We start from the raw sequence: 71,158 nt of genomic DNA on the forward strand, positions 1-71,158 counted from the left end.
CCCTCTTCCTCATTTCCTTTTTCTATTTTCTTTTTCTTCTTCCTTGATTTGAATTCAAAATGGGTGCACCAAATTCATTGGTGTTTTAGATATGAGGCCCACCACATTCTTTTATATATATCAGGTATTTATTTAGCTATTTTGTATATCGGCATAGGTGTAGTCTGTTATATATATATATAAAGATAGAATTAGTTTTCTCTTTTTCCACATTTATCCTTTGGTTTGAATAGTAATTACTTTATGGTGTGTTTCCTTAAAAGAGTTGTTAAGCATAACATAAAACAAATGGAAATCCAAATCACAATTTGAGTTAACAAATGTATGCATCACTTTATTTGTTAGAAATTAAATAATCATAATCAACAAATGACATGCCATGCTTATGTGTTGACTTGGGTTGGGGTTAGACCTAATGCATCTCTTAGGTTGGGTTTCTATACATGGCACTCATCATCACATGGGAGTTTTGAGAAAAATTTTGTAGTTGGTATTTTTTGTGTATGGATTTGTGGGTTGTTACAGTCCTACCCCCTTAACAGAATCTCGTCTCCGAGATTAAAGCATAACGTACTCTTCGAAGAGGTAAGGATATCATAGCCGGAGGTCAGACTCTTTCTCCCATGTTGCTTCTCTCTCAGTGTGATTGCTCCATTAGATCTTGCATATAGGAATAGTCTTGCTTCGGGTCTCTTTGGTATCTCTGCCTAGAATTCTGATAGGATGTTCTTTATACTCAAGTGTATCTTGAATGTCAAGTGTATCAGTTGAAACTACTTCATTGGGCACTCCCAAACACTTGCGTAGCTATGAGACATGGAATACGGGATGTACACCCATCAATTCCTCGGGTAGCTCAAGTTTGTAGGCGAGCTTTCCAATCCTCTTGCAAATCTTGTATGGGCCAACAAATCTAGGGCCAAGCTTTCCTTTCACATGGAATCTGACAGTTCCACGTAGCGGGGATACCTTGAGATAGACGAAGTCTCCCACATTGAACTCAAGTTCTCTTCTTCTTTTGTTAGCATAGCTCTTGTATCAACTTTGAGCAATTCTCAAGTTCTCCTTCACTTGAGCAACTCCTTCTGCATCTTGTATTTTAGCAGAATCAAAGAATGATCTTTCTCCTGGTTGGGACCACATCAAAGGTGTCTTACAAGGTCTGCCATACAGAGCTTCAAATGGTGACATCTTGATACTGGCTTGGTAGCTATTGTTGTTAGAGAACTCTACATAGGGTAGGCATTTCTCCCAATCAGAGCCATAATTCAGTACACTAGCGTGAAGCATGTCTTCTAAGATCTGATTTACTCATTCTGTCTGTCCATCTGTCTATGGGTGATAAGCGGTACTAAAATCAAGTTTGGTTCCAATGGACTTGTGTAGGGCTTCCCAGAATCAGGACACAAACTGAGGACCACGATCGGATATAATACTAGAGGGAGCTCCATGCAACCTGAGAATATGCTCAATATATAGATCTACTAATTTTTCTGCATTGGTCTTGGTCTTCGCTGGTACAAAGTGAGCAATTTTGGTCAAACGATCAACAATCACCCAGATGGAATCGTTGCCTTTCTGTGAACGGGGCAATCCAACTATGAAATCCATGGATATGCTCTCCCACTTTCACTCGGGAACGTCAAGAGGCTTTAGCAAACCTACAGGCCTTTGATGTTCAGCCTTGACTTTATTACAGGTGTCACAATGTGCCACATGTCCTGCAATGTCTGTCTTCATGCCTTTCCACCAAAAGTGTTTTTTTAAGTCTTGATACATCTTTGAACCTCTAGGGTTAATACAGTACTTGGAATCATGAGCTTCTGATAGAATTTCCTCTCGTAGTACTGGGTCAGATGGAACATAGATTCTGTTCTTGAACCAGATGGTTCCTTGTTCATCTTCTTGGTGGTTGGTCTTGTAGCCTAGTTTCATCAGACCATAGAGATATTCGATCCCTTCGCAACTTTTCTGAGCTTGACGGATACGATCTGTGAGATCATATTGTATGCGGAGCTCATTCAACAAGCCATACGGTAGTATCTCTAGTTGGAAATCATCAATCTCTTCCTTGAGCTCAGATGGTACGGATTCAGTGATCAAGGTGTGACAGTAACTTTTGCGACTAAGAGCATCTGCGACTACATTAGCTTTTCCCGGATGATAGTGAATTTCTAGGTCGTAGTCCTTGATCAACTCTAGCCATCAGCGTTGCCTCATATTTAGATCTTCTTAAGTGAAAAAGTACTTCAAGCTCTTGTGATCCGTATAGATATCACACTTGTTGCCTATCAAGTAGTGTCTCTAGATCTTCAAGGCATGCACAACTGCTGCTAACTCTAGATCATGGGTTGGGTAACGGTTCTCGTGTTCTTTCAACTATCGAGATGCATATGCTATCACTCTTCCATCTTGCATCAGTACACAACCAAGTCCTTGACGGGATGCATCACAATAGACCACAAAATCTTTACTGATATCAGGCAATGCTAACATAGGAGTTGTGGTAAGCTTCTATTTCAATTCCTGGAAGCTTTGTTCGCACTCGAGCGTCCATTCATACTCTTTAATCTTCTTTAGAAGGTTGATCATAGGACAGGCTATCTTGGAGAAGTTCTTAATGAATCGGCGATAATATCCGGCCAATCCTAAGAAACTTCTAATTTATGTCGCATTACGGGGTTGATCCCACTCTTTCACGGCTTCAATCTTGGCTGGGTCAACTGCGACACGTTTGGCTGATAGTACATGGCCTAAGAAGGCAACTTCCTGTAGCCAAAACTCACATTTGCTGAACTTTGCGTATAGCTGATGTAGGGCTAGTTTCTCAAGCACTGTTCTTAGATGATGTTCGTGTTCTTCAGTGGTGTGTGAATAGACAAGGATGTCATCAATGAACACTACCACGAACTTATCCAGTTCATTCATGAAAACCTTATTCATCATGTTCATGAAGTAGGCGGGAGCATTCATGAGTCCAAAGGACACCACAGTGAACTCAAACTGTCCATACCTAGTCACGAAAGCTATTTTCGGGATGTCACTCTCTCGAATCTTCATCTGATGATAGCCGGATCTGAGATCAATCTTAGAGAAATACTTGGCACCTCGAAGCTGATCAAGCAGATCATCAATCCTTGGCAGGGGGTACTTGTTCTTGATGGTGACTGCGTTCAAGTTCCGGTAGTCAATGCACATTCTCATTGAGCCATCCTTCTTAACAAATAGAATAGGGGATCCCTAGGGTGAAGCACTGGGTCTGATATATCCCTTTGAGATGAGCTCATCAAGTTGTTTCTTGAGCTCAGCCAGTTCATCAACTAACATGCGATAGGGTCTCTTGGCAATAGGTCCTGTTCTCGATAAAAGATCAATGATGAACTCTACATCATAGTCTGGTGGCATACCCGGTAATTTTTTAGGGAATACATCGGGGTAGTCTCTGACCACAGGCACATCATGAACTGTCTTCTCCTCTTTCTACAATTCTGAACTCGCTTTAAGGGCACATAGGATAGAGGTGGACTTTCTAGACTGGGGTTCACATCTAATGACTTGGCTTGATGGGTGAGTCACTTGGACATATCTAGGTGAACATGATATGATACCTCGGTGAATGGTTAACCAATCCATACCTAAGATGACATCTAGGTTAGTGGAAGGTAACAGGGTTAGGTCGGCTTTAAAGATAAGACCCTCAATGGTAAGACTCACTCCCTTATAGATGTGGGTGCACTTTAGGTCTCCTAAAGGTGAGCTGATGATGATAGGCTTTTCACATGGGGTTACAGGCAGGTCATGTTCTCGTGCAAACTTGGATGATATGTAAGAACAAGTTGCTCCAGAGTCAAATAGAACTGATGCCGTATTGCCATTAACTAAAAACATACCGTACACCACGTTAGGGGCATCCTGTGCTTCCTCGGTGTCCAGATGGTTGAGACGTCCACGGGTAGCAGATCTCTTGAACTGAGACTTCTAAGTAGCTGAGTTCTGTGGGCACTCAGCGGCTTTATGACCTGGTTGGCCACAAGCAAAGCAGGTGAAAGGCATACTGCCTGTAGGGGTTGGCACGGGTGCCTTCCAGTTTCCAGTGCCTGGTGCAGAGCGGTTCTGTGTTGGGTGTTCATTCGCTGAGCGGGGACGGTTAAAACGGTCCTGAGTGTTGCGGTCCTGAGCATAATGGTCCCGGGTGTAACGATCCTGAGCAGGGCGGGAGTATTTGGTGGTGTAGCCTCCACTACCCCTACTCGATCTAGGGTTGTCATCCCTGTTGTGGCAAGAGCGTTCCCTGGATGGTGCATCTCTACAGAACCTCTTGCGATCACGACCACAGAGAGACTCCTTAGGCTTATGCTTCCTCTCCCTGTACTCTTCTCCAGCTTTTAGCATGGTCCTTCTCAATCTGGATGCAGTGGTCCACCAGAGCACGCAACGTGTTACTCTCAATACCGCCAAACTTCAGCTTGATGTGCGGGTTAAGTCCCTTGCGGTAATAGTATAGCTTCTCCTTCTCAGAGTTTACAACATAGGAAGGTGCATAGCATAGAAGGTTGGTGAAATGAGTAGTGTACTCAGTCACCCTGTCCTTTCCCATCTTGATGTTGTGGAACTCCTCAGCTTTGGCCTCCATGACACCCTTGGGAATGTGATACTCAGTGAAGGCTTCGGCGAACTCATCCCATGAGATGCTAGCAGGGTCTTCATGGGAATCACTGAAACTATCCCATCAGGCATGTGCTGCACCTATGAGCTAGTGTGCGGCTGCTCCAACACACTCATCGTCGGTGAAAGTAGTGAGGTCAAGCTTCTTCTCCATCTCCTAGAGCCAGTCATCGGCTACAAGCGGGTCAGGGTCGGTGCCATCATAGGTAGGTGGCCTTAGCTTTAGGAATCCCTCTAGCTTCCTTTAGAAGTCATTCTACTAACCTCCCTAGCGATGGTTTGCTCCTTTAACAAGAGCTGCAAGAAGCTGGGTCTGTTGTGCCATCACTTCTGCCAGGTTCGGTGGTGGTGGTGGAGGAATGTTCTCCTCAGGCGGCGGGGTATTCTCCAGGTGGAAGGGTATCCCTCCACATCCATGGCCACGACCACGGCCACGGTTGTTGCCACCATGCCCCCCATTTGGTTCAACTGGTTCAGGGGTAGGCGCACGTCCATGGTTCATTAGGCGATTAGATCGACGGTTCGGCATCTGCAACACGGATCATAGAGAATTTAGTGCTTGTGCCACAAGTGCTTATAATTCAATATAATTACATGATTTTGACGATTTAAAGAAAAACATTTATACTATCCAACACTCATTACAAAGAAGCAATAAGATTCATAAAGATGCAATAAGATCTGAAACATTCATTACATGGGTTTTATTACATAGCATCATCTCTAGTAGCTACACTTGATGACGTGCGAGAATCGTACTACGCATAATGTCTCATAATACATCTCATAAGGGGTACATCATGGGGTACAACTTATAGAAGCTACTGACATGACTCATGACCACGCAGGGTCATTCTACTCTAACTCGTACACCGCAGCTGGGATACGACTGTTCTCGATCTCGATCTCCTCGTCAGACTTGTGAAGTCGGGACATGTACTTCAAGGCCTCGGCGAGCTCCTTAGTAGGCTTGGTTCTAGGTAGGGTAGGGCAGGCATCTAGGTTGAGGCGAGTCAGGGCTAACTCAAACTCCTCTATCCTAGGCTTCGTCTTGCTGCGAATCTCCTTGGGTAGCTGATCCCACATATCCTTCATCTCCCTGAGGCGCTTCCTATCAGACTTCTGCTAAGCCTGCCATGTCCTCTCACACTTGTCCTATAGGTACTTGGTCTACCTGAGTGCCTTGATCAGGTGACCCTGGTTGCGAACGACCTTCTTCCTGAACTCCTCTAGCTTTTGAGTCATGGTCTTATTCTGGGATTGGATTTTCAGCATATCAATCCCCTTGGATCTCTCTCTGTCTCCTCTGCGGTTGAACTCGACCTTCTTGTCGTCCAACTCTCTCTGCAACTCCAATGTCTTGCTGTCAAGGTAGCAGTTCCTGTTGCCTAGGTCGGTGGCTTTGTCCTATAAGTCAGTGACCTCGGCTCTGTGGACTTCTTCACGACGGTTGAGCTCATCCTGTAGCTTGGCAACTATCTCGAGCAGACTAGCTCGCTCCTATGCTCCCTGCAAGTCTCACTCCTGGTACTCCCATAGAAGGGCCTGGTCCTAACATCTCCTCTGCTCCAGCTGGGGTCACGTACCTGTCCTGCTCTAGTAGGTGAATAGCTGAGACACGAAGGCATCTATCCTCCTCGGCAAGGATAACTCTGCCTACTGCAAAACTCTACTCACTGGGGGTAAGGTTGAGGTCAAGGGCCTGGGGAAGTAGACGGAACTCTGTCGTCTTTAGGTGCTCATAGTGGTCCCTCATCACTCTATGAAGTGCCTTATGTGAGATAGCCTGCAGTCCCTCCTCGACTGTGTCCTCTATAGTCAACTCGGTGAAAGCTAGGACAGAAGGCAAGGTAGCGCTAGCTAGGAACTCGACTGAGGTGACAATCGGTCCTTCGATTCCTCTTTCCTGAGCTGGCTTCTCGGTGCAGGTGACCTTGACAAGCTCGTTGGGGACACCTAACGTGACGAGAACTCGACAGAGGGTCTGTGCAAAACCCTTGAGCTCACGTAGGTTGAAGGTAAGCTTGGCGTGGTCTAGAGGTAGCGGTCCTAGAGGCGGCCAGTCGACGTTCGTTGCCATCTGCATGTTTTAAGGAATCAGGTGTTAGCAGGTCCATATTAGATAAACCTTGCATAAAAGTAAATGCAGGGTCGGTATATAACGGAAAGAAGGGCTATCCACATCCTATTCTATCGTCCGTTTCTAAGGGTTTTGTCCTATGGTCAAGTATGGCTCTGATACCAACTGAAATGACCCCGATTTCCACGAAACGAAATCCATAGCATCGAAGTGTAATAAGACCGTTGTAGATCATATTACTCAAATTCTAGTCGAATATCACATCTATGCAACGATAATATCAGAGTACAAATAGTGTGGAATTATATAAATTATTACATCGCCGCATTGGCGGAATCAAAAGTAGCATTCATTTAAAACAGCTTGAAGATAAGATTGCCAAACTCGAGCGTAGGCATGAACCCCTTATCCGTCAAACTCCTTGAAGCTATACTCCTCAGCAGAACCTGTGTGCCAAAATTTATCAGTATGGTTTGTACTGGCCACTCCCAACCCTATGAGCATTGCTTTATGGAAATTGGATGCAAGTTGGATATAATCAAAGGAACCTATGAGGCTGGGGTTTCCTATGCATTCAGCATATCAGGTATGAATAAAAGTATAATCAAGTTTTAACACCATTCCCACACACCATCCACCCAATTCCTTTTCTCGAGCCAGGTTTCGATCCTGGGATCGATATACCACCATCTCCACACCATCACCATACCATACCATCGCTCAGTCGACAGGCCAACTCCCTCTCGGCACTGTCTCAAGGCCCGTAGCCCCTGGCTACGATCGACACTCTCTCACTAGGGAAGAAGAGAAGAACCTATCTTACTATCTAGTTTAAGCGAAACCCAGGAAAGGTTCATAGCCGACAAGTCGACTGAAAGGTTCTTGTTTAGTTTTGGTAATTGAGTGACAACTTAGGTAGACTAATTGTGTTTATGTGAGATACACAGGTGATTAGTCCACATGTACATGTGTGTGAGCAACATATGCCATGAAGGCGAAAATGGCTTGGAGATGTTGCAAAGCTCACACATGTGATGCTGAAGGAGCTTAAATGCACATGAGACATGACATTGAGTCATGTGATCAAGGTGGAGAAGATTAAGATAAGACTTGGCTTGATGGACCGGTTGCAAGCGTGAAGGGCAAGTCGAAGGCTTTGGAGTGATGGACCATGTGGCGGTGAAGCTTGAGCAAGACTTGGCGCCGATGGACGATGGCAACGGTGAAGAGCAAGTAAAGTCAAGATTGATGAACCAATATGATCATGTGATGATATGAAGTGGATCATATCATTGTTGATCGTGTTGGTGCATGTGTTGCATCGACGTTGAAGGAGATGGAATGGAATGCGCAAGGCAAAGGTATAACCTAGGGCATTTCATTTCACCGGTCATAGGTGTGTAGAGAAGTTTATGACTGGGTTTAGGATAGATGGTCGTACTATCAAGAGGGGTAAACTTGTTTGCATATCGGTCATCTAGTGCCACTCGAGTGATCTAACTTTGCATTGTCGCTAGGATCGAGTGGCATGGCAAGTTGAGTGGCTAACATTCTTTGGGAAATGATTGTGAAAATGCTAACACACATACACATGGTGGTGTACACTTGGTGGTGTTGGCATATTTACAAAGGAGGTGGTGTTTACAGGGTTGAGATGGGTTTAGGTCCCTCTCTCCATTTACAAAGGATTCGGCGCTTTCGGTAAAATAGAATGCCTATTTTCTATTGCGCCAGATGCAAGTTCTTGTGGTTAGCACATTGGAGCAAGGGTGAAGAAGTTAGAAGTGAGAACGAGTTAGTCATGAAGACGCTGGCATCGGTCAACTGACCGGACGCTGGGTCTGAAAGCACCGAACGCTGGCAGGCTGCGTCCGGTCAGGCTGACGTACGATGACACAGAAGCTGGAGTGTGATCGGACGCAGGCTGCGTCCGATCAAGTGTGACCGAACGCGTCCGGTCGAGGTCGATACCTTACTGGAAATGACCGGACGCTGGGGGTTCAGTGTCCGGTCAGTTGAAAGCTGCTGCGTCCGGTCAAGTCAAGTGACCGTTGGAACCGGGACACGTGGCCGTCTGCGGGCGACCAGACGCTGAGGTCCAGCGTCCGGTCAACACGACCGGAGCGTCCGGTCGGCCCGATCGTTGCCCAGTGAAGGGGTAACGGCTAGTTTAGCCCTTGGGGCTATAAATAGAAGTGGCCTTCGGCCATGGCTGGTGTGGAGCACCTTGGGGGATTTTGTGTCCATGCTTGAGAGTGCTTAGGAGCCCTCCATCTCACACATACTTGATAGTGATCATTCGATTGTGTGAGTGAGTGATTCTAGTGCGATTGCATCGAGTGGCACTAGGTGATTGAGTTGCAAGCCGGTGGTGCTTGTTACTCTTGGAGGTTGCCACCTCCTAGACGGCTTGGTGGTGGTCTCCGTCGAAGCGCGCAAGAAGCTTGTGCGGCGCTCCGGAGAAGTGCTTGTGAGGGGCATTGTGCTCGCCCCGCGGGAGCCGCGAAGAGCAACTCTAGTAAAGCGTGTCATTGAGCTACCCTCACTCAAGGGGTAGGTTCTTGCGGCGCCCGACGTGCGGGCTTAGCGGGTGATGCTAATTAGCCGCCAAACCACCAAGTGAGCGGTCGACACAACGGGGACTAGCGTGTTGGCAAACACGTGAACCTCGGGAGAAAAATCATCGTGTCAACCTTATTCTTCCCGTTGGTTTGCATCCCCGTTACACAAGCTTGCAATTACTTTTATACATATTAAGCTTGTGTAGTTGCTCTTGTAATTAGATAGCTTGTGTAGCTTGCTAATTACCTTCTTGCTTGTGTAGCATAGAAGTAGATCCCTTGCGTGGCTAATTTGGTTTTAGAAACCTTATTAGTCACATTGCTTAGTTTGTGTAGCTAAGTATTTGCACTCTCTAATTAGACATTGATTGCCTTGTTATTGAGCATTGCTAGTGAGCTTAGTTAGCTTTGTGCTTTTGCTTACTAGCATGTGTAGAAGCTCCCTTGTTGCTTAAAGTACTAGTGGCATAGGTTTGTGTGACCTTCATCCTAGCATTGGTTAGGTGAGCTCTAACTAGCCCAGCACCTTTGTTGCATAATTGTTATCTTTGCAAGGTGCTAGTGAACATATATGGTGGGGTATAGTCTTGGCTAGACCGATAGTTTTAATTCCGCATTTGTATCGGTTAGCCGACACGATTAAGTTTTAGAAAAGACTATTCACCCCCCCCCTCTAGTCGCCATCTCGACCCTTCATCGGCACATGTATCTATCGATCAACCATACACTCTGCAGAGGTTTTACATGACCACAAGATCTGCCTTCTTCGCTGACCGTCGTCAACTGGGCTGATTCTGGCCGCTTGCTAGTCTAGGATAATGCCACTCTACTATTCAGCCCTAGTACACCCCAAGTCTAGTCTAGGGTGGCTGAAACTGTGAGTCATGAGTCGGGTCCACAAGGTCTCCATGAAGTCTCGGAAGGGTGTGGGGGAAATCATCCGTGCCCCATACCTCCTTACACTGTCCGCTATCAATATAGCAGTAGTGGCAATATCCTACCAAGTAGTACGGTCGTCCCGCACTATATAGGGCGAGTGGTACATAAGGCTTCCCGGTGAATCTGAGTACTAGTAAGTCCTTAGGGATGACCAAGCCAGAATGTCTCCATCAGGGTTCCATTTACCGTGCCACCACAGCACCTCCATCCCGGGCTCCTCCCATCATAGGTTCACACCCAGGACCACCTCATATACCATTTACCCACCACAGGTATCCATTTCCAGGGGTGCCCAGGTAGCACCCTATGGCAAGACTTGCCCCAGGCTCGTCGTATACTCCAACTTGGTCGACTCAACCCTCACCTTCCACACACCCAAGTCACACACGCAGCACTCTCCCTATAGTCCAGTTAACACCAGATTCCACCACGCATCAACGTAGTACAAGCATAGTAGAAGTAATAAGTAATATAGCAGTAAGCGTGTGTTTAGCCTAATAGCAGGGTGAGCAGGGGTAAGGTTGCGTCAAGGTAAAGGCCATCAAGAAAGCATACTACCATGCCAGTCCTATCACAATATGATTACAACTATAAAGTAAAGCAATAGCAGTTCTATATTAGTCATGCGTAATAGGTGCTACGAGATTGGGTGGGATGTGGCACCTTCAGTGTAGTCATCTCCATTCTCCTCACGGTACTCACGGTCCTCGTCCGTCAGGTTCTCCTCCGAGTCTGCAACATTCGCATTATAGTCGCGTTAGCGACGTCTATAGAATAGCACAAAGAAGCAATGAAAATTCAAAAGAGCCAAATGCACTCAAACATGAGTTCATTGCGTAGAGCTTGATTTTAGATGAATTTTGGTCCTAGTTTCGTATTTTCTGAGGTCCTATGAATTAGTTATGAATTTCCGAAGTTTAAATTATTTCTGAAAATGGAAAAAGACTGAATTAATCCTGGGCTGACACGTGTCATGCTGTGACTGGTCCACGTGGCATGCTAGCGTTAGCATAACGTCAGCAACGTCATCAGTTCTGACAGGTGGGTCCAGGGGCTCTTGGGTCACTGACATGTGGGTCCGGTCAAAGTCAATGGCGAGTCAACGGTCAACGGTCAGGGTCACTGACGTGTGGGTCCCGTGTGACGTCAACATCTGACGTGTGGGTCCAGAGTGCCTGTGTCACTGACATGTGGGGCCAGGTCAACAGTCAACGTTGACCGATCAACAGTCAACGTTGACCAGTCAACGGTTAATACGGGTCGGGTTCAAACTAGGCCGGTTGGACCTAGATATGGGCTAGGTTTGGGCCGAGCTTGGCCCGCCACGTGGCATGCTGCGGTGCTGCCATGTCGCAGCCGTGGGCCTCTATTGGGCTTCGTCCACAACGCTGGCTCACGGTGCGTGGTTCATGGTGGACGCAGGTTCATGGTCCATGGACCTAAGACAGGGTCCATGGTGGACTGAGGCCACCGTCTTTTCCCTCGGCTCGGCTCACATGCACCGAGTGCAGGGCTGTGCTGCTCGACTCGCCCCTCCTCCTCTGTTTCTTCCATGGCCGTGCTCCCGCCAGCGACGTGCCTCATCGACGAGCCTTGCCGTAGGCGCTGGTGCCCAATTGAGGAGGGGAAAAGCTCCGCCGAGCCTCGGCGTACACGGTGGTGGGATCTAGGTGGTGGACAAGGCTTTCCAAAGTGTTAGCCACGGTGGTCGGCGGCTTGGCGTGGCGGCGCTCGTCGGTGTGGCGTGGTCAGGCTATGGTGGTGGCCAAGAGCGTGTTTGGCGAGGCTCGTGAGTTTCCCATGGCTCCAGCGAACAGGGCGGGCGAGTTAGGGAGGCGCTAGGCGCTCCCAGCGGTACTGGCCATGGTGGTCGGCGGCTTGGGCCGGTGGTCTGGTGCTCGGACTGGTGGTCTGGTGCTCGGACCAGTGGTCTGCGACTGACTATCGTCGACTTGGTCTACGCGGCTACCTTCTGGTCATCACGGTGATGCTCTACGGCTACGTTCTAGTCTAGCGAGGTGGTCGGGTGTGCCGGTGGTGGCTGCGCCATGGCGGCGGCGGCGTGAGCGTGGCGTGCGTGCTCGGCTACGGCGTCCGTGGGGCTTGGAGAGGTCTACATCGTCCAAGGGCTCGGCGGTGGTCACGACGTGCGCGTGAGTGTGCTGTGCTTGTGTGCCTAGAGACCAGAGATGGCCTTGGCCTACGCTCTCATGGTATGGAGCGCCATGGCCAGAGTAGCAAGGTCCGGCGGCGAGCAGGGGAAGAACCGGGGGCTCACCGTAGGTGTTGTGGAAGAGGGGATGGTGGTGCAGTGACGAGTTGCGGCCGTGTAGCTCCAGAAGCCATGCAGTGCTGACCCACGACCATGATGATGACGACGACGGCGTCACGCTTGGCTCCGGCGACTTCGACAGCACGCGGGGGCTCCGATCCTCCTCCCACGATCTCCTTCTCGGCCCTCTACTCTCGGTGCGGTGCGGCTGCTGGGCCACCAAGCGGCGGCGGTGGCTGAGGGAGAGGCTAAGGCATCGGGCGTGAGTGGCGTGCGGGTTGGCTTTATAGCCGAGCACCATGCCCCCAATGGCGTCCGGTATCGTGCGGTGGAGCGACTTGGGGCGCATCTGACGGTGGTGCGGGGTTGCGTGACCGCGGCGCATGGGGGAGCAAGCCCATGCCCCGGGCGTGACCCCCTGGCCCGCCCCTGCCAACGTTGTCGGCTCCCGGTCGCGCGGGCGGTTGCGGCGTGGGCATGGAGAAGACGACACTGTGGACGGGGTGGCTGACGTGCGGGGCCCGTGTGGCAGCGGCAGCAAGGGAAAACGGGGAGACGCGCGGGCTGTTGAGGCGTGCTGGGCCAGCTCGTGGGCCGCGTACGCGCGCGCGCTGGTGCAAGGTGGGCGCGGTTGGGCTGGCTGGGCCGCGAAGCCGAGCAGGCCGAGCCGGCTGCGAGGCCCTCTTCCTCATTTCCTTTTTCTGTTTTCTTTTTCTTCTTCCTTGATTTGAATTCAAAATGGGTGCACCAAATTCATTGGAGTTTTAGATATGAGGCCCACCACATTCTTTTATATATATCAGGGATTTATTTAGCTATTTTGTATATCGGCATAGGTGTAGTCTGTTATATATATATAAAGATAGAATTAGTTTTCTCTTTTTCCACATTTATCCTTTGGTTTCAATAGTAATTACTTTATGGCGTGTTTCCTTAAAAGAGTTGTTAAGCATAACATAAAACAAATGGAAATCCAAATCACAATTTGAGTTAACAAATGTATGCATCACTTTATTTGTTAGAAATTAAATAATCATAATCAACAAATGACATGCCATGCTTATGTGTTGACTTGGGTTGGGGTTAGACCTAATGCATCTTTTAGGTTGGGTTTCTATACATGGCACTCATCATCACATGAGAGTTTTGAGAAAAATTTTGTAGTTGATATTTTTGGTGTATGGATTTTTGGGTTGTTACACCCCCAGCTACGCAAGCCTTAGAAGCGCCGCCTCCTCGGCTGCACCTCCGCCAGTCGCGCTCCTCGCGTCGCCGCTGCCTCCGTAGCCGTCGCGGGCGCCACCATGGTACGTGCACCTGCCTCTCTCTCGTCTTTCGCACCGAACCCCTCTTCCAGCTCCCGCCTTGCTGCTTCGCCGCCGCGTACGCGAGATCGCGCCCGTTGGGCTGTGGCGCGGCGGCTCGCAAGGTAGCGAGATCCGCGGCGGGGCTGGTTGAAATCCGCGTGGGGGGGGGCGCGAGATCCGCGGCGGGGCTGGTTGAAATCCGGGTGGGGGTGGGGGTGGGGGGTGGGGTGGGGCGGGGGGGCGCTACAGAGACCCTTGGGTGCGTGCGGCGGCACGTCTCCAGCGCAGGGGTGCCATCCGCCGAAACTCAGGCCGTACACCTCGCAGCGCGGCTGCTTCTTCCAGTCCTCGAAGAGCCTGCCCACCTTGTGCTCGTTGGCCGCCCGGTCGAAGCCGAGCCCGGTGCTCGAGAGCACGTAGGGACCGTCAGCGGTCACTCTCCTAGCCCATGGGCAGGGGGGCAGGGAGACGTGCTCTCCGGTGGAGAGGTTGCAGACGTGGTACGCGGACACGCTGAGCTGGAAGAGGAGGGTGAGCCCGCGGCAGGGCTTGGTGCCCGACAAGACGAGATCGTCGGCGCGCATGTCGCCCACGGTCACGAGCTCGCGGGCCGACGAGCCGTTCCGCTGTGAGGTTAACGTAAGCAGCCTCGAGGAGTAGAAGGACGTGGTGGTTGAGCCTGCGGCGGCGGGAGCGAAGAAAACGATCTCCGGCGGCGGCTGGGCAGTGGCTCTAACAGCTTGGTGCGCCCGGACGAAGTGATCGGAGGTGAGCGCGGTGCGCCACTCTCGGCAGACCGCCCGGAGGCGAATGGTGGCAGCGGCCGGGACACGCGTTAGAATCTGTTCGAGGATCACTTCGTTCGGTTGAATCGGCGGCGACACCACCGCCGCCCGCGCCTCTTGAACGTGCCGAGACCTTTTGGACGGTGGTGGCGGCGCCGGCGCCACTTCGGATTCCGGCACGGTGGTCAGCCGGTGGATCGATCGTTTTCCTTGTCTTTGACTCGATTTTGTAGATCAGACCAGAAGCGTTGGATTCCATCCATCCATCCATCTATATATGTGCGCAGGTTGCGCTCTCATTAGAACTTGGTGACGACGCGCCACCCGGAACCGTAACGGATTTGCGGCCCCACGGGGAATTTGTTTCTCTCTATGTCTGAGTAAATTGTATGCGATTTGGCCCGAAGGGAAAAGAGTCCATTTGGTTCAAAGGGAAAGAGACGGCTTCCATCGTGATCAGTGATCGGAGGTGAGCACGGGGCGCCACTCTCGGCAGACCGCCGGGAAGCGAACGATGGCAGCGGCCGGGACGCGCGCCAGAATGTGTTCGACGATCACTTTGTTGGGTAGAACCGGCGGCACCACCGGCGCGTCTTGAACGTTTCGAGATCTTTTGGCCGGTCGTGGCGCTGGGGCATGTTGGTGGATCGATCGTATTCCTTGTGTTAATTCGATTTTGTATGTAGATCAAAAGCAAAGGAGTTGCGCTCAGATTAGAACTTGGTTAGGTACTTGCTGACGACAGACGACGTGCCACCCGTAACCGTAACGGATTTGCGTCCAACACCCATACGGGATTTTGTTTCTATCATCAGGTGTCTGAGTAAATCGCATGCAGTCGGTATATTTTTTTTTTTTTTGTTAATGCTGGATCAGGGCGTCCGTTCGTCCGGGCATGCGGACCAGCCTAGACAACCGCTCTGCCTTCTATGCTCCGGTGCAGTTGCCCCAATCTCTCTACTGCGCATCAGTCATCCAGAACTTTCCCTACTCTGCTCCGACCGCCGCCACCGCACTAGTCGCCAGCTGTGACCGCCTCCACCGTGCTGCCCGCTCACCGCATCCGTTTCCACCGAGCTGGCGAACCTCCACGATGAATGCTCCTGTAAACAGGCGAGGGGAGGAGCTTCGTGTGATGTCGTCCCGTCGGCGAGTCGCTCGCGCCGCTGTCGCACCGGCGAGCTCCACGCACCGCGGCCAACCTCCACGCCGGCATCGAGCTCCGCAATGATGAGTATCAAACCACCCAAGCAGCAAGGTGACGTTGCATTGCAATCGCATGTTGCAAGTGTATTTTCTAGGTGTTTCAACTGCTTGAGACGACTGTTTCAAGTTGTATTATCTGGATTTTGCAAAAAATACATCTAGATATTGCATATGTTGCAATACATATATAAAATGTTTTATCTGTTTCTGACGTACGTTGCAAGTGTTTTATCTGGATGTTGTATATGTGTCACGTATATGTTGCAAATGTATGTTCTAAATGTTTCATTTGTTTTAGATGTACGTTGCATTCAAGTGTTTCATGTTTTAGATGTATGTTTGGAGAGTCACAGGGACACGGTGGGTGATGGGGGCATGGCCCGAGGCGCCAGGGGATGAAATGCGACGAGCCTGGGTCCTGCGGACAGGGTGAGTAGAGGGCCTGCGGACGGGCCACATGGCGTGCCGGGGACCTACGGACGGGGCGTACTGGGGTCGGCGGACGCGTGTGTGGAAAACGAACGCAGCAGGCGCGAACATCCGGGCGCTAGCCTCTCCCATTTTTTATTTGAAACTACCAAACATTCTCAGTGTTTCAATATGAGAAAAAACTAAACAAGCCCAAGCTAAATATAAAATGTCGTGATATTTTTCTTTACCTAAGTTACGCATCATTGTCAAGCAAATACCACAGACAAGACAAGTAAAGCAGCAATGCATTGCTGACAAGCTCCGAAGGGTCTTCGGTGACTACTGGGCCTCGCGCACTACGAGCCTATGACTCCGCCGACCCAGCACACGCTGCTACGGGTCGGAATGGGTGGCCCATTAAGCAATTGGTGCTATTTGTATTTTGTAGTGTTGTGTACTCGAAAAGGGGAGGAGAGAACTCTGTACCTGTACAGAACGGCGACTGGCCTCGCCTCACCTCGCTGTGCGCCGCCACCGCCCCCATCCTCCGTTCCTCTGTGCGTCGTGCCCCCTCCTCTGCTCCGGCACCCGGTCGCCAGCCGTGCTCCGCTTCACGCTCTGCCCCGCCCATCATCTGCTCCGCCACCCGGTCGCCAGCCGTGCCCCGCTTCCCGCTCAGCCCCGCCCACCGTTATAGGGATTCAGCCGCGGGTCGCTGGCAGCCGGCGGGGGCGCTGGGCGCAGGGCACCACCAGGCGGCCTGTTGGAGTGCCAGTGAACGTCGATTCACCGACGTGCATCGGTAGATCGGCCTTTCACCTCTGGAAAGCCAGAGTAGCGTACATCCCCTTTGCAGACTGCAGCGTCTCCTCGCCTCGTATTATTCAGTGGTGAGCACTGAGCATATTTGACATTAGTCTCCATTCCTTACCTAGGCTGCTAGTACTCCTAGGCAATAGACATTGCTATTTGCTATAATGACTTTTTTTTCAATTTCTTAAATAGAGCAACATTGAGCTTATTTGGTGGAGAGTTAAATTCATTACAATGTCATGACATTTTCTAGTTCTATTAGGCTAAGTCTCATGTCAGCTTACCTACAAATTGCAATTATTGTCATATAGCATGAAGCACGGAAATGATTGGTTTCTCTTAGAATTATTTACATTGCTTCTGTGAAAGTTTCCAACTTGTTTCGTTGAATGTAAGATACCAGGAGACCTTTTAAATGTGTATCATGCTTTTGACAATCTTCTGTTTGTATGCTGAATTTCTTACAAATATTATGCATACCAAATTGTGAATTTAGATTATACTCAATTGCATACAGTAAATTTAGCTAGGACTACCCTGGGTCAAAATCCTGGTTCCGCCACTGTGGTGTGATATGGTTAATTATTTGCCAAACGCAGGAATGAGTTTGCAAGTGCCTTTTTGCCTAACAGTCAATAGATGCCCTGTTTCTTTTTTGTGATTACCTATATTAATACAGATAGTTGGTTATTTTAGTTCATTACCTGCTGTTTAATACAAATAATGCCTAGTATATTATTCTTTGCTTGATGTTGGGTGTCATCAAACTTGGTGTCATGAGGTGGGTAGCCTTTTGGTACTGTATACGATGGTAGAGTGGCATCTTATGATTGATGTTTTTGGGTTGATTCAGAGCACTTGTTTAGTAGGATGGAAAAGAAAACAATGGAAGCTGACATGATTCTGGGCCTTATATTGCACTAGATACAATTACACGCTTTTGGCTCTCTTTCTTTGTTTCTGAACTGCATCTGCAAGGCATTGATTTCGTAATATCTTGGCTACTCCTTGGCCTTACATTAGCTGCCTCTGTGAGTTCGTTCTTAAAATATTGTGATGCTATCTGACCTTGTTCTAGAAGTGAGATCAACTACGTTTTTTATTATTTGCTATTTATTAGTACACTAGATTGAGTACAATAGATCACTGGCTTTTCTGGATGAACACTCTCAAACAGTGAGATATATGATTCCATTTTTATACTTTTTTGAAAGGTGCATGTCAACTGCCTGAACTAATAAACTGTTTTTACTTTTTAAAATCTAGTATACATGGAATTGCGTTGCTTGGATTTTTACAGAAAATAAGTTATCCTTGTTGGTTAGGCCTCAATTTTTACATAAATGAAATGGTTCTTGTTGCATTGTTATGAGATTATGCTTATTCTGTGTACAAATTTGCTGTGTAAAGAGGAGCCATGCTTTTTTTTTTTGAGAGAACCAAACTCCATGTAGAGAGAAGGTTTACTGTTTAGAGAAAGAATAAGTTTTCTTGTGGAAGGAGAGAGATGCCATGCTTGTTTGCGTAGAGATAGGCAGATAGCTGTCTTTGGAGATATGTTTTTAATCATCCAAACAAAATTTGAAATTGTTTCTTAGAAAACTATTCCATGTGCACCCAAACAAGAAAATTGAATTGAACTACTAGTTATTTCATTTCTTTTTGAATCTAATTCCCAGAATACAATTCCTGGAATGAGTTTCATTTCTAGTTATCTAAACAGGCCAAGGCATCAGACTCACGACTCACGAGGATGAACGGTGGCAAGAGATTTGGTGGCGGCCGGGTGCCGACGGGGACTCCACCCCTCGCGTGGTCTTCTGTTGTCATCGTCGCCTCCCTCCTCGCTGGTGCATCCATCGTCCACAACATCTACAAGCCTGACATGGTTCGTCTGTACGGCCCTTCCACCCCTGCCACCGTGCACGCCACATGTTCGACCCAATTCCTACACAAGACCCTCCTGCTTATTCTCCTTTTTCATTTCCTGCTCCTGCAGACCATTCCACCTGTGGAGAGTGCCAGCGGAGGCAGCGGCCAAGGGAGCTGAGTTGCGAATGGCTGGACACTAGATGCAAGATAGGCTGGGCATGAAGTGAAGAACCGGCTATCAGCACTTCTTTTTTTTTTCTTCAACAAAAACAATTTTTTGTTGTCTTTCTCTGTTTTGCAACTAAAAGATGTGAGGCGACGTAGTATTTGCTACCTTAACCCTCCTGGTGGCGCATAACCATGGGGTAATTCAGTTTCGTGTGTTCACAGGTTTATTCACAACCATGTCAGCAACAGACAAGTATATGTACGCTGATGTTGTTTTCTTCCACACCTTTTTTAGTCTGTGATGATGATAGTCATGGTCTCCTAATTGCGGGAGCATCGGTGTGTAATTTGGATGATGACAATGCCATTCAGTTTCGTTCCTTGATTTGTTCGTTCAGTGCTTCAATTGGAGGTTAATTGAGGCGGCACGCAAAGAAACCTGTTTATGATTGAGTTGACTTCTGGACAATTAATAAGATCTTGATCAAGCTTAACATGGAGGGAGACAAAAGGCACTACAATTCACTTGTACCGTCAACACATCAAAGCCAAGAATGCACAACTGCACCACCACCATAAAGCTGATACAAATGTCTCACTAATGACTAATCACTACACAGAAATGGCCTCTCGGCCTTGTGCCTTGCCAATTTGCCACGGTTACCAAAGAATACCGCAATGTGCAACGCACGTATCACACGCATGGGTTCATGGCAAGTCGCAAAAAAAGGCATGGGTTCATGGCGCCGCTCAAGGCTTAGCACGCACCTGTAGATCACTGGAGACCATGGCGCCAGTCGAAGCACCGATGGTCAGAGCCTTAGGAGAAGGACCGCAACAGGTTCTCGGGCTCCCCCGCCGCGCCGCCCTCGTCGAAGTTCTGCGCGTACTCCTCGTGCCCGTACTGCTGCTTCTTCACCGACGACCCGCTCCGGCTCATGACCCCCTTCCTCCTGCTGCCCCTCGTGACCCATGTCCACAGCGCGCGGACCACCGCCCCGGAGCCGCCTGCTGCTGGCCGGGGCGCGCGCCCTCGGAGCTCGTCGTCGTCCCCGAGGTTTCTTGGCCATCCGTGGCCGCATGACGCGAAGGTGGCCGCGAGGGCGGCCGGCATGGACGTCTGCCTCCGGAGCTCGTGTGCCGCGACGGGCATGTATGGGCTTGTGGCAGCACGGGACGATTCCGGGGTGGTGGCCATCATCAGAAGCAGCAGCAGGTCCAGCACGGCGGTGGTGAGGTGGCAGGCAATGTTGGTTGGTTCGAGCGAGTTCCAGGCAGCTCTGTGGATGTGACGGTGGTGCGGACCTGCGCTCGCAGTGAGTCACGAGGGGATACGCAAGTGTAGTTGCGGCCTGCGGTGGTGTTGTTTGGATGGCAGCGTGGGAAAGCTGCCTGAGCCAGGCATCACTCCCAGGCGTTCGATTTTGAGTGCCTCGGGTCGGATGTGTATGTCTGGCCGGCGCTCCCAGGCCAGGGCTGCATCCAAACAGGCCCGTGCGTGGTGCGAGTGCGACCGGGCGGCTTTGCTGGCTAGCGGCCGTACTGTACAAGTGTACAGGTGGTGGAAGAACGGGGCAGCTGGCGGCTCGAATGTTGGCGAGTACAGTAAGGGGCCCAGGAATGATTCTGGCCGAAATGATTCAATAATCTGTGCTAATCTCGAGGAGCTGGAATTGTTTCTGGTGCATGATCAACATGAGCTGCTTTTGCTACACATTCAAAAAATTGAGCAAGGTTTTTACTCAAAAATGGTATCAAGAAGTGCCAATTATGACGTATAAGGAAGAAAACATGACCAATGATGCCATCGTTATCGATGCTAAGCAATAGTCTAGCAAGGCTTTCATTAACAATTTTGTCTATATAGTGCCCCACAAATAGCCAACCCATTTGACCAACAACTATTGCCAGAACACCATTTTGTTGCAGCAACATCGTTCCACCATTAACCAAGTTCCTAGAAGCTTTCCTGGCTTGATATGTAGAATAGAAGGAGGCCAACTTAGGTAAAGAGTGTCGATGGGAGGGGTATAGAGGCGAAGGGGATGCGCAAACGTCAACAAAAGCTGACCAATGAGGGAACTATATCATGACATCGAGACCATTACTCCACCCATGGGCTAGAGCTGCATCAAGCACCGTTGGTATCATAATGCCTCCCAAGTCAACACAAAAAAGCCACATTATCACATGCTTGGAGCCTTGCGTCTTCAACCACCCATATATTGTGGCTAGATACCTTTGAGATCCCAAATTGACAGAGGCGTCGTTGATGGATCTAATATCGGTGGCCATGGACCTGACCACCATATGTGATAATAACCATAGCTGTGGCCATTGGATCTCTACCACCAAGCCATACTCGAGGCTAAGAAAAATGTTGTTTTCACTAAGGGAGAGAGGATCATGACACAGCGAGGCCTCATAGTTGTGCAAGTTTGTAGTAGACTTCTCCAACTAATCGAGAAGGAGAAAGGACATGGAGGATTTGCAATAGTAGGAGTTAGGGTGCCGTGTGAGTCATAAGTCATCCAAAAGGCCAGAAAGGCTGCGAGAAAGGGGCTTATTTCTTCAGCAGAAGAATGTATTAATGAAGTGGTGCATTATTGTCTTTTTTCTCTTTATTCATTCTTGCTAACAATATGGATGGCACACACCATGTTTCATCACTAATTAAGGACATGATATGACATATTAAGGTCGTGCCATGGAGCTCTAGCGTTCATGTTCAGTTTGAGCATCCATGTCATGCTTGTGTTGTGGCTCCCCTAGAGACTAGAGACCTAGTAAAACATGGAGAGGTAGTATTGTCTCCATGTAACCAAAGCCGCATGGAGTCACTGAGGTAGACACTATGTGCAATAGACACCCAAACACCACGACTGAATTGTCTGCAACTAAGAGCACTAAGTGAAAGCAGTTTTTCCATGAAAAACAGTAAAATTAAACCATGCCAAACATGCAACCTTGAGTTGGGAGATTTAGGAGCCCAAGGTGTTCGTGCCTATATACATCGTAGTTGTTGGCTCAAGCCTAAGCCTGCATTGCTGAAGCCTTTAGAGTCCTCGTGCTTGCGCTATATGTGGCTTGTAACGTGACATACTATATCTTTTCTAAAATATAAACTGTTTAGTTTTGTCATAAGTTATTTTTTTATCTTAATCAAGTTTATAAAAATATATTAACGTTTATAAGAACAAATAAATACAATACCAAGATATTTCATTGGATTTAATCAAGATAATTTTTTGTATAGATTTGGTTATTTTGTATAGATTGGTACATTTTAGCTTAGGAAAAAACTAAAACATCCTAGGCCTAAAATGCAAGGTGTATGCCCATCTCCTTGTAACTTGCATGCAATGGCCTATAGCGCACCAAAATCAAATTGATTTCTACCCGTAGAACATCAACTCCTATGGATAAAATATCTTCTCTCGGTAAAACGATGATAAACTGCAACCGATAACATCCAGGGACAATTTATTTATATTATCCGTCCTAGAATATGAGACATGATTTAACTTATCACAGTCTTCAAGATAACACTTTAATCACTATTTTTTCTTATTATATATAGTAATTCATTATATTAAAATTCTAATCATTAGAAAGTATTTCTAAACACAAGTCTAATGTAACCAATGTCGTATTATAAACTTTTTATGTAATTGAACTAATTACTAATCAAAGATGATAAAGTTTGAATTTAGAGGCTAACAATCTAATTTCAAAATTTTGAAACCATTCAAACTTTAAAAGACACCCACCCAGCTTTGCTTAATCACTACGTCAGCAGGACAAGTCAACATCCCACGATCCAAAAAGGCCAAGCCTACGTTTAGTTCACAAATTTTTTTGGCCAAAAGCAAAAATTTTGGCGTTTTGGCATTTGGGAACTAAACAGGCCCGAAAAATTTTGGGCCAAAAAATTTTGCGAATTCGGCCTGCTATGGCCTTGGCCTGCATGCCCAACCCTATCCCTCTGTCCTGCAGCCGACGCCAAACCCTATCCATTCATCTTGCTCGCCCAACCCTATCCGCGCCTCTCTCGCCGTCTCCATCACAATGCCGCCGCTCTCGTCCTCGCCATCCCAGCGCCGCCGCACTCGCTCCATTCCACCGCCGGCATTTAGATCCATCGCCTCCACCTGTAGATCTACCACGTCGTTGTCCGGATCGACAAGTTCCTTTGCGCGGATTTGATGGCAGGACATGGCGACGACTTCAATGGTGAGCCCGCCGCATACGGGGACGCCGACGCCGGCTTTACCCTGGATTTCTTGGGTAATATCGGAGCGAGCCTCATCTACAACGATGCTCCGAGCTCCAGCACGTTCCACGCCTCCGTCGGGTCCAGCAGGCACCAGAACCCCAACGAGCAAATGGGCTGGCTTGACCTAAACGGCGGCTTCACCGGCGTTTACCAACAGTACGCGGACCACATTCAAGGAGCCCAGGACATCTTGCCTCCCGTTCGCGTTCCAAGGGGCGGCGTGTCTCGGAGCCTCAGTTTCCGGGCACCTAGCCACGTTGGAGTAGGTGGAGCTGCAGAAGGTGCTGCCTTCGACGGTCCGTCCGCATCCGTCAGAGGTGGCTTCATCTCTCCTCTGTCATGTCCAGGAAGCGGTTCAATCCGTCGGCGGGCTAGCCGCCCGCGTGCACGGGGGTCGGGGCCAGCCATCCACGGCGATAATTTCGATGGCTCCTACGCTGTCCCTAACCCGGCAAGCACCTTCTCTAATGCATGTCTATTGTTCAAGTATGATGATGTATGTTGATGTGTTACAAGCTCAGTTAGATCATGTGTATTGTTCAAGTATGATGATGTATGTTGATGTGTTACAAGCTCAGTTAGATGCATGTGTATTGTTCAAGTACGTTGATGTATGTTCATCTGTTAGAAGCTCAGTTTATGAATTGTTCATGTATGCTGATGTGTTAGAAGCTCAGTTTTTGAATTGTTCTTGTATGCTTGTTAGTGTTAGCTGCATGTGTATTGTTTAAGTATGTTCATGTATGTTGATCTGTTAGAAGCTCAGTTTATGAATTGTTCTTGTATGCTTGTTAGTGTTAGCTGCATGTCTATTGTTAAAGCTTGTCAGTGTTTATTGTTCAATATTGTTGTCCCTCTTCACCGTTTAGGTTCAGAAGCATAAAGCAAATTGGTTACCAGAGAACATAGAGAAGTTCTGTGACTCCTACCTTGCCAAGATACATGCTGGGAACTGTCTAGGAGGACAGATGAACAAATTTAGGTGGAAGAACATCGCTCGGAGGTACTATTTAGCATCAGGCTTGATGCATGATAGAGAACAGCTTCAAGGCAAGCTGAGGACACTCAAGAAAATATGGACATTGTGTGACAAAGCACAAAACCACACTGGCTTAGGTATAGATGCAGATGAAAAGATTCATGCTTCTGACCAATGGTGGAATGACAATGCTCAGGTAATTTGTTCTATAGGTTGCTCTATTATTAATAAATGTTAATTCCCTAATTGCTTGACAACTACATCGATCTATATTGTACAGGGTGACAATGATTTGCTGAAGATTAGAAGGGGTGGTGTGCCTACATACTTGGACCAGCTGCATGGCATGTTCAAAGGAAACATAGTTGATAGGACAACCTCCTTTGTTCCTGCTGCAAGAGAGACCATTGACTTGAATGATGATGATTCTGATGAAGAAGCAGGACAAGAGCAGGAGGATGAACTGACCCCTATGAGTGTTGGAAACAAGAGGACCAGCAGTACAAGCACAACTGCATCCAGCCCCAGCAAGAGGTCAAAGAGCCCAGCAGTGAGGTCAATGACCATCCAAATGACCACACACAATGACTTAAGCAGAGAGAGGTTACAGTTCTTGAAGGAGAGAGAGAGCAGAAAGGAGGAAGTGCTGCAGAGATTAGTTAAGGACAAGTCCTGAAAGATAACATAGTGCACCAGGATAGCTCTATAAGAGCTGGGCATCAGTACTACAACAAAGACTTTGTTTTCTGGGTTGCACAAGCTAGTGCAATCAGAAACTGAAATGGACTTCTTCCTTGCCCAGGACACTAAGGAAGGGAAGATGCATGTCATCGAGCTGAATATCCCGCAGACTGGCCCGGTGGACAACTAGAAAACTTAGCCTTATTTGCATGTAGGGCATTTGGTGCAGGGCGTATGAACTTGTTGTGTCCTGTTGTGTTGTGTCAGTTAAATTTAAACTTGTTATGCAGTATAATGGGTTTATTTGTTGTTTTCCTATATTAACTTGTGGAATGGATATATGTGTTGTTTTGAAACTTGATCATGTGGGATGACAGGGAGTGATGCATGGGATTCATGGGCTGTTTGATTAAATGACTGACTTGCTCTTGTCTCTATCCATGACAGGTTGGTGATGATGATCAAGATGCAAGAAGACAACAGTTGCCGCAGATGATATTGGATGATGATGATGATGAGTTGATGGAAGAGCTAATGAATGATGACGAGGATGATGAGTTTCTCCATGATATGTACCAATTTGCTGTGCACATTGACAAGTATATGAATAGGGCTCAGTATAGGACTCCAAGAGTTAGTGGTTTGCATTAGGTGCATGATAAGCTTGACAACATTAAGTCTTGTTACAACATGTTTAGAATGACCCCAATAATGTTCTATAGCCTTCATAACTTGTTAGTGGATAAATATGGGCTCAAGTCTACCACTAAGTCCACATCTGTTGAGGCTTTAGGGATGTTTCTTTAGATGGTAGGAGCACCGCAGTCTGTTAGGCAAGCAGAGGACATGTTTGAGAGGTCATTGGGCACTGTTTCAACAATGTTTACCAAAGTTTTGAGGTGTCTGGCCAGGCTTGCTGCAGACATTATTAAGCCAGTAGATCCACAGTTCAGAACAATGCATCCTAGACTAAGAAGTACTAGATGCTATCCCTACTTCAAGAACTGCATAGGGGCTATAGATGGGACTCATATCCCTTGTGTCATGCTAAACAATTTGTTTATTCAGCACTTGTGCCGCAAGAGCATCACTACACAAAATGTAATGGCTTGTTGTGACTTCGACATGAGGTTTACATTTATTAATGCTGGCTGGCCTGGATCTGTTCATGACATGAGAGTGTTCAATGATTCAAGAACAACATACTCCGCAGTCTTTCCACATCCACCAAATGGTACGTAGGTACACATGAGTGCAATTGTTCCTTGTTGGTTATGTACCTGTTGCTCATAATTTATTTGCTGTTGTAGGCAAATACTATCTAGTGGACTCCGGGTATCCTATCCGGCTGGGTTATCTTGCTCCATACAAGGGAACCAAGTACCATCTCCAGGAGTTCCGCGGCGGCCCGAGCCACAACGTAAAGAAGAGCTATTCAATTACACACACTCTTCTCTTAGGAATGTTATTAAGAGGTCATTCGGGGTACTGAAAATGAAGTGGCGGATCTTGCAAAAGATCCCTCCTTATTCACCTGAGAAGCAAGCCCAAATCATTTGTACATGTATGGCTCTTCATAATTTTGTGAGGACTAGTGGCTTAGCAGATAAGCATTTCGGTAGGTGTGACCGAAATGAGAACTTTGTGCCGAGACAGGCTTATGAAAATCAACCTGAACCCGAGGTAGTGGAGGATGAGGAGTGGTCATGCATGAATGCCATCCGTGATTCGCTTGCTAATGCTCTAATGGATCGTAATTGACAGTTTTGTGTGGTTCAGCACATGTTTCTATAGTACAGTGTGTTACGACTTGTGTGAATGTTTGAGCACAGTTTGTGATGTAATAGGGATGAATAATTGCTGTGAATGTTGGATGAGAAAAGTCTGTTCATTATATGTGTTTGAATAATTGTTGAATGAGAAAATTCTGTTCAATAATCTGCATGCAACCAGTTTGTAACCGCATGAAAGTACCATGCGTACAATTTGCATGGAGTCTGCACCAGCAGTTTGCATGGAGCACAATTAATACAACCGAAATCTACTATTCAATGCTGATCTCGATGCAAAATTCTTGGCAACTAAACAGCAAAATGCAAAAACTTTTGGTGTCAGTATTTTAATGTGCTGCTACCCCATTTTGGCTTTCATTTATTTGATAAAAATTTTCGGGACTAAACTGGCGCCCAAAAAACACACGGCCTCCATTCCAGATCCAATCCACGCTACCTAGGAGACCCGTTAGCCCGTTTGCTACCTCTCCACCCCCACTCTCCACCTCGTCTCCCCCGCAGGCCCGCATTTGCAAATCTCCTCCCCTCTCCCCGCGCGGTGCGCCTGCACCTCCCGGTCCGGCGAGAGGCCACCGCCCGCGGCGGCCGCGGTCCCCTCTCCCCACCCCCCCCCCCCCCCCCCCCCCCCCCCCCCCCCGCTACGCAAGCCCTAGAAGTGCCGCCTCCACTGCTGCACCTCCGCCAGTCGCGCTCCTCGCGTCGCCGCTGCCTCCGTAGCCGTCGCGGGCGCCGCCATGGTACGTGCACGTGCCTCTCTCTCGTCTTTCGCACCGAACCCCTCTTCTAGCTCCCGCCTTGCTGCTTCGCCGCCGCGTACGCGAGATCGCGCCCGTTGGGCTGTGGCGCGGCGGCTTGCGAGGTAGCGAGATCCGCGGCGGGGCTGGTTGAAATCCGCGTGGATCTGGTGCTTTCCGGCGTTGTATACTGACGTGATTGCCTTTTTTCTCTGTCTGTGGTGTTGGTGGGCGGGCGACGGGCGTGCTCCGGCAGCCGCTCCGGTTGGATATCAAGGTAATCTCAAACCATCTTCCTCGGATCCGTTTGGTTTTCTGCTCCTCGTTTTGTCTTGGAGGTAAATGTTTTTGGGTCACGTCGCTGATGGTGGTTTTCTGTTTGCTTGGATCAGAGGAAGCTCGCGCAGAGGTCGGAGAGGGTGAAGTCCGTGGATCTGCATCCGACAGAGCCATGGTGAGTGGCTGGTTCTGTGTACCGAAACGCTATGTGAATTATGATTGCTTCGTCTGAACCATGGCTAATCACATTAGGCTATGTTGCGGAATGCAGGATTTTGTCGAGTCTGTACTCGGGAAGCGTTTGTGTATGGAACTACCAGACTCAGGTAGGTGATTGCTCATGCTTCACAGTAGCTTATGTCTGTGATTTTCTACTAAGTTGGGCTGTTGGATGAACGTTTTACGCTATAATAATTAGCCATTACTTGCATGCATTGCATTCACTATAGAGATCAAGGCACATGCATTTTGGGTGTACACAATAGTGAACTTAGTGATATGTCAGCAATGGAGTAAGGGAAATACTAGTGGTTACATAAAACCATTAGGAACGATTTATTTAATTGCATTTGCAAAAAGTGTAATGGTTAGGGCAAAAGTTACAAGCACCTCCCTGACGGATGCTGAGATGGATGGGTTTTAGTTGCATGTGCTGAATTTATAGGCAGCTTGTATATGGTTGACAGACTAGTAGACATAGATAGGGAATGGAATAGAGCAGACACAGAATTAAACCCCAGTACTGGAAGGAAGAGCAGACACAGAATTAAACCCCAGTACTGGAAGGAAGAAAAAGGAATGGAATAGAACAAACACAGAATTAAACCCCAGTACTGGAAGGAAGAGAAGCGAAACATGCACACCTTGTGAATCATGATCTCTCGTTACTTTTAAAGTCCAGAAATATTACCTGGTTGGTTTTGTCATAAACTTTAACTGATGGCATTTTATCAACTCATCCCCAGACAATGGTGAAATCATTTGAAGTCACGGATTTACCAGGTATGCTCACCCAACTTTCTGCTTGCTTCTTTTCCTTGAGGTTTGCAATTTTACATCATGCTAATATTCCATAACAATTTCAGTTCGTTCGGCTAAATTTATTGCACGTAAGCAATGGGTTGTTGCTGGTGCCGACGATATGTTCATCCGTGTGTACAACTATAACACAATGGACAAGGTCAAGGTTTTTGAAGCTCACACTGACTACATTAGGTGTGTGGCTGTTCATCCAACCAAGCCCTTTGTGTTATCATCGTCCGATGACATGCTGATTAAGCTGTGGGATTGGGATAAAGGCTGGTTGTGTACTCAAATATTTGAAGGGCATTCTCACTATGTGATGCAAGTTACATTTAACCCAAAAGATACCAACACCTTTGCCAGTGCTTCCCTGGATCGCACAATAAAGGTTTGTGTTATCTCCGCTTTAAAAGTTCTGGTTGGCCACAATGTTGTATCATTTGCTGCCATTAGCTTTTTCATAGCTTTATGGTGGTATCCTAATTTTTGTCAATATCAGATATGGAGTCTTGGTTCCCCTGACCCAAATTTCACACTAGATGGCCATTCAAAAGGTGTGAACTGTGTTGATTACTTCACTGGTGGTGATCGACCATACTTAATTACTGGCTCTGATGATCAGACTGCAAAGGTTTGTCATATGCACTGAATTGTACTCCGGTGATCATGTATTGTACACTGTGATGACATTATTGGTCAAAATCAGGTTTGGGACTACCAAACAAAGAGTTGTGTTCAAACACTTGAAGGACATGCACATAATGTGTCTGCTGTATGTTTCCATCCAGAGATACCTATAATAATTACTGGTTCAGAGGATGGGACAGTTCGAATGTGGCATTCTACTACCTACAGGTATTGCTACTCATTTATTTAGCATCCCTTCCATGCATGTCACTTGCTTATATATGTATATGCAAGTGTGCTTCCATTTTGAGGCTAAATCTGGTAGCCACTAAAGTTCATCAGCAGTTTCTGCGATAGCCTCTTTCGCTATTTGATTCGAGGTTTAACTTGGTTGCGACAATTTGAGTTTAAATGTTCAATTGTTGGTTACAGTAGCAGGTGATTTTTTAGATTAAGTGCACATGACTTCCCCAAAAAAGTTTGGTGACAGGGTTACAGTAGCAGGAGGTTTAACTGGCACTGTTTGTTTTGTATTACAAGTTATGGCATACAGTAAAAATCAGTCACGTACAGAGAAAACACCGCAACTAAGGGGCGAATGAGATACATGATTGGTTCTAACCCTATACTGATTGGTATCAGAGCTGGCACTAATCGTTGAGCATTAAACCATCATGACACACATGGCTAGAATAGCTTATGTCCATAAGCTGTTGAAATGATTAGCTCCTTTAACAATGAAGTGATGAGAAAAGGGGGTTCTTGGAGTTATGCTTTCTCCTGCTGTATTGAGAAGAGTTTTTTTTCTCTTCATTTTCTCATATAAAATTATGGAACTACTTTTCGATGCCAGAACTCGGGATATATGAAAACCTGCTGTTTTGTACTCATGATTTAGAATAGTATCACAATATTTTCCCATGCAACTAATACTTTTTTTTGGTTATAGAACAAGGGACTAATGATTTTCTTGATGCTTTTACAGGCTTGAGAACACTCTTAACTATGGCCTTGAGCGAGTTTGGGCTTTAGGATATATGAAAGGGTCAAGAAGGTAGTCTCTCTCTCCATATTGAAGTGTCTGAAACCAAATGCCATTTCTTGTAATCTGCTATCAAGGGCTCCACAGACCCACAGCTCAGTCATACTGCATACATTGTGTTTTCCACATTTCCTCAACTGTCTTATGGAAGTACCATACCTTTTTTCATATCCCATTTTCATACATTGTGACAGTAAAATTGTTTATTCGCCTAACTATTTGTTAAAGAATTGCTCTCACTGAAACATGCTGTGTGAGATGTTCATTGACTTGTTCTTTCCTGCATAACTCAAGTTAATGATATGGAATATCTTATTTTGTGTAGGGTCGTGATTGGATACGATGAAGGGACAATAATGATAAAAATTGGTCGTGAAGTTCCTGTTGCTAGCATGGATAGCAGTGGGAAAATTATATGGGCAAAGCATAATGAAATCCAAACTGTTAATATCAAGAGTGTTGGTGCAGACAATGAGGTTGCCTTTGTTCACCATGCTATTGCGATGTAAACTTAGTAAGCTTGTTATAAGGTTTCTCTGTGGTCCTTAACTGTTTCATTTTTTAGATCGCAGATGGTGATCGGTTACCATTGGCTGTGAAGGAGTTGGGAAGCTGCGATCTTTATCCACAAGTAAGTTTACCTGTGATAAAATGGATGCTTCAATTGTGATCTTCATCACAAGTCAACTAAATGCTTGAAACTTAGTTCTATTTTTCTTTTTAATGTCCAAGAAACATAGACATGGCGCCATGATAATACATTCATCATGTATTTTTGGAAATGCATCCGGATATTGTGTTTATTTAGCTGCATTTTTTTCAGTATAATAGCGTTAAACTCAAATACCAAAATGAAATGCTTCATGGTCAGTGATAACTCATTTGTGCAAATAAAGTTCTCTGTAACTTGGTGGGACCATAAAAATGCCTATGGCAGTTTATGGCTAGGGGGTAACGGTTCATTCTTTTGAACAACATTGAATGTTTGAACTATCATGATTTTTTTTTAGACTTGTTTTGTGGTCATGCATATTTTATTTGTGCTGGTTTACGCTAATAATATACTGGTGCAATATTTGTTTCAGAGCTTAAGGCACAATCCGAATGGGAGATTTGTTGTTGTATGTGGAGATGGAGAATACATAATATACACAGCATTAGCATGGAGAAACAGATCATTTGGGTCTGCACTTGAAGTTGTTTGGTCAACTGATGGAGAATATACCGTCAGAGAAAGCACCTCGAGGATAAAGATATACAGTAAAAATTTCCAGGTTTGTTTCAGTATAACATATTTCACTTCTTCCTGGCACACTGTTTTGTTTAGTTATATCTATACCACCGTAGGCCTGTCTCTAACAAACATCCGTAGGGTACCTGTTCCTGGTAACATGCTTAACATGCCATAAAAGATAATCTCGAAGTGTCTGGTCAATTGGCCCTCATATCCAATTTGTGGCCTCAATATTTTCTATGATGAATTATAGACGCTATGAAATAAACTGTACTGTAGTTTGTGTTGTCTTCTTTTGTTATTTTACTCTCCAAACTAAATTGTTAAGTGAATTGCAACCAGCATACTATACTCTGTATATCATTCTCTTTTGTTATGGGTTCCTGGAACATAGTCTGTTAACTGGAGTTGGTCTTTTCAGGAGAAGAAAAGTATAAGGCCATCATTTTCTGCTGAACGGATATTTGGTGGAGTGTTACTAGCTATGTGTACAAATGACTTCATTTGCTTCTATGATTGGGCAGAATGCAGATTGATACGTCGAATTGATGTCAATGTGAAGGTAATGGAATTTGCTGCCTTATTATTTCAAACCTGTTTTTGCATTCATGCCATTTTAAATGTTGTGCCACTGAAAACATATTTCTTTGTGTAGAATCTTTACTGGGCTGACAGTGGTGATTTAGTAACAATTGCAAGTGATACGTCATTCTACATTTTGAAATATAATGTGAGTTCTGTCATTACCTTAATTGCCTATGTTCAGTCGACCTTTCTGCTACGTCCACTGATTTGTGTCTTTTGTATGTCAAATTATTAAGAAGCAATTATTTTTCTGGTCAAATGGAAATGTACTAATATAAAAGTTTCTTTTTACCTTGTAGAGGGATGTAGTTTCATCTCATTTGGATGGAGGGGGTTCAGCTGGTGAGGAAGGTGTGGAAGATGCCTTTGAACTGCTTCATGAGATCAATGAACGTGTCCGCACTGGGCTATGGGTTGGCGATTGTTTCATCTACAATAATTCTTCATGGCGGCTTAATTACTGTGTAGGAGGAGAGGTGAGTTTTTTTCGTCGCTTACAAAGACATCCTATATATCTTTTGAGTTAGATCAATTATTGATAGAGCGCTTTCATGTCATAACCATTTCATGTGTTACAGGTCACAACCTTGTTTCACTTGGATCGGCCAATGTATTTACTAGGATATCTTGCAAACCAAAGCCGTGTCTATCTTATTGATAAGCAATTTAAGTGAGTTCATCTTTGTTATCTAAATTTCACATGTAGTTTTTGTACACAAGTTTTGTGGCTAATGTACTTTTTTATTGCAGTGTTGTGGGGTATACTTTACTCCTTAGTTTGATCGAGTATAAAACACTTGTAATGCGTGGGGATTTTGATCGCGCGAATGATGTTTTATCATCTATACCAAAGGAACAATATGACAGGTGCTCAATGTCATGGTAATTATTGTAGTGTAAGTCAGGTTTAGCATAGAAACATAACATTTCGTTTTGCAGTGTGGCACGTTTCTTGGAATCACGGGGAATGTTGGAGGAAGCCCTCGAGATAGCAACTGACACTAATTACAGATTTGACCTGGCTGTGCAGCTTGGTCGACTTGAAATTGCGAAGGCATAATTGATTTCTTTTCTTCTCCACATTTTCGAGAAAGTATTTCTTTTTCGAAATTTTCTAATAATAGTTGCTTTGCAGGCAATTGCTACCGAGGTGCAAAGTGAGTCCAAGTGGAAGCAATTAGGGGAGTTAGCTATGTCAAATGGAAAGGTACAGCTACCGGGTGTATCGTTTATCTTGCATGTGTAATGCCACAATCTATGTTGTCCTTATACAGCGTGGTTCAGCCATAGTGTTTTCTTAATTATTACTTCTCTGGTCGCAAATTAGTGTCATTTTATGTTGTGTGAATTTGACAGGCTTAAACTTTGACCATCAATGTCTCTAAGAATACTTCGATTGAACTTTTGTAAACTCGCTATATTTTGCACAGGTTTAGATTCACTAAGAATAACCTTTGAACATTTTGTATTGCGTGCATTCATCAGTTTCATTGCTAGATTTGTCTTCAAAAGTAGTTTCAACATGTCAATTCACTATATTTTGCATGCATTTTGGACTAGTAATTAGTGGTCGAAGACTTAAAAGTAGTTTCTTGGTGACCATGTCACTGTCTAAAACATTAGTTATTTGTGACTGGGACAAACAATAGCTATTATGAAGCAGAAAATTATCTATGACTAGTATATTGCCCGTGCTAACGCTACGGAACACATTAAATAACTTTTCCATATATGGACAAATTCTGACTATGAAAGGAAAATATATGAGATCAACTTTTGCAGATTCAAGTAGACCACATCAAGTGTACCATCATCTCTTCAGAAACTGTATCAACAAACATGCCCATCAATAATCCATAGTCTAGGAATAAGCATAAAATGAATCCGCAAAGGCCAAAGAGAAAGGGTATCAACAAACATGGCTGCTAATATTTTGAAACGCATCGATCAATGCAACTGTTCTCACCCATATTGAGCTCAGTTTCTTTATACCTGGAATAAAATGAATCCACAGAAAAAAAATCATAGTCCAATCTCATAGAGGATAAATCCTTCTTGACTATCAATTAACATGGCATGAGAAGTTCCAAACTTAAGGTGTAATGTATTGCAGCTTAGTTAAATTATTTGGTGATTATCCATATATAACATCATAGAACGTTAAGTGTTACATAGAATAAGCTGATCATATCTGTACCTTTTCTCAATGCACTTGTCGAAACAGGTCTGTGTAAACCTGTATAAAGCATAAAGACACTGTGAGAACAAGCATAAATAAATCAAACAGAGCCCTAAATGAACTCAAAAGTATTACGATTGCTTAAAATTTCAAAGTTGCATCACATATCAAATATGTGTAGCATCTCTAGGAAAAAAACTACAGTAATCCATGGCTAAATTGCTTCATGATCAGTGGCCCTCTAATTCATTAATGGCCCCTTTAGGATGTTGTTGAAGTCCACTGCAGATATGCATTGGGTCATGAAATGGCCCTGCTCAGACTATAGAATGTCAGGCAAATGGTTTGTAGAACGTATCTTTTTTTTCTCCTTCCAAACATTATCATATTGTATACTGAACTGATGGTGCTATACCTGACAAGAAAGGTGAGAAGAGAAAGCTCACCATTCATGCAAATAATGAAATAAGCAGCTCCTCTAATATGCATATAGCCAGAGAGCCAGCGAAAGGCATATGAAGAGAGTAAACTGGCTCAACGACCTTTTGACCTGCAAGCCAAATGAAGAGAGTAAAAACCAGTTTTCACAAAACGCGTACTGGTTCAAATATGAATTACATCTCATCTTTTGAGGCTTCAACACAAGTGAGCATTGGAATTAAAATACAAAGAAAATGATCTTAATTGTATTGGAATTAAAATACAGCAGCAACATAACAACTGAAGTCTGTGCAAAACAGATCATCTATGTTGTAAAAAAGCAACAGCAAGTACCTCATATTGCTAAAACAAAGATTCACACTCACTGGATAGTTCCTAGCAAAGTACAATAGATTCTCCAACACAACAAAGGATCATCCATCTCTAATCTCTAGGTTTAACTAAATGTTACTATTGAGAAAACAGGTAACAAGTAGCAGCCAAAACAGAGGAGAAACTGTAATACCTAAAATCTGTAGATGGGTCTTTCCCTTGCCAACCCATCTCCTTCCATTGTTCTGATATTAGTCCCTGAAGCTCTGTGCTGAATGCGGGTTCCACGAGTCCGCCGCCGGCCTTCTGTTCTCATCAACCGCCATCGTACCCGACACCGACCTGGGCAGTGATTCGTCAAGCGCACCCAAAGGAGGAAGAGGAGACGGATCAGCCGGCCTGTTGATCGAGTCGAGACGCGGCGGCGGTGCCTTACGGACGCAGGAGCCTTGGGATGACGCGGAAGGAGCGCCCCCAGCCACGGAGCCCCGCTCAACCCTAGCCCGACGGCTGGAGCCCGGTGGCTTGGTGCCCAGCACCCTGGCGTCCTGTCCTCTCCTACAACGCCGCCACGGAGCCGTGGTAGCAGACTGCGCCGGCAGGCCACGCGCTGCCCCTGCACCTGGCCGCCGCGGTGAGAAGGAATGCCGACGTCGCCTGGGACGATGGGTGGTGGATCGTCTTCCGGGTGGGCGTCTCCCTGGACACGCTCCGGCCCACGGGGCCCGAGCGCCGCGTCATCCCATCGGAGCTGCACTCCTTTTCCCCCCGCCGCCATCGCGTTGCCGATCTGGAAGAGAGAGGAGGGTGATGGGGAGAAGAGGGATCGGTACCGTGAGGGGAGGGGAGGGGAGAGATTCCAGGCTTCGATCGGTCCTTCTCGTGCGTTTCCTTCTATGGGAGGTCCGCGGGAGGGCGATGGAGGGCAGACACACTAAACATGAGCCGTCGGATTTGGATGAGTAATGAGAGAGAATGGCTAAGAGATAATCTGGTGCATCCGCTTTGATGGTGTTATATTTTCTTGGTGCATTCATGGGTGTGGATGTAGCATAGGTCATGACTGTGGAGCAGACATTTGTTGTGTGGCTGTAGATTTATTCTAACTGGTGTATTATAGGGGGGGGGGGGGGGTGAGGGGTAGATAATACGAGGGTACTTATAAAGAGAGGTTATACTAAAAGTTTGATGGTAAGGGGATGCTTATTGCTATTTCCTTAGATTTAACAAATAGTGTTCCATGTAAAACTATGATGCAATCATGCACACATTTAAGTTGAAGTCGCAATACAATTTTCTGCAGCTTGAGATGGCAGAGGAGTGTCTTCTACATGCTATGGACCTCAGTGGTTTGTTGCTTTTGTATTCTTCCCTTGGGGATGCTGAGGGCATTAACAAATTGGCATCTGTAGCCAAAGAACAAGGAAAGATCAATGTTTCTTTCCTTTGTTTCTTCATTCTAGGAAAGCTGGAAGAGTGTCTTCAATTGCTAATAGAAAGGTAGAGGCATCTGGGCAAGATTGTCATGCTTAACCTTAATTCTTTTGTTTCTTATTTTTGACTCGTCTACTATCCCTTGTACAGTAATCGTATTCCGGAAGCAGCATTGATGGCAAGATCTTATCTTCCTAGCAAAGTCCCTGAGATTGTAGCATTGTGGAAAAAGGATCTCCAGAAGGTCTTCTGTCCTATGAGTCTCCTTTGCTTCCGTTTTACTCAGTTTTATGCTAAATCTTTCTGCATATCTTAATTAGGTTAACTTGGTCTTAGTGCGCGTATCTCAGGATAAATTGTCACCGTCTTAAGTTACAAACTCAAGCATGGTATTATTATTTTAGCATAACCCTGGTACAGTCCACTGCTGGAATTGATTTTGAATTTACTTGTAAAGGATGCTTTCAATTTCGTCCAGCACAATTTACCTAAGGGGCCGTTTGGATCCTTTCATTTTGGAGGAATTGGAATCTACTTAGGCCCCGTTCGTTTCCTGGGGAATGATCCCGGAAGAATTCCGGCCCAGAACCATTCATTAATTTATATAAGATTTTCATGTTCGGAATGCTTCCTCCTGTCATATCGGCTAACCGAACGGAGCCTTAATGGATTAGGCTATTTGGCTTGGAATTTGACATTCCACAACTTTCCCAAATTCACATATAAGCCTATCTCAAATTCATAGGGTGGGAGATGGAAATTGATTCCATAGATCACCATGCTATATTTTTACTCTCCAACTGATAGCATGCTCTTGAACTCGCTTCCTATAGTAGAAATGCAACATATGAGTATTTCCCTTACATGACTAACAATAATATACAAATATATCCCATATAGAACCATGTTAGCTTAATTAATTTGTACCTAAATTATAATTATTAGAATGATATTAATTTCAAGGATCCAAACGGGCCCTAATGATTTTAGTACACTAAATTCAGGGTGGTTGTGTATTATTGATTGAGGATTAAAAAAATTAGCTAAAATCATGTGATATTTGTTTTGTCTCAAGTTTAGACTTGGGCATCACTGTCTTCAAATTGCAGGTCTAAGTTTATGAAACGTGCACTGTTTTGTTCCATTTGCTTTTTTAGGTAAACCCAAAAGCAGCAGAGTCGCTTGCTGATCCTAATGAGTACCCAAACTTATTTGAAGACTGGCAGATTGCTCTCAATGTAGAAGCTGCTGTTGCCCCGAAAAGGTTTTTGTTCTTTTTTATCTTCATATGTAACTGTATCCTTTTGTATTGTCTCCGATTACCTCTTGCATCAGATGAGGGTGCTTTAATTGCGCTCATCTGTTGAAAATCGGAAGTGATGTCAATACTCATATTTTTCCAAGCTAATCTTTTACTGACACACACAAAAAAAATCGTTTGAACAGGGGTATCTATCCACCGGCCAAGGAGTACATGATTCATGCTGAAAGGTCAAATGAGAGTTTAGTGGAAGCTTTTAAAAATATGCATGTACATGAAGAGATTGTACCAGATGATAATGAAGATACTGTTCATGAGGTACTATTGTCTAGTATGATTGATTCCTCGCAAAAAAAGAAAAAAAAAAGATTTGGTGGTTATCTGATGTTAGTTGCATCTTATTTACTATGAAATATCCTAATTTTGATCTTGACAATATGGTAATCTATACTCCCTCTGTTTCAAATTATAGGTCACTTCAGTTTTGTCCTAAGTCAAACATCCCTCACTTTGACCAAATTTTTAGAAAACTATGTTAACATCTACAAAACTAATTTGATATTGTGTTGGTGCTTTTCCTAAAACTTGGTCAAAGTTAGAAAAGTTTTACTTGGAACAAGGCTAAAGTGATCTATAATTTGGAATGGAGGGAGTAGTGTGGATATTATAGTTTAACTAAATTGGCTTGTTTAGGAACATGCTGGTAGTTTAACTTCTTTGCTTATGAGTATGATGCTCTGCACTGTTTCATTTCGTACCTTAAAACTAATAGAAATATGTTTTGAGTATAACGATCAGAACCTCTGAGCTGCTATAAATGGTACAGGAATGTCTCTTGTTAGTTTCTAGTTTGTTGACCTATTATCTAAATTGAGTTCAGTAGGGTTAGTTGTGTGCACTTCCAAAGTTCCGTGCTTCTGTTCAAGCTTCATACTGTTACCATTTTCCATTTTCTTTCATGATTTTTGTTATTTTTGCTACATCTGCTTGCTTATATATACTCCCTCCTTTCCAAATTATAAGTCGCTTTGACTTTTTTGATACATTCATTTTGCTATGCATCTAGATAAATAATGTGTCTAGATACGTAGCAAAATTGATGAATAAAAAAAGTCAAAGCAACTTATAATTTGGAACGGAGGGAGTATGTATGTATTGCTTCCCATTCACTGTTCTTGCAGAACTGATAACATTGATCGTTGTTGAACAGGTTATTGAGGATGGTGGAGTAGAAGAGAGTCAAGAAGATGCTGTTGAGGTTGATGCAGAGGATGACGGAGTAGAAGAAAGTCAAGATGAAGCTGTTGAGGTTGAGGCTGAGGGTTCAACTGATGGTGCTGTCCTTGTGAATGGAAACAGTAGCGAGGAACAGTGGGGTATGAAAAATGAAGAACCATCAGCATAAAAGCTGTAGTTGAGCAAGTGTACAGTCCTAAATACCTTATTTTTCTTGGCCTTACCTCCCAGTGCACGATATTAGGAAGCTCCTGCTGGGTGATCTATTCTGGATATATCCTTAAGTTGCCCTTATCTTTAGCAGTATGGCAGTTCAGGGAGTTTTGATCAACCTAGGATTCATTAAATTTATTACAAGCTTGGTCAAACGCTTTTTAAAAGTATCCCTTAGAATGTTTTGCTTAAAACATTCCTGTTTCTGTTACTGATGCCTGGTTTCTTGCTACCGTTCCCTTGTTTTGTTATGGATTTCTACCAGTTTTTTTGATGTACATGATTTCACTAGAATGCTTCTAATGGTTGTCTTTTCTTTGCAGTGCTGACTCCTGAGCAATAGTGGATCAATGGGACAACAACTTTGCTTCACTGGTTTAGTTTGTAAAGGTCAAATGTTATTCCAAGTAAACAATTACTCATGTACCATAGAACCTTTTCAGTCATGTTAAAGCTATAATACAAGTAGCCAATCCTATTGCAGGTTGCTGACAGCTATCTAGAGTACATGCAAGCCATTTTTCTTGAGCGGTATTAAGCATGGGATGTGCTCTAGGATTGGCTTTATCCAAATACGAAGTTGGACTGCAATTAATCAACACTTCATCTTTGTGCCCTATAGGAAATTTTGTGCTTCCTTTTTACATGTAGATCAGGTCTTTAGGTCTCGAAGACATTTTATAGTCTATCATCAGAGGTACTCTTGTTTCACCAAGATGGGATATGATTGGTGATCGGAAGGTACATAGAGTGTAGCTTGTCGAACTGAGAATGTTTTACCTGTGAATGTGATGTACATCGGACTTGGGAGCTTTGTATCATTGTGTTGCACCTTTTCAATGGTAGCGAATAATAAGTTTACAGCAGATGTTTTCAATAGCGTGTTTAGTTAATTGTGAGCAATTTGTCTTTGTTGTTGTGATGGCTAGGCTACTTCTATATCTGACTCCGTTGAGCAGCTATCTGGCCGGAGTGTCCGTGACAGCAAAGTTGGACATAATTTCCTGAGATGTACCTGATACATAGCTCTACTTATAGGAATTGGGCCAAATCGGGCTCATGTTTAATCACCATGATTTGAACATTGAGGGAGATATGCCGTGATCGGTCGCACGATTGGGGAATCGTCATCCCCAGAACCCTAACCCTTCCCTCCAACAGGCCGAAACCCTAACCCTTCATCACGTAATAGAGTTTGCGTTTGAACATATCCTGAGTTGCGTTACTTTCCACAAGAAAAAGAATCCTTACAAAAGATCACACAAAATTAAGTGATACTAAGATAGCAAGTAAAAGAAACCACAAAATTGATTGATCACGATTATACAGCTGATCTAGTATACAATACTTATCATCCACGTTAAATTGAATAGCCAACTGCACTAGAAACGACTTGTACTAAACAAGAGCTGATACTGTCCGAGACAACGAAGACAAAATATACATACTATGCAATTCAAGCAGAACGCCAGACACAATATACAAGGAATGAGGCTGAAAGCAGCTTAGGCCCACTAAAACAGGGTTACATTCGATCATTAAGCCTTTGGAAACAAGTTGTACAACAGATTACGGCCGACAAAATACACCACCTGGTTGTATGAAACACATTCTCTCGAGGGCTCCGATGCTGTCTGTCCCGCTGAGTGCTGCAGACCCTTAGTCTAGAGATGAAAGAGCAGGTATTTCCACACTTCCTTTAGCCAAATGGATTACTACCCCCAACGGAGCCGTAGGAAGGTGGGGTGTTTGGCTGGGGGTATCTGAGAGGAGCTTGATGATCAAAACCCATGTTGAAGGAACCCAAACCTTGTTGCCTGTGATGTCACACGTCAGACATCAGTGTTGCAGGAAATATAGTACAGGTGTCTCGGACAGGGTGATGTTCTATACCATCCTAAGCCACCAAATTGTTAGAGCATAAAGGCCATTAAAATCCCAAATTCGCCATTACCAGTGACTCAGTGAGCAAAAACGTCTTGTAGATACTTTTAAGATGTATCAGATGAGTAGATGACACAATTCAGTGAGTGCAGCTTAGGTTGCTGCATTTTTTTTTGAAGATGCAAACCAAGGAACTTCCATGCCACTAGAATAGAAGGTGAATTTTCTTCCACAACGGACGAACCAAATTTCATTACTCAAGAGCAACGAAATTACAAAACTTTGTGAAATTTAAAACGTTCAAACCCCCAGAACAACTACTGCTGTCCTCACTGAACGCCCAGGGTTCAGAACTTCAGATGAGATGGCCACTGACGAAACAAAAGACCCAAGCAAACTACAAGTTTAGACAAAACGACTCTACAAAAAGCAAAAAGGTACAGCCCGACACCCACATTCATCTCCTCTTATTACAAGCCAGATGAGGCTGTCACGGCACCAGGGCTGAGGAAAACATTTTTTTTAATAGTATAGAAGATGAATTGACCAGTAATTTAAGTTTAGATAATACAATCGTGAAATATGTCTACTTTGCGTAGTCAATCTCAGCTACTTAAATCTGTGATCCCTGGCAGGTCAAGTTTTTTTAATTATTTACTTAAATCCGTGATCCAACAGCCTGACAGTTATTATAATTTAAGTAAGGCCCCTTCTTCATGGATGTCATACAAGGGATGTGATATATATTAAAAATAATTAGACAGCTCATTTAAATAGTCTACCACTACATGTTTCAACTTTGGAAGAATTAGTAAATACAACATATACTCACGTTGCAAGCATGCTATTAGGTTGTTGCTCGGGCATGGGCATGCTGCTCGGAACTTGCTGCATCATGAAATGGCCTGATTGAAGCAAAAATTAGCACAGTGCGCAAAAAGGAGGTACTAAAGAGCAAGATTATGATGGGGAAATATGCAATTACTTGGATGTGCAGCTGACTGATAGAGCTGGTGAGGCTGCTGTGGAGGAACACCAAAACTAGAGTTGCCAATTAAGGTTTGGGGAGCTGGGCCTGATGATGCTCCTGGTGGCCCAGATGGGGGCTGCTCACAGATAAAACATGATGTTAATCGAAAAGTAATGAGCATGTTAACAAAATAGGAATGCAAAATACGCATGACGACCCAAGTCTAGTAGACATTTTAGTTATACCATGTGAGCTTGAATTGGAGCTGACTCATTCCCAAGATCAAAAGGGTTCGAAGCTTTCACAGGCTGAGGGTGGGAATATGCATGTTGCGAATACACAGGTTGCTGATATGTAGGCTGAGGAAATGCTCCATGAGGATATGCTTGCATTCCCTGGAACTGGAAGAGCATTCCTTATGTAAGATAAAAAGACAGTACCAACTCAGGTGCAGAATATGTTACACGTATGAGAATGACATGGGTACCACTCCAGGTGGATATTGCATGGCGTATCCCATTCCAAATTGGGGAGCTCTCTGCCAACCAGGCATCATTGGAGTTGATGGTGGATATAGTGCAGTGAAGATATCCTGCAATAAGTTTTATCCGTGTCAAATATGCTCATGCAAATGACTTCGTTGGAAGGCATAGTGTCAGATCCATCAGCTCATCATTTTTTCCCAAAACATTATTCAAAGAATCAAAGAGAAGAAACTTGTACATTTGTCTTCAATTGACAATAGGTAATGATCTTGCAAATGAACACCCGTGAGAACACAGATGCACTGACAAGTACGGAAACCTTAACAACATTTATGGTACCTCATAAGTTTACAGAAACCAAAGGCTCAAAACAAATGAGGTTTGAACAAATTGTTTTCAATCTAGTAACTAGTTCATTCCCATATAATTAGTCAGCCAAACAAGATAATGTGTTCAAACACATCAAAACAAAACCACGAATCTAAGGAGAAACTACATTTATTGCTGAGCATTATACATCTGTAAGGTGGCTACCCAATTGAATTGGAATCCAATGTAGACCATGATTTCACTTAACTACCTCGTAACATATAGTGCTTGTCAAATAAAACTCCATTAAGTGACACTACATTCAATCAAGAAATTGCTCATTAATGTTAGAAGACGCAAAATACACAGCTAATCATGTATGACGTACCGCTGGAAGTTCTTTCCTGCCACTGAATTTACTGTCAGTAGAAGAGGCTGCTCCTTGAATACCACTGGTTCCTTGTGGATTTGCAGTAGCTTGAGATGGAAGTCCAGCCGTAGGGGCAGCTAGAGGAGATTGTTGAACCGATGATCCTTGGCCCGACATTACTGTTGAGGCCTGGGGAAGGATTCCAGTGAAAACTTTTTTTTCGGAAAAAAGGGGTCAAGTGCATAAAGCTTAAAAATTTATGCAAATGCAACTACCTGGTTGCCTGAGATTCCAAAAGGCGCATCAAACAAGGAATGTGAATGGTCTAGCACAGATGAATGTCCTCCATCATTTGCTTTCAAAGTGGGATCAAGAGAAGCAGGATAAGCTGATACATTTGGTGCAGAGGGTGCTTCAGAGAATGACAGCTGTGCAAGTGCAGACTCAAGGGGATTTACACTGCTGCTTGTTTGTGGAGTTTGTTGTTGGCCAAAAGCATCAAAAGATGCCCAATCACCACCACTGACAGAAGGAGCACTTTTCCCTTGTTCAAGAACAGGCTGTGGTGCTGCTGCATTAACTGGAGGCCGTTGGGGCATAGGGGTCGGCTGTGGTGGTGCTGCGGATGCAGGTTCAGGATCCGCACTAAAATCAATTAAACTCACTGCAGTTGCCACCTTTGTCTGTTCCGATGTCCCTTCTGAAGAACCAATGCTGCTGGCACTAGATATTGTCTACATTATGAACATGCAAGAGGAATAGTAAGCGAACAGATGCACAAGAATATGTTGATATTTCGAGAGTACAAAGCAATGTCTAAAAGAAGGGAAATGTTAGGAGTAACAAAGAACAACCTTTGTCAGTGGTGGAGGATCAATTGCCCTGGTTCCATTTGGCTTTGGAGGATCAATTGGTCTGACTACACTTGGCTTTGGAGGATCAAGTGGTCTGACTACAGTTGGCTTTGGAGGTTCAGTAGCTGGCTTTGAAGGCTCACCAACCCGAAGTTGAGGAGCGTTGTCACCCAATATATCCCTCACTGGCCGTACAACAGGACTAGAACCGTCAGCTTCTTTCTGGAAGTCTGGAGACCCACTATCTGGCTTTCTGGTCTCTGAAAACCTCCGGTCTTCAAACCTTTGAACTGGAGTTGTTTTTCCAGATCTATCATCGACAACCTCAAAGTAGCGAGGACTTTTCTTATAGTCATTTTGGTCATAACCAGGACTACGGTCCCCATAGGAATATCTGGAATTTCTGTCATCACTCCGTCCACTATAACTCCGACGATCAGAGTAACTTCCATTTGGCGGACTTCTTGAACCACCCCAATTTCCATCAGACCTCCTATTTTCACTATACTCATCCTTGTCATCCTGCAAGATGACAATCAATCAGCAAATAGTGAATTTCAAAGAGAATAATATATTTCCAAAAATAGGGATTGGTTACTGAGGAGATATTTTTAAAGCAGTAAGGAGACAACATCACCTTTGCCCTTGGTGGCCTATCAGTACTTCTTTCTCCAGTGTATCTCCGTTCCACATACACATGCTTAATGAAATTTCTCAATTTGTCAGCATTACTGAGACCAAAAGAAACATGTCATACTTCCCATACGGAATTAAGCATTGTGACTTACAAAAAGGAATTACTAAAAAACGGTCACCTGCTGTCAGGGTATCCATTTCGTTGAGGATCCCATTCCTTGAAAAATACTTCTCTAGCACGCTACAAGTCAAGTAAAATCAATGTCATCTTGAATAGAAGACATGAAATTGTGGGAAAAGTAGAAAAACAGATACAAGACAAGTTACCTCATTTCCCCCTTCTTGAAGGGCAGTAACTTCTTGTGCAGTAAATTTGGCCATGGAAACTGATTTTACTCGATGCGTGAACTCTCGACTAGGAAAATAAAGTGATGTATTAGGAAAAAGACTGACATATTTCACTTGGGGACTGGTGGGCCCAATAGTTCACTCCATCAAGGCATATATATATTGTTAAACAAAAAGAAGGGGAAGCTCGATAGATTGGTCATCTAAACTAAAAGAGGGATCACTAAAATACTTACTGTGCTCCACTGCAATTGGTACAAACAAAAGTCCAGAAATTTGTGCAGACATATTGTGGTCCCTATTCAAATCAGCATATCAGTGTTCTTGTTTTTTTTTTCCTTCAGGCAGAACGGAAGGAGAGGCACTAACAAAATATTACTCTTGTAATATATAAGCAAGATATGTACATAAGATCCTAGAACCAAGACACTTCCAAGTCGACAAGGTAAGCAAATAAATACAAAAGAGGAAAGAAAACAAACAAGTTATTCACTTTACAAAGCAAACGGAACATATGAAAGATACTAATGCCCAAAGTTTCGTGAGATACAAGGTAGCAGTACAGTCAAAGGGACACACAATATCCGCTTGAACACTTGGGGAGTAGGGTTACCTCAAGCTTCATAAAGTTCAGTGCCTGAAGTGAGGCGTGCACCTCTCGCCGCACAGGATGACTTAGCCCCAGACAGGAAGGGCAAAAGAAGGAAAAGAGCGGTAGGGTAGTCCTAACTATGTGGATTTAATAGGTTCTTAATAAATCAAATGCAGTTCATGAATAGCGTTAATATTTGACTGCATTGCTAGCCAGTGCCTCTGAGAAAACCACAACACAACTTTCCTAATTAACAGCTTAGGTTCCTGTTAGCTAGGTCCAGAAAAGTGGTGGAAGTGAGACTGAGAATCATAAAGGCTGCCTCTGTTGCAAGCAGTAGCTACAATTACCAACTACTACTACTACTACAACAACAACAACAACAACAACAAAGCCTTTAAGTTCCAAACAAGTTGGGGTAGGCTAGAGTTGAAACCCAGCAGAAGCAATCAAGGTTCAGGCATGTGAAGCTGTCTTCCAAGCACTCCTATCTAAGGCTAAGTCTTTGGGTATATTCCATCCTTTCAAGTCTCATTTTATTGCCTCTACCCAAGTCAACTTCGGTCTTCCTCTGTCTCTCTTCACGTTACTATCCTGGCTTAGGATTCCACTACGCACCGGTGACTAGCTACAATTACCAACTATATATAAAATTACATTGCAGTAAAACAATAATGTGTGACTACCATAATGACAGAGCTAATTCCAACCGCTTGCATCAAGGCTACATTTCATTCCATTTCTGCACAAATTGAATTACAATTGACCTCTAAACCCACCCAATACAACGCCAACCTCCGGTCAAACACCTAGTTCTGCAACTACCTCCTAATATGCCATGTGTGCACCATTCGTGGCAACAGAGCATTGTAGCTGACGAAGCCAAACAAGCTCCTACCTGCCCGCTAGCTCGCTGGCCCCAAAACCCGTCCACATTCAGCAAGAGAATTCGAGAACTCGAGACGACAGACTCACCAAATTGTTGCAGTTGATGCAGCGCTTGTTGGCGGGCAGCTTGAGCAGGCCGCGGATGATCTTCTCGTGCCGCTCGTCCTCCTTGACCCGGCTCGCCATCGCCGCCGGATCGCCCAGCCCGAAACCCTGAAACTCACAGCAGAGCAAGCAAAATCACACCAAAACCCCGCCGAAATGGCCCGAGATCCGGGCAAGCCCAAGCCAGATCCGCCCCCGAATCACCGCGACCCAATCGAACCCGCCCGCCCTCACCTGCGGGTGGGTGAGCGAGCCCGCGCGAGATCCCGCACGCGCGCGCGTGCGGAGGCCGAGGCGGAGGCGAGACGACGAGGTGGTGGCAGCGGCGAGCGAAAAGGCTCGTCTCTTTTGTTGCTGCTGCGTTGCTTCGCTGCGCGTGTTTAACAGAGTAGAGGAAAAAAAAAACTTTCATCTCGTGGGGGGAGGTGACCGGGAGGGGAGAAGAAGGGGGCGCGAAGGCTGCCGGTCAGCCGCTGGCTGTCACCGGCTGCAGCCGGTCGCCGGGGAGGCGGTTTCTAGAGGGAGGGGTTTATGGGGCCCGCGTGGCAGAGACAGTTCGGGTTCGGTCTGGTGGGTGCGCGGTGAGCTGGACGTGGTTTGTTTGGGCGATTACTGGTTGTTTTGGGTTCGGGCAGTTAGCTGGCTAATGATTCCTGGGAAGTGCTAAATCACCGACAGGTGGTGATTACATTATAGGAAAGACAACCTGTGTCTGTGTGGCTTTGGCTTTTTAGTTAGTGGCTAGGCCGTGTAGTGCAGCCATGCACATGAGTTGGGCGCATGACTACGGGTGTGATTGGTTGTTCGAACCGGGTCATCCTACGGCTCATCTTGCACCGCTTGGTGCAGTGTGGCCTTATTTAGTTGCCCTGCTCGCACGATTTCGCTGCCTCACTTCATTCCTCTCCCCTCCGCCGTCTCGGACGCCTCCGTCTTCTCGATTTTCACTTCCCTCTCGATGCAGGACGTCTCGATGCTTGGCGGAAAGGGTTTGGGCGAGCGCGGGAGATGCCGTCATGTAGGCGATAAAAAGGGGCGCACGGGTCACCGCTAGGGTTACCGCCCCCATTTCGTGCCTCTCCTTCCTCCATTGCTCTGGTGCGCCCTTTCCTCTTGCTCCCCCTCAATCTCGGTTGACCGCCCGAGTCGACCTCCACCGGTGGATTCGTGGTGGTCCTCCGGTGCAGCGACGATATACCTCACCTGCGCCTATCTCCTCTTCCTTTCCGTGTGGTGATTTTGTTGATTCGTATGCGGATTTTGTTTGATTTGTGCCATGATATTAGGGTTATTGTTCTTACATTCTCAGATCTGTGAGCTGGTAGTGCAGATCTACTAGTTTCTAGTTGTTCCCCTCTTGTTCCGCGCTCAGATCTGTGTTACAGCTACTTTTTTTCTTGTACATATGTGGTTTCTTCTACATCTTGCACATGATGATTTTGATTTATAAACTAAGCATAGTGCCTAGGTCGATGATGTTTATTTTCGTTACCCTAGACACTGGAGGAGCACCCTTGGTGTGGCAGCCGCGTCTAGTTTAAGATAGTAGGTCTGAATGTTTGCTTGCTCCTCGGTACACACCGCAAAGTGCATGATTCGTATCTAATGTTTCCCTCCATCGTGTTGGTAGACATGGACTTCCAAGCTAGGCGTAGGGCAGCCGCTGTTGTGGTAGTAGAAGTGGCTGCGTGGTTTTTCATCCGGTTTAGGAGACGAGCTGAGGATGCCCACTTAGTGACCTATGGACCCATGGCAGAGAGGGACCAATAGAGGATGAATAACCTGAGATACATTTATGAGTTTGATGATGTTCATTGTGTCAACCTGCTTAGGATGAAGAGGGCACCTTTTTCCAACTGTGTGACCTTTTTCATAGTAGACAATTGGTCACTTACAACATACATGCATCTGTGGAAGAACAAGTTACAATGTTCTTGCATGTTGTTGGTCACAATGAGAGGTTTAGGGTTGTTGACCTAAATTTTAGGAGATCGGGAGAGACTATTAGTAGGTTTTTTAGACGGTGTTGTATGCAGTAGGGGAGCTCAGGAATTAATTGATTGTCCCTCCTACTATCAATGTCTATCCTATGATCCTTGGGAGCAGAAGATGGTACCCCTATTTCAAGGTTGGTGTCCCATACTTTTCTCATGAGGTTATCATTAATTCACACATGTCTTGGTCCCGATCGTGAGGTCCCTACCCTCCTTTATATAGGCAGAGGGGTAGGGTTACAATGAGGGCCGTTGAGCCCGTGTGACATATTCATTCCCTAGCAACAGATCACTCTTACTTTGTTGATGGCTGGGGATGGACGTGTCACAAGGCTTCATGGCTTTCATGATATTTGCTTCTCTTTGTAACTTTCGTTTGTATGCCACCAAAGTTTTGACTAAAGTACCACACATTCTTTGTAATGAGGCCTATAAAATTGATGACTATGTTGTTACTTTTGCCTAATACTTCTTTGTATTTGGCCAATGATGCAAATTGAAAATTCAACTATGAGGAGTCTGCACTTAGTTTTTTTTTGTCATCTATGTGGTTCTCATGACTGTCATCAAACCATGGGACACGTCCTCCATTCCCAAGCAACAGTTGAGTCATACTTTGCTGATGGCTAGGATAGATGTGTCCCACGGTTCCATGCCTATCATGATCTTGGTTTCCTACTTTCAGTTTATGTTTGCCTTGCAGCCTCCTATGATTGAGTATCTAGAAATTATTGCATCATTTGATTAAGCTCAGGCCTCACTCATGTGATATATGCTAATGATGAATCATCTCATCGGTGAGGCATTGTGGATCATCGATTTGGTCCCATCCAAACCGAAGATCACCAATGCCTCACTCATGTGCTGTTTCTGGTTCTATGACATATTGAGATTGCTGGAACTTTGATAATCTTGTCATGCTTATGATGATAACAGACCTGCCATGCAACCTGAATATAATAACCTGATGACCTTGAGGTTGTGAGGAACTAGAACTTTTCTCTTATTCTAATTGGTTTCTTATGCTCCAAGCTCAAGGTCAATCGAGGACCAAATGTTATCTGAGGCCAATCTATTTGCCCTTCATTTGAAAACCATCTTATACTCATTTGTCTTTGTTGTTTGAAACGACAAATGGCTTGGTATGTTGTCTACCATGGCAGAGAGCCTAGGGTATATGCAACCTGGGCAACATGCCATGCCCAGGTAACTGGTTTTATAAACTTCTGCTACAAGAGCTTCCCTAGAAAAGAAGAGGCAGTAGTAGAATCCTACATGGAGTTTAAGGGTTGTGAAGTACAACGTTTTTGTAAAGCCTACTGCCACTGTCATTGCCAAACCATCTTGGCTATTTCTTGGTTGCATGGTTCAGTCTTTTCTATTGGTGGTGCTTGTCTTTTATATTGTTAAATGTGGGAAGAACTGCATGTGATGATTAACCTATAACCATGTACTCATCAATTTGCTTAGACCTTGTGAGGTACTGGGACCCATTTGACGATGACTAATAACTGTTTGGACTGTTGTATTATTTTGTAATATCTCTTATGCTCCAAGGTCTTAGTTGATGATGATAAAAATAAATCTGAGGCAATGTTTATGTTGTCATACTTGTTCTGATGAAAATGGTGGTAACCTCACCAAAGTGATACATGGGTGTTCACACCTTGTGCCATGCTGCAAACCAAACACAAGTAGCAGGACCAACTCATTCCTAAAATTGGTGCAAGCCGGCAACCAAACAAATTCACTGTCATCTAGTATCACTCCCAAAATTAAAACCAAACACACCTAGGTGCATGGTTTCAGCCTGTCTCACTCCACCTAGGCCGGCCCTCCATCCTGGATCCCCTACCCTAGAGCAACCAATCACGCCCTACATGTATGGGCCAATGTATGGGAGATGACGGTGTGGTGTTTTTTTTTTCATCTTTGCCTTCTTACATGTATATAGAGGGGGGGGGGGGGGCGTTAAAACAATCATACATGACAGAATATATACTCCTTCCATTCTGAATTACAAAGCACTTTAATTTTTTTGATATATCAAATTTGCTATGTATCTAAACCAACGTTATACCTAGATACATAGCAAATTCGATTACCAAAAGAGTCAAAACGACGTATAATTTGGAACAGAGGAGGTACATAACAAAAAATGTTTTGTGTTATGATAAAAAAACCTTTAAAACTAAAAAACACTGAATGTTTCAGAGAAAAAAGGGAACACAAATAATTAGCCTTAGGTCAATAATTTTCACTCTATTAATCTGCTCTCTCCGTTCTAAATTATAAGTCGCTTTGACTTTTTTGGTACATAGAATTTGCTATGTATCTAGACTTATATTATATCTAGATATATAGCAAAATGGATATACCAGAAAAGTCAAAACAACTTATAATTTAGAACGGATGGAGTAATTCTTAGGCTAGAAAAAGAATAACGATAATAATAGAAACAAAGGAGATAAGGAGATGCCATTAAAGATTGGGAACAAAATCAATTAGCCCTAAATCTATAACTTTCACTCGGTCTATCTAATTCTTAGGCCAGAAAGAAGAATCGCAATAATAATAGGAACAAAGAAAGATAGCAGTAAGGCTAATCCTAAATAATATATATATATATATATATATATATATATTATTGGAGACCAATTTGGAGGGAGAGCAAATAAACAAAGCATTAGTTCTATTTAACTAGCTACTTAGAAGATATTGTGGGAATGAACTAAACGTTTGGCAGGCAAAAATAAAAAGAACAAAAGAGAAGGAAAATAATAGAATGACTCATATAATTATATAAGATGCACTATTAGAGACTAATGTGGAGAAAGCACAAGAAATCAATGCATAGATAGCATCCACTACTATAGATTGAGATACCACTATTGCCACTTTCACTGTCGTAGAAGGCATTAGCGACGGTGTGATACTTCCACCGTCGGATGGATCGATAGTGAGGCCTTGTAAGGAATGAAACTGACAGTCGAAACTTCTACCACCGATGGGTTAACGATAGATGCGGAAGTGGTATTGGGGTTGCATTTTCTCTATCGCATGAAAAGCCGGCCCGACTAGGATACACATTTTGGCCGCCGACCCTAAACTAGTGTTTGCTCTACCGGCGGTAAATTCAGCGTGAGTGTTGAATGCCTCCAACTTCTAAGGCCGTGAAATCACCATTACTTCCACCGCTTGTAGCCGAAGAGCTATACCCACTGCTCTACATAATTTTCAAGCCTAGTGCCCTCTAAAACCACCCCTCTTCTTCATCCATCACCCTGTTCTCTTCTAATCTACAAAGAAAATGTCGGACAGCCCCATCAAGTTTCCAAGCAGCGAGTCATCCAGCGAGGATGACTTGCGAGCCCACTAGTCCTCCGAGGAGGAAATCTCCTCCGACGTCTAGAGGGCTTCTTATTATAGTCCTCCATGGAGCTTTGAGAAGGAGGACCTAGAGGAGGAGGATGAAGACGAGGAGGAGGAGGGGAGGACGCCGCCATCGCCGCTGGGACGACTCCGACTCCAACTCCAACTTCAACTTGCCTCCTCCCAAGTGAGCGAGGCGAGCATGATTCTCGCTCTGATAGAGAGGATCATATTTAGATTAAGTAGTTTATAGTTAGTATAAATAGTTTTAATAGTTTAGGTTAGTTATTATGTTTTCGGACGAGTATAATCATATACTCGTCCAAATTGTATCTTTTTGTTAGATATATACAATGAATCAATGAAAAAATTCTGTTCGCGCATATTTGATCGGTTGAATGCCACCATTTTTATATGAAATGGAAATTAAGCAAGTTCTCTCCAATACTACTTCCAAAATGCCAGTGTACAGATTTGATCTCTTGACTTTTATTAGGTCCTGATATAGATAATTCTACGCGATGAATGTTTTTTTTGTTTTTCTGTATATATGAATGAAAAGATGCTGTCATGTACAATTGTTGTTGTTTTCAGGAGAATCTAATAGTAGTTTAATCGCTAACAATCGCCGTATTATAGTGTTGCTGTGTTGGTGCCGTCCATTCTCGTTGCCGATCAATCTGGACCGTTGTTGACGGTTGTTAATGTCAATCATAAACCATCAACATATCCTACATATATACTTAATTCCATCACCAAACATATGTATAGGAGTTTAAACTAATGAATTCCATAAGTTTTGGTGAATATGTGAACACAAGAGGATTTATCTAGAAAACAGGCCCTGGGACCACCATCATACACTCCAAATAGGCAAACCGACATTAACAAGTGATCTGACCCGTGAAACCTATGGAAACCAACTCAAGACGGAGTCCAGGCCATGTCATCGGAGGGGAGGCCCCACCTGCCATTAGGGGAGGCCGGTTGGCCCCACCTGTAGGCCGATCGGCCTCTGTCGGTGCTGGACCCACGGGATACCCCGCAAGGGAGGGAGAAGATCTAGTCTAACTAGGATTCTTCCCATGTAATCTTAGTAGTAGTATTATTCTGTAATCCTATTAGGAACTCTCATTGTAAACCGACTAGGATTCTGACCTCCTGACTATATAAAGGAGGGTAGGGTTCCTAGAGACGCGACACAACACTTTACGATCAATCCAACACAAAGGCTAACGCCGACTGGACGTAGGGCTATTACTCGATCAAAGATCGAGGGTCCGAACCAGGATAAATCGACTGTCTCTTGCGTTAACCGTCGAGTTCCACATACGCTGAAGCCCGAACATACTACCCCAGGTACCCCCATGGTAGGCTATCGGTGGTCAAACATCGACAGCTGGCGCGCCAGGTAGGGACTTTCGGTGACTTTGCATCCGAGAGCTCGACGGACCTCGACAACATGATCTTCTCGATGGGATCAACCTTCATCTTCGATTCATGGATCTGCGAGGCAGGTGACAATGGCAAGCTCCAAAGCCATTTCCTCAAAAATTCGGATCACCATGAAGACCATTCTATTTCGGCGACTATGATAGATCAACTTGCTGGAAGATTCACGCAGCTCGTGATGTCCGATCCAACTTAGATTTCGCGACTTTGAGCATCTGACTCAAACTCAGGTTCCATATCCGAAATAGAGTCTTACCCGAGTTCTTCTGAGAAACCGAGTTCTTTTCCGATGGGGCTTAAGAACGCAGCCTTGGCCTATCAAGAATACAACTCGGAGTACACTCAGAATCTTTTCAAGAAGTCAAGTCCTTTTTCGTTCGGACTCCACAACATGGCAACGTCTTATCAAACACAACCCAAAGGATTCCTCAATCCGGTGCTTAGAATGCCACTGAAAGGAGCCCAGGAAGGTCTCGTGTTAACTATAACATCTCAAGACTGCATCGTCCACTGGCCAGATTATGTTCCTGAGGATAGCGGCACCCAACTAGTCGATAATATGACAACAACAATTCTACCCTACCAAGAAGGAGACTCAATCTATGACCTTGAAGCCTCTACTAAAGTTATCAACTACTCTGATAGTGTGGAAACCGACGCCGATAGCGAAGCAATTCATGCATGAGAAGTATTCATGGTTCACCGTCCTTGATCACCATTGGTCCCTCCAGAAGCGCCCAATGTCAGGTCATCAGATGAATCTGAGTCCAACATATCACCCTTTACCTAGGGACACGATGGTGAGACTAAGAGTCAGAGGCAAGCCAGAGAGAGAAAGAACAAGTTGAAACAAGGATGTCAACGCCGTGCTAGGCAGTGCAAGGAAGCTTGGATCAGATACGAGTCAGATCTAGCCGAGTACAATAGAAGAAAATCAGAGCGAGAGGTTGAAGAAGGATGAGCAATGAATACACCCTACGATAAGATCCGAGAAGCACTAGAAGAACTTAGGGCGACTTCACATCCTAGTGAAAAATAAGAACAACTCTGGGATTTTCTCCGATCAACAGTCCTAAGGACGCACGACGAAAGGACCCGCTCAAGACTACCTGCCAGGTCAACATCTCATGAGTAGGAAGATCAAAATCAAAGGAAGTCTGCTTTCGAGAGACTTAGACCAAGTGGAAGTCACAACAGAGAAAGTAGAAGAAACCATAGTCAAAACGACCAAGTCGAACAACCAAGAAAGGACAGAAGCAAAGCACCTACTCAGACAGCCACGCGAAACTACCCTCACCAAGACGATAGTTGGCAAGAAGGGGGTGCTGAATCAAAATACACAGAAGCCAGAACGCATGATAGATTCCCCTATTTTGCAAATAGACTTGCTTCAATATGACTGCCTCATAAGTTCAAGCTGTCCAACCACTCCAAGTATGATGGCAAGACCGAACCAAGGCAGTGGCTCAGGATTTACTCGCAATTGATTGAACTAGTCGGAGGAGACGATGATATCAAGACATTATTCTTTCCCATGGCACTGGAAACCATGCCCCTCCAATGGTTCGACAAATTAAATCCAGGGTCAATTAGAAATTGAGAAGACTTGCAAAGAGTTTTTTGTGGAAATTTCGCGGGGATCATCACGCACCCCATCACCCACACAGAATTAAAAGGACTCAAGTAGAAAGGAGGTGAAACTCTCAGAAATTACTATCGACGATTTGGCGAACTACGTGCTCAAGTACATGACATCACAGAACAGGAAGTAATCGAAGCTTTCTCTCATGGAATTATGGCTAGGTAGCAATTTCAAGACTTCTGCAAAGAAAACCTGAGAAGCAATGAAGAATTCAGACGCATGGTAGAAAAGATGATTACTACAGAGGAAAAGACACGAGAAAGGTTCCCGGATAAAAACAATCAAGACTACCCGGACAAGCGAAATCATCGAAATGTTAGACATTAGGAAAGAAAACATGGACTAGACAACACCATGGCGATGGCTGATAAATCAAGAAAGTTTTCCAAACCTAGAGGGTATGACAACATTGAAAACATGCGTTGCATCTTGCACCCTAAAGGAAATCACACCATCGGAGATTGCTACACCTTCAATGATCGATACACAAGAAAAGATAGTAAGTGGAGCGTCAAAGAAGACAATCAGAAAAAAGAAGAAGACAACCACGAAGGCAAAGGATTCCAAAAATCTAGGGGGACAGTAGCAGTAATCTTCGCTGGAGCCCCAGATCTAGAAGTAAACATCAAGAAAAGCTAGCTCTACGAACCATCATGGCCACCGAACCGGCTACTCCAAGATATCTCAATTGGTCACAATATCCAATCCAATTTTCAAGAGAAGACCAATGGACTAGCGTAGGAAATGCGGGCCATTACCCACTGGTTCTAGATCCAACTATTGCTGGCATGACTGTCACTAAAGTACTAATCGATGGGGGAGCCGGACTCAACATTATCTTTTCAGAGACGCTAAGGAAGATGGGACTACAACTCGACGGGATGATTACACTAACAAGCACCCCTTTTTATGGAATAGTACTCGGCAAGGCAGCTATGCCACTTGGACAAATCACTCTACCGGTTACTTTTGGGACTCCCTCGAACTACCATACAGAGTTTATCAAGTTTGAAGTTGCAGACCTCGATTCATCATATCACGTAATCCTCGGGCGCCCAGCACTAGCAAAATTCATGGCGATACCGCATTATCCGTACCTGTTGCTTAAGATGCTAGGGCCTAATGGTGTCCTTTCTCTTTGGAGTGATTTGAAGCGCACTTTTGACTACGATGTTCAGGCAATCCAAATTGCAGCAAAAGCACAAGCCACCGATGGAAGAAAAGAAATTGCCACTGTCGCAGCAGAAATGAGCCCAGAAGAGCTAGAGATACTAGCTAAAAAACCCAGCATCCTCGCACCACCAAAAGAAGCCGACGTCAAGCGAATCGACCTGGGCACCGGTGATCCCTTCAAAATGGCAACCATTAGCGCCCACCTCTCGCCAAAATAGGAACTCACGCTCACCAACTTTCTTCGGGACAACAAAGATATCTTCGCTTGGAAGCTGGCCGACATGCCAGGTGTCCCAAGAGAGTTGGCTAAGCACAGAATTGATATCAATGAAGGCTCCAAGCCTATGAAGCAATGACTACGACGATTCTCACCCAACAAGAAGGCAACAATTAAAAAAGAAATCACAAAGCTAATGGCAGTCAGATTCATCAGAGAAATCCTCCATCCAAATTGGCTAGCAAACCTAGTTCTAGTACAGAAAAGAATATGGATGAGTGGCGCATGTGTATCAACTACATAGATCTCAACAAACACTGCCCAAAAGATCCGTTTGGGCTACCACGCATTGATCAGATAGTTGATTCAACAGCAGGGTCTGCCCTATTATCCTTCCTTGATTGCTATTCAGGATATCACCAGATCGCATTAAAGGAACAAGACCAGAGCAAGACATCTTTCATCACTCCATTCGGTGCCTACTGCTACAAAACCATGTCATTTGGACTCAAGAATGCTGGTGCCACTTACCAAAGAGCTATCCAAACGTGCCTTGGTGATCAGATCGGCGAAAACATAGAGGCATACGTGGATGACGTAGTAGTAAAGACAAAGAACCTGGATACACTAATTGAAGACTTAAAGCAAACCTTCGAAAACCTGAAAAGATAGAGGTGGAAATTGAACCCAAACAAGTGTGTATTCAGAGTTCTTTCAGGACAACTACTCAGATTCTTGGTCAGTCATTATGGAATCGAAGCCAGCGCAAAGCAAATTCGAGCCATCTTAGAGATGGGCCCTCCTCGAAGTGTTAAAGATGTGCAGAAACTAATAGGCTGCATGGCGGCCCTCAATCGTTTCATATCAAGACTAGGCAAAAAGGGTTACCTTTCTTTAAACTGCTAAAGAAGACAAATAAGTTCGAGTGGACAGAAGAAGCCAACGAAGCTTTCAAGAAGCTCAAGGCATACCTCACCTCCTCGCCCGTTCTCACACCTCCAAAGAAATACGAAGACATGATGCTGTACATTGCGACAACTTCTACTGTGATCAGCACAGCGATTGTCATAGAAAGAGAAGAAGAAGGGCGTGTATATAAAGTACAACGCCCCATATACTACATTAGCGAAGTACTGTCAGAATAAAAAATCCGATACCCGCATGTGCAAGAACTACTCTACTCCCTCCTGATCACTTCACGCAAGCTTCGCCACTATTTTGAAAGCCACAAGATTACCGTGGTGATAGATTTCCCACTCGGAGACATCCTACACAACAGAGATGCAACAGGGCACATATCTAAGTGGGCGGTTGAATTTGGTGCTCTCAATATCGATTTCACCCCACGAAAGGCAATTAAATCTCAAGCCCTGGCCGATTTTGTTGCCGAGTGGACAGAAATTCAACAGCCTATGTCAAATACTATCCTTGATCATTGGAAGATGTACTTTGATAGATCACTCAAGCTAGGCAGAGCCGACGTAGGCATTCTCTTCATTTCTCTAGATGGAAAACAACTCAAGTATGTCCTTCAGATATTATGGTAAGCTACAAATAATGAAGCAGAATACGAAGCCCTCATCCATGGGCTACGAGTGGCAATTACCCTAGGAATCAAGCGTTTACTCGTATACAACGATTCGGCAGTAGTCATCAATCAAGTCAACAAAGATTGGGACTGCACCAAAGAAAACATGGGCGCTTAGTGTGCTGAAATAAAAACATTTTCAAGGATTAGAAATTCTACATGTCCTGCGCGATTCTAATATTGCAGCAGACGTCCTCACCAAGCTTGGATCGGAGAGGGCAAAGGTCCCACCCGGTGTATTCATAGAGGAGTTATTAGCTCCCTCTATCAAACAACCCGGTGAGATAACCCCTGAAATCTCAGCTAAAGGCACCTAGATTTTGGTAATCACCACTTTATGGACCCAGGTTTTTATTGATTACATCAAAGAGAATAAGTTGCCAGCGGATAAAGAGGAAGCTACCCGAGTTGTTCGTAGAAGCAAGAACTACATCCTAGTAGGGGACAAGCTCTACAGAAGAGCCGCGTCATCAGGAGTACTCCTAAAATGTGTCTCATTTGAAGAGGGCAAAGAGATCCTAGATGAAATACACTTAGGTTGCTGTGGAAATCATGCCGCCTCAAGAACACTGGTCGGCAAAGCATTCCGCACCAGGTTCTACTGGCCAACCGCTTTGAAAGACGCAGAAGAACTTGTCAGAAAATACAAAGGTTGTCAAATGTTCGCAAGACAAGCTCATGTGCCAGCACACAATCTCATCTGCATCCCACCTGCTTAGCCTTTCTCCTGCTAGGGGCTGCATCAAGTAGGACCTCTCAAGAAAGCAAAAGGCGGTTTCGAGTACATCTTCGTAGCAATTGACAAGTTCACCAAGTGGATTGAATACAAACCACTCGCAAAATACTACATAGCCAAAGCAATCGAGTTCACCCAAGACATTATGCACCGCTTTGGCATGCCTAATTGAATCATCACAGATTTGGGTTCTCCCTTCACAGCCATAGAATTCTAAAGTTGGGCACAGGACTATGGCTTCAGCATAGATTACGCATCAGTCGCACATGCAGAGGCCAACTATCGACAAAATATGGTCGGCAGTCTACCTAGGGGTATGCCCAAGGTAGTAGATTATCGGCAGACAGGTACACAAGCTATGAAGGAGATGGTGATGCAAGACAGACATGAGGTTTTATCTAGGTTCAGCCACCGTGAAGGCGTAATACCTATGTCCTACGTCTGATTGTATTGATGTATGTAAATGAGATGATTTTTGAGAGGGGTCCCCTGCCCGCCTTATATAGTCTGGGGGGTAGGGTTACAGATCCGGAAACTAATCCCAACCAGTTACAATTGCCATAGGTGGTCGGATAAGGATTCCTATTCTAACCAACCAGGATCTTGCTTGATCTCTAAGTCTGCCTTGATTCCTTGCATGGGACTCCGAGCAGATCAGCTAGGCCACGCGTCGTCTTCTAGTGGGCCGAACCCCCTGGTCCGGCCCGGCCCAAATCTAGCCATAAGGGTATAGGGGTTAATACCCCCACAGCTAGTCCCCGAGCACCATGTATTATGTTGCGACATGCCATTTGATCTTCTTCGGCTAATGCGGTCTGTCTTCATGTCATCTCCAACTGGTTGAAACATTGACCAAGCAAATGTGCCAGTATTCTAGTCAGCACAGAGAGCAGTAGACCACGATTATAGCCAAAGATTCTAGTTGTCCGAAGAATGCATGGTGCTCTAAAGAAAAAAGAAAAAGATTTCTTTCCTAATCAAGTGTGCCCACTTGTATTTCTAAAAAGAAATGTAAGTGACCCTTGTATAGTAGTAGTTATGGCCAATAGTCAGAGCGTAGCGGTCGATAAAATAAGCACATTCACTGCAAGGTGAAGTGTGCCCACTTAGTCCCCGAGCCTGGTAGTAGGTGACGTAGACACGTGGTGCCAGGGTCTAAAAAGAATTCCCAATTAAGTTGAGAATCCAATCGTCGTACAAGCGATACGAGCTGCACCAGCAGGTGCATCGTACCGATGTAGTCCCTAAGCTTGCTAAAAGGCGAGGTATCAGCCTTGTAGCAAGGTCTAAGTGAGAAAAAAATAAATGCCTCTCAACTGTATGTGAGTACAAATCACATGTAGCCAAGGAGAGCGGTTCTCGAGCAATGGTCGGAGAGTGATCAGGGCAGTCCCCGAGCGCAGCATGGGGAAAATGATGAATCCCCGAGAATAACCGTAGTCGGGACAGTCCCCGAGCACGAGGACGGTCGAGACAATCTTGAGCACGAGAGTGGTTGGAACAGTCACCGAGCACGATGGTGGTCGGGACAGTCCCCGAGCACAAGGATAGTCGCGACAGTCCCTGAGCACGAGGGTGGTCGGGATAGTCCCCAAGCACAAAAAGTGTGGCAACAAACCGTATGCCACTTTTACTATTATTTTATGTATTTATTTATTTATTTGTTCTGACAAGTCCGGTCTGACACATCTGGTCAAAAAAGTAGATGGGTATAGCACGTCATACTGCCTTTTTGTCTTGTCAAGAAAACAGTTGTGTGGCACCTGTCAGTAGGTGCATCAGCATGGGTACATGCTCACTACCCCCTGATCGATCTCAAGCGCCTAGAGGCTGGATACTCGAAGGAGGTAGATCTAGACAAGGCCGAGGAGCTACGAATGACCCAGCTAGACTTGTCGGTGAAAATAATTGGTGATATTAACCTATGTGGAGGCGCGACACCACCCATACAAGGAATGCCGTCAACAAGTTAGCTGGGAGCGCCGTCATCTTCAAGCCAACCGGCGAAGTCTGTGGTCTCGACTAGCCAGGCATCGACGGGGCCATCTTCTTCAGCTCGATCAATGCCAGAGTCCCCGAGACCTGAGCACGATGTTAGGCCCAGCGAGCAGCAGGCGCCGTGTGCCTTGACCAGCCAATAGTGTAGGCTATAGCTATAGAAGAAGATGTAGTTGGGTTATTGTAAACTTAGACCTTTTCAGGCAAGCTTGTAATAACGTACTTGTATATCAACGTAAGCTTGTTTGTTTTGTAGAAAACATGTTTAAGCTCGGATATCGTGTTGATGTAACTAAGTTAGAATGTGTTGGCGTTTTGTTTAGTTGTACCCGTTTAGTCGACACGTCATCCTGAAAGGTTTGTATGGCCCTGGTTTGTCTTGCGGTCGGAGTGTGAGGTGCGTAGCTTGTGCACACGTAGAAACACATAAGTCAAACCAGAGAGCACCTGCCGATCACCCATAGCGTAGAGAGCAGATCCCATGCATGCATTGGGAGGAACCAGAGACAAGGCCTGCTCTGAGAACCCAAGAAGGAATGGTGGTCGGTTTTAACTGGTAGAGTTAGAATAACAATATACTTCGAAGTGACACATTAGAGTGGTCAGAGAATCATAATAGCCTTATTGAAATAAATCAAAAGTACAAGAGGGGTACATATCTTAGTAGCTATGCATAGAAACACCTAAGCTTGTTGATGTGCCAGGAATTAGGTACGTCTGTGCCGTCTAGGCGAGCTAACCTATAAGATGTAGGGCATGTAACCTCCTTGATCATGAAGGGTCCTTCCCATGGGGTTGCGAGTTTGTGGACACCAGCCTAATTTGTCTTCCACTTTAGAACCAGATCCCCGACCACGAAGAACCACTCCTTGACGTTCTTGTTGTAGTACCTATGCAAAACAGCAAGGTATTTGGCTGTCCGTACGCAAGAATCAAGCCGCTTCTCTTCTGCACTATTCACTTCTAGCTCCCGCACTTCATTGGCCTTGTCTTCGTCAAAGTTCTCTACATGTGCTGATCTGAAGGCTATATCTACTGGGAGCACTGCCTCAGCACCATAAACCATAAAGTATGGAGATACGCCGGTATTGCGACTAGGCTGGGTTCTGAGACCCCAGACCATGGCTGGTAACTCTTTGAGCCATCTTCTAGGAACTTTGTCATTCTCTCTGTACATCCTCTTCTTAAGTGCGTCTAGGATCATACCATTTGTCTGCTCGACCTGTCCATTAGCTCTAGGGTGTGCCACCGAGATGTATTTTACTACTATGCTTCTTTCATCGCAGAAGTTCTAAAAAGCGTTCTCGGTGAACTAAGTACCCAGATCAGTGATGATGCTATTGGATATGCTGAAGCGGTGGATGACCTGGTTGAGGAACGCGATAGCCTTTTCTGAAGATGCCTTGACCAGGGGCATGTACTCTATCCATTTGGAGAATTTGTCGATCAGCACAAAGACGCATGTACATTTTCCAGGGGCCGGTTTGAAAGGCCCGATCATATCTAGTCCCTAGCATGTGAAGGGCCAAGAGGCTGGTATAGTCTGAATCTTGTGTGCTGGTACATGGATTCACTTGGTGAAAAACTGACAACCTTCACAATGGCGGACTAGCTTCTCTGCATCGGCTACGACTGACGGCCAATAGAACCCTGCTTGGAAAGCCTTACCGACCATTGTTCTCAAGGCCATGTGGTTACCGCAGGAGCCAGAGTGGATTTTGTCTAGGAGATGTTCACCATCCTCTTGGGTTATACACTTCATCAAGATTTCCTCCTTCGCGTTCTTGCGCCACAATTTGCCATCGACGAGCAGATACTGCTTACTGCGATGCATCAGGCGTTCGTTTTCTGTCCGATCGGGGTAACCACTACCATCTGTCAGGTACTTGATGATAGGTACTCTCTAGTCGGGCTTCTTAGTGGTTGGAGGTGGTTTGGTGGTGTTTGACGCCGGAACCATAGCCACCAATGGCTGGTCTGGAGGCTTGTTGACCACGGGATCTTCTTCTTTGATGGAGGGTGTGAGCAGGTCTTGAACTAATACGCCATGTGGGACTTTGGCTCGGGATGATCCTAACTTTGACAGCGCATCTGCTGCTTGATTTTTGTCCTAGACCACATGTGTGTACTTGATGCCATAGAACTTGCCTTCTAGCTTTCTGATCGCTTTGTAGTATGCGTCCATCTTTTCGCTGGTCGTATCCCAGTCCTTGTTGAGTTGGTTGATGACCAGAGCTGAGTCTCCGTAGACATAGAGATGCTTGACACCGAGCTCGACCGTAATGCATAGACCGTGTAGGCATGCTTCGTACTCGGTGGCGTTATTAGACGCCGAGAAATAAATCCTAAGGACATATCAGAGCTGCTCCTTGGATGGTGATATGAAAAGGACTCCTGCTCCTATGCCATCGATGTTGAGAGAGCCATTGAAGTACATCTTCTAATACTCGGTGGGCCCCTAAGAGGCAGGTGTGCTTAAGTCTGTCCACTCAAAGATGAAATCGACAAGTGCCTGAGACTTGATTGTAGTACGGCTTGCAAATTCCAAGGAGAAAGGGCATAGCTCCATTGCCCATTTGACGATGCGCCTGTTTGCATCCTTGTTGTGAATGATGTCTCCTAGAGGGTACTTGGTCATGACCACCACATGATATCCGTCGAAGTAGTGTTTCAACTTTCGGGATGTAATTAGTATGGCGTAGATCAGTTTCTGAATCTATGGGTACCTAGTCTTGGATTCACTGAGCACCTCACTGATGAAATAAATTGGTCACTGTACCTTGTAGATGTGGTCGGGCTTGTCGCGCTCGACCACCATGGCAGTGGAGACCACTCGATTAGTTGCCGCAATGTAAAGTAGGAGGGTTTTGTCTTCTCTAGGAGCAGTGAGGACCAGAGGTGATGTAAGGAATTGTTTCAGCTGTGTAAAGGCAGCGTCTGCTTCCTCCGACCACTCAAACTTCTTAGATGCTTTGAGCAGCTGGAAAAATGGTAGTCCTTTTTTGCCTAATCTAGATATAAAATGACTAAGGGCAGCCATGCATCTGATAAGCTTCTGAACATCCTTCACCTTTTTGGGCGGCTTCATGTCCAAGACAGCTTTTACTTTCTCTGGGTTAAGGCGTATGCCATCATGACCGACGACGTTGCCGAGCAGTATACTAGATGGAACACCAAAGATGCACTTCTTTGGGTTTAATTTCCATTGGAATGTGTTAAGGGCTGCAAAGGTACGTTCTAGGTTGTCGACAAGGGTGTATGCTTCCTTGGTTTTAACAACTACATCATCAACATAAGCCTCGACGAGGTCGTCTTTTATCTCATCTTTGAGGCAGGCCTGTATGGCACATTGGTAGGTAGCCCCAGCATTCTTGAGCCCGAACGACATGGTCGTGTAGCAGTAGGTGCTGAAAGGCATGATGAAGGATGTCTTGATCTGGTCATCCTTTTTGAGAGCAATCTGGTAATAACCAGAGTAGCAATCGAGAAAGGAAAGCAGCTCACAACCGGCAGTTGAATCTATGACCTCGTCTATGCGAGGTAAGCCAAAGGGGTCTTTAGGGCAATGTTTGTTGAGATCAGTGTAATCAACGCATATTCTCCATTCCTTATTCTTCTTGTGTACAAGAACCGGGTTGGCTAACCACTCCGGATGATACACTTCTTTGATAAATCTGGCTGCTAAAATCCATGTAACTTCTACCCTAATAGCCTCCTTTTTGTCGCGAGCGAACCGTCGTAGCTTCTGCTTGATGGGTTTGGCCTTACCATCGACATTTAAGGAGTGCTTGATCAAGTTCCGAGGTACACTGGGCATGTCAGCAGGTTTCCATGCGAACACACTCACGTTGCTCCTCAAGAACCTGATGAGCGCGTCTTCCTATTTAGGATCCAGGTTGGCCCCGATAAGGGCCGTTTTGCTGGGATCACCATCAACTAGCTGAATCTCTTTGTGCTCTTTGGACTTGATGTTCTTGCGTGGGGCCTCGAGCTCTGGGATCTCCAGGTGGTTGGCTAGGGTCTGCTTGGCATCGAGCATGGTCTCAGCCATGCGAATAGAGAGGTCATGAGCCTCTGCTATTTTGAAGCTATCATCCTCGTAGGTGTAAGCTACGTATACGTTGCCACTGAGAGTTAGAACCCCCTTCTCAGTAGGCATCTTGAGCACCAAATACCTATAGTGAGGTATGGCCATGAACTTGGTGAGCGCTGGTCGGCCAAGGATAGCATGGTAGGTGCCTTCGAAGTCGGCGACCATGAAGTTGACATAGTTGGTGCAGAAGTGGTCTGGGGTACCAAATTGCACAGATAGCGTGATCTGCCCAAGAGGTGTGGAGCTCTATCCGGGGAGAACACCCTAGAACTATGCCTCGTATGGCTTGAGATCAGCCTGGGTTATCTTTAGGGCTGGCAAACTATTCTTGAACAGTATATCGATGGAACAGCTGCCGTCAATCAGCACTCTATCGAACTGAACCTTATTGATATAAGGATCAAGAACCAGATGAAAATGCCCTAGCTTAGGTATTGCAACCCATTGGTCCTTTCTGCTGAAGGAGATCTCACGGTGAGACCAAGGAGGGAGCTACAGATCAGCAATGAGGTTGTCAGCATTGGCCATGTTCAAGCAAGCACGGGCGAGCAACTTGTGCTCTCGTTTGGTCTCGATGGACACTCTACCCCTAATAATGGTGTGGACGCGGTCGGTTGGCTTGACATACTTGTGATGAGGATCTGCGTCTTCATCATCGTTGTCCTCGTTACGCTGCTCCCCTACGTCGTTAGGCTTGTCGGATTTATCCGGAGCCTGTTGGCGCGTGTAGATGGATTTGACAACACGACAATTCTCCATGGTATGGTTTGACTTGGGATGGAGCTGGTAGGGTCCTTTCAATGCTTTGGCGTAGTCTTCTTCATAGTTGCAATGTTCGCCACCTTTTTTAACGATGTTGACTTCGCCGTCATCTTCCCGAGCATGCTTGCCCCTGTATTCGTCATGGCGATTACGCCGCCGATTACGCTGGTCGTGGTGGTCGCAAAAATCATTGCGCTGGTTGCGGTGATCAAAATTATCGTTTCGACCACGGTTGCCGTGGTAGTCGTCACGGTGTGGGGGGTGGTCGGAGCATGGAACCCTTGCTGCTTCTTTGATGATTATCTTTTTAGCATCATCGGTGTCCGCATATTTTTAGCAGTAGCTAGGAGCGTTGTGACTGATTTAGGTCTTTTACGGAGGAGCTTGTCCCTTAGGGCATCATGGAAGCAGAGATCAGTGATGAAAGCTTTGATTGCCTTGTTGTCGGAGATTGATGGGACCTTGATGCGCATCTCCAAGAAGTGGCGGACGTACTCACGCAGTGGCTCATCTTTGCGATCTCGAATCCGCTGCAGATCATATTTATTGCCGGGTTGTTCGCAAGTAGCAATGAAGTTGTCGATGAATGCTTGCTTGAGCTCTTACCAAGAATCAAAGTAGTTTGCCAGCAAGCTGACCAGCCATTGGTGGCCTGCATGGCCGATGGCAACTGGGAAGTAATTAGACATGACGTGCTCGTCAGCCATGGCTGATCTGCATGCGGTTTCATAGAGCATGACCCATAACTCGGGGTTCTCCTTGCCGTCGTACTTCTAGAGTTTTTTGAGCTTGAAGTTTTTTGGCCACATGACTTGGTGAAGGTGAGGAGTAAACTGCTTCAAACCTGGAGGGCCGTGGGTAGTATCATATTCCATACGGCGATAGCTTTCGTGGGATGCACGATCGTTGGCTCTTTGGTTAATGCGATTGCGCAGATCGTGTTCTCCGAGGGAATGGCGAAGATCGTTATTGCCATCACGGTGATCCCGATTGCCACCCTAGTTGACCCTGCGACTGTGGTTATCACGGCGATTATCGTGGTTGTCATCCCGGTAGTCGCGGCGGTTGTTGTCCCGACCACCATCATGACCACCGTTTCTGCCTTGATGGTTGTCTGGTGGGTCGTTGTTGCGCGAGCCATGTTGGTTGGGTGGCTATGGGCAACTTGAGTACTGGCGACTGTGGCTTGATTCGACTGATACGGATGGAGCCTGGGCTTGGTTTGCAATCTCTGCGGTCTGGGCTATAGCAGCCGTCAGGTAGGCTTGTACATCATCACAAATTGCCTGGATTTCTGGGGTATTGGGTAGTCGTTGCATTATCGCCATAGCAACAGCTATGTTGGCGCTTGGAGTCCTAAAGACCTGCTTTTCCCCTACCCTATCAAAGGCATTGTTGAGATCACGTGGCTAGAACCTTATGCGTCGTGCCTCCTCTTCTGCCTCGGCTTTGGCTTGTTTGTGATTAAACCGGTCAATATTGCGTGCTTCATGTGCTAGCCTTTCTTGTTCTATTTCACCAACTGCCGGTGGTTCGTCATTACTAATGACATTGATCAAGTCTCCTCGCCTTGGTGGGAAGGATGGGAATCGTGGGAACCCCGGGGAGTGGTCTGGGATATCCAGATTGTATTCAACTTCTTCATTGTCACGATGCTGAAGCTCAGTGTGGACGGAGCCAATAGATGCGATGCTGGACGGGGAGCTTGAACCGCCCTCTTGAACTGTGTGGACCGATCCTTCTTGATACTCCTCAATCCGAACCATGTTGACAAAGTTGCGTGGCTTTGACCGAGGTTGATGTATAAAACACAGATCCAAGCAGCGTTGTATATTGTATGCGTAGTTGGAAGCAATGTTTCATAGGCCGTAGGGCTAAGCCTAGTAATTCTCCATCAAGGCTTCACACTCGGAGAGCCAGAGACCCATTGCGGGGGCTGGTCGGCGATGAATAGAGTGCCCTTCAGGAGTAGACGTGACCACAAGATCCATACCGAGTTGTGTAGGACAACTGGCCTGAGCTGGTCGGGTAGATCTGTTGTGGGTAGTGGTTACCTGCTCGGTAGGTTGATTTTGAATCAAATCTACCAGAGCTAGGGTTTCAGCAAGCTTTGTGCCGACCTAATCGATGGAGTCGATCATGTTAGTGTTGTTGATCTGCCTCCCTTTGTAGCGAGGAAGCGAACGATGGGTTGTCGGCGTGGCTGAAGATGATGCTGGTGTGGTCGGAGCCAGATCCAACATGGTCAGAGCCGTAGCTGATGTTGGTGAAGCAGTGGTCAATGCAGATTAGATCTACGCCTCCTCCGTGGTCATGGCGATGAAGTTGTCAGAGCCAGTGGTCTAGGTGATCTGGCCAATGGTGAATGTGAGGCCGTTTGGCGTAGCCATAGAACCGGGGATGATGACCATTTTGTTTGTCTGGGGAGCAGTACGCACACCCCCTACCTAGCACGCCACTGTCGATGAAATATGGTCGACAGTCTATCTAGGGGTATGCCCAAGGTAGTAGATTATCGGCAGACAGGTACGCAAGCTATGAACGAGATGGTGACGCAAGACAGACACGAGGTTTTATCCAGGTTCGGCTACTGTGAAGGCGTAATATCTACGTCCTGCATCTAATTGTATTGCTGTATGTAAATGAGATGATTTTTGAGAGGGGTCCCCTGCCCACCTTATATAGTCTGGGGGGTAGGGTTATAGATCTGGAAACTAATCCCAACCAGTTACAATTGCCATAGGTGGCCAGATAAGGATTCCTATTCTAACCGACTAGGATCTTACTTAATCTCCAAGTCTACCTTAATTCCTTGCATGGGACTCCGAGCAGATCGGCTGGGCCGCGCGTCATCTTCTAGTGGGCTGAACCCCTTGGTCCGGGCTAGCCCAAACCTAGCCATAAGGGTATAGGGTTTAATACCCCCCACCAACGGATAGGTAGAAAGGGCTAATGGACTCATACTAGCCGGATTAAAACCAAGATTGTATGAAGAACTAGTGGACTATGGATCAAAATGGATTGAAGAATTACCCAAGGTCATATGGGGGCTACGAACTCAAATAAGCAGAGCTACCGGATACTCACCTTTCTTCCTAGTTTACGGATCAGAAGCCATACTACCTGCCAACTTGATCTAGACGTCACCAAGGATAGAACAATATGATGAAGGAGAAGCAGAACACACCCGAAGATTAGAACTCGACAGTACAGAAGAAGTCAGAGTAAATGCTACCCTTCAATCAGCAAGATACCTCCAAGGATTAAGATGCCACTACAACAAGAATACCCTGCCTCGATCACTACAAGTCAGAGACCTAGTACTAAGAAGAATACAAAAAACTAACGGACGCCATAAACTACTCAGTCCATGGGAAGGTCCTTTTATCGTCACAAAAGTCACCGGACTAGGCACATACAAGTTGATAACTGAAGACAGAAAAAAAGTCAACAATACATGGCACATCAGCCAGCTAAGAAGATTCTACGCATGAAAACAACTCAAGGAAGAATATATATACAAGCCACAAGGGATCAATGTTCATGATCAATAAAGATGGTGCTCCGCGACAACATATGTACTATTATGACTTATCAATGTTCATGATCAATAAAGATGGTTCTTTCTAGACAACATATGTCTTATTATGGCTTTCCCCGAGTTGTTTCCAATGAGCATATCGACCGAGAGCAAAAGAGCTGAAAAGATGCTTGAGCCCGCCGATAAGGGTAGCTAATAAGCTAACACCCGAACCAAAAAGCAAAATGGCTGAAAATACACCTGAGCATACTGGCCGAGAGCAAAAGAGCTGAAAAGATGCTTAAGCCCGCCGATGAGGGTAGCTAATAAGCTAACACCCGAACCAAAAAAGCAAAATGGCTGAAAATACTCCTGAGCATACCGACCGAGAGCAAAAGAGCTGAAAAGATGCTTGAGCCCGCCGATAAGGGTAGCTAATAAGCTAACACCCAAACCAAAAAGTAAAATGGCTAAAAATACGCCTGAGCATACCGACCAAGAGCAAAAGAACTAAAAACATGCTTGAGCCCGCCGATGAGGGTAGCTAATAAGCTAACACCCGAACCAAAAAGCAAAACGACTAAAACTAAGCCTGAGCATAAATTAGAGCAATTTTAAGACAAGACCCTCCAGCTCCTTGTTCCAAATAGCAAGAGGCTCGAGGGCTACACTCAGAAGATCCTAAGAAGCGCTACATGGTTTCGCTCAGGAAAGCACTCAGACGACGCTTGTACCTACTCGGTAGGACCTGAAGGAACAAGATGAGGCTTCCAGAACTCAACCAGCAAGTGCTCGGGGGCTTGTCGATCCTCGGATGTTTTTTGCAACTAGGGAAAGGACCAGATGCTGAACACATCCCGAGTTAAGCCAAAAAGAAGAAGTTGAAGATACTTGAGATTTCCGGTCCTAAGTCTTTTCAGTACTAACAAGAACACAAAGTTTGTTAAGACAACAATCTACATATACCGAGTTGTTTACACGGCACAAACGAAAGCCAAAAAAGCACTCGATAGATCAAGAAAGTTTGTCAAGACAATGATCTACCTAAACCAGGTTGTTTACAAGACAAAGAAATATAGGCAAAGAAGACATCAACAAAAAATAAAGAATCTTCATTCAATCTTCATTCAAAAAGAAGTTTAGTGTTCTGTTACAGAAGCTGGAGTACAAAGGTCAATTACATCAAGCATTGTCATTAGGAGAAGAAATATTAATGTTAAGATTATCAACAATCCTCTTGGCTAAATCTTCGACCCCAGGCTCCACCTTCTCAACAACATCCATATATTCTTGACTCTCGGCTTCATCAGCAACCTTGGACAAAGGAAACTCTAGAGAAAGAACCTAGACCTGGGCAAGAACATTTCTAGTACATAGTTGGGCGCACCTCTTCACGAACTCCTAGAAACGGGTCGGCACTTGGGGAATAAACTGAGCCCAAGATTGACCATCATCCGCTGAAGTCTAGAGAAGACCGGCTACTGACCGAAAGGATTTCCACAAAGCATTCTAGTTCTTAGTAGCCGTCGCCAACTTGCCAGACAAGACTTCGATAGTTTTTTGGGCCTGCACAAGATCCCTGTCAGCTCCACGCCTAATCAACTTAGCAAGTGCAAGTTCTTCTTCAGCTCAAGTAATTACCTCCTCAGCCCTATTGTGGTTAGTACGAACAAGTGTCTTCATCTCCTCGATACCCTCCAAGAGCTTCTGCTTTTCAACTCAGAGAGCTAGACCAGACAACAAAAAACAAGTCAGCAGAAAG

General features: G+C 45.3%; 3 protein-coding genes, 1 long non-coding RNA gene and 1 pseudogene across 6 annotated transcripts; 3 read left to right on the plus strand and 2 right to left on the minus strand.

Moving 5' to 3' along the window:
* Nucleotides 1-14,087: 14,087 nt before the first annotated feature.
* Nucleotides 14,088-15,825, minus strand: LOC136462238 (uncharacterized; the record flags this gene model as incomplete). Its single annotated transcript, XM_066461371.1, has 2 exons — nt 15,696-15,825; nt 14,088-14,818 (listed from the first exon to the last, which is right to left on the minus strand). Coding segments are annotated over exons 1-2 (861 nt in total), but the record flags the coding sequence as incomplete, so codon positions are not given.
* An 887-nt stretch (nt 15,826-16,712) lies between these two features.
* On the plus strand, nt 16,713-19,459 carry LOC136466829 (uncharacterized). The gene is made up of 3 exons (XR_010761469.1): nt 16,713-17,116; nt 18,751-18,935; nt 19,039-19,459. It is a non-coding gene; the product is annotated as an uncharacterized lncRNA (long non-coding RNA).
* Nucleotides 19,460-25,507: 6,048 nt separating this feature from the next.
* LOC136462239 (uncharacterized) lies at nt 25,508-26,776 on the plus strand (annotated as a pseudogene).
* Nucleotides 26,777-27,417: 641 nt separating this feature from the next.
* LOC136466810 (coatomer subunit beta'-2-like) lies at nt 27,418-40,285 on the plus strand. 2 transcript variants are annotated; one of them, XR_010761463.1, is made up of 26 exons: nt 27,418-27,545; nt 27,799-27,819; nt 27,935-27,996; nt 28,093-28,147; nt 28,787-28,823; nt 28,907-29,232; nt 29,344-29,475; nt 29,551-29,699; nt 30,457-30,525; nt 30,839-30,989; nt 31,079-31,144; nt 31,599-31,787; nt 32,169-32,309; nt 32,403-32,477; nt 32,632-32,808; nt 32,911-33,002; nt 33,083-33,199; nt 33,272-33,386; nt 33,468-33,539; nt 36,568-36,764; nt 36,849-36,942; nt 37,856-37,962; nt 38,145-38,277; nt 39,170-39,383; nt 39,732-39,798; nt 39,893-40,285. XR_010761463.1 is itself a non-coding variant. In XM_066465328.1 (26 exons), the coding sequence occupies exons 1-25, from the start codon at nt 27,543-27,545 to the stop codon at nt 39,749-39,751; spliced, it is 2,766 nt and encodes a 921-aa protein (XP_066321425.1). In that variant the 5' UTR covers nt 27,418-27,542; the 3' UTR covers nt 39,752-39,798; nt 39,893-40,285. The 2 variants fall into 2 exon arrangements, 1 of the variants encoding a protein (XP_066321425.1); XM_066465328.1 differs by having other exon boundaries at nt 39,170-39,335.
* Nucleotides 40,286-40,698: 413 nt separating this feature from the next.
* LOC136466832 (probable ADP-ribosylation factor GTPase-activating protein AGD14) lies at nt 40,699-47,249 on the minus strand. 2 transcript variants are annotated; one of them, XM_066465340.1, is made up of 14 exons: nt 47,084-47,249; nt 46,832-46,957; nt 45,501-45,562; nt 45,244-45,331; nt 45,096-45,157; nt 44,918-45,011; nt 44,281-44,802; nt 43,702-44,160; nt 43,445-43,615; nt 42,750-42,854; nt 42,508-42,663; nt 42,278-42,398; nt 42,125-42,197; nt 40,699-41,225 (listed from the first exon to the last, which is right to left on the minus strand). In XM_066465340.1, the coding sequence occupies exons 2-14, from the start codon at nt 46,928-46,930 to the stop codon at nt 41,108-41,110; spliced, it is 2,130 nt and encodes a 709-aa protein (XP_066321437.1). In that variant the 5' UTR covers nt 46,931-46,957; nt 47,084-47,249; the 3' UTR covers nt 40,699-41,107. The 2 variants fall into 2 exon arrangements, with proteins under 2 accessions (XP_066321437.1, XP_066321438.1); XM_066465341.1 differs by lacking the exons at nt 45,501-45,562; nt 47,084-47,249.
* Nucleotides 47,250-71,158: the final 23,909 nt, after the last annotated feature.

The sequence above is a fragment of the Miscanthus floridulus genome, chromosome 7 (genome assembly GCF_019320115.1).
Source record: "Miscanthus floridulus cultivar M001 chromosome 7, ASM1932011v1, whole genome shotgun sequence".
NCBI classification, from domain to species: Eukaryota; Viridiplantae; Streptophyta; class Magnoliopsida; order Poales; family Poaceae; genus Miscanthus; species Miscanthus floridulus.

Excerpts from the sequence above, each read along its gene's own strand:
- LOC136466810 (XM_066465328.1), top strand. Across the intron at positions 27,820-27,934 it reads CGCTCCGGTTGGATATCAAG|AGGAAGCTCGCGCAGAGGTC; the intron begins GTAATCTCAAAC and ends TGCTTGGATCAG. Across the intron at positions 32,478-32,631 it reads TCTACATTTTGAAATATAAT|AGGGATGTAGTTTCATCTCA; the intron begins GTGAGTTCTGTC and ends TTTACCTTGTAG.
- LOC136466832 (XM_066465340.1), bottom strand. The coding sequence starts at position 46,930 with ATGGCGAGCCGGGTCAAGGAGGACGAGCGGCACGAGAAGATCATCCGC. Across the intron at positions 45,563-46,831 it reads GCATCAACTGCAACAATTTG|GGACCACAATATGTCTGCAC; the intron begins GTGAGTCTGTCG and ends TGATTTGAATAG. Across the intron at positions 45,158-45,243 it reads TTCAAGAAGGGGGAAATGAG|CGTGCTAGAGAAGTATTTTT; the intron begins GTAACTTGTCTT and ends CTTGACTTGTAG.